The 66730-nt window shown below is 37.0% G+C and overlaps 1 protein-coding gene across 2 annotated transcripts; it reads left to right on the top strand.

The window, feature by feature from the left end:
- The first annotated feature begins 25180 nt into the window (after positions 1–25180).
- Positions 25181–55963, top strand: ASIC5 (acid sensing ion channel subunit family member 5). Of its 2 annotated transcripts, XM_045998071.1 has the most exons (10): positions 25181–25261; positions 27984–28290; positions 37428–37665; positions 39221–39346; positions 41788–41937; positions 43104–43251; positions 45573–45629; positions 47890–48058; positions 53489–53580; positions 55342–55963. In XM_045998071.1, exons 1-10 carry the CDS (start codon positions 25207–25209, stop codon positions 55530–55532), a joined length of 1533 nt encoding a protein of 510 aa, XP_045854027.1. In that variant the 5' UTR covers positions 25181–25206; the 3' UTR covers positions 55533–55963. The 2 variants fall into 2 exon arrangements, with proteins under 2 accessions (XP_045854027.1, XP_045854029.1); XM_045998073.1 differs by lacking the exons at positions 47890–48058; positions 53489–53580.
- Positions 55964–66730: the final 10767 nt, after the last annotated feature.

The following is a 66730-nucleotide window of genomic DNA, read 5'->3' as shown; positions in this document are numbered from 1 at the left end:
TGGGTGAGAGGAGAGTCTTTTGTTCTGACAGGGCTCCTCTGGGTAAGCATCTTGGTGGTTCCTGGACGGAGTGGGTCACCAGAAAGAGCAAGCTATGATTAGAAGCCCAGAATTTTTTACCCCACCTTTCATTCTCTTGAGAAGGTTAAAGGGCTGAAAATGTAGTTAATGATCGATCACACCTATGTGATAAAGTCTCCATAAAAATTCTAGTAGTATGAGGTTAAGAGAGGTTCCAGGTTGGTGAACTGGTGGTGGTGTGGGAGAGTGACACACTCAGAGAAGGCATAGACACTCTGCGCTCTTCGCCAAATATTTTGCCCTATGTACCTTTTATCTGCCTAGTCACGTATATTCTTTATCATGTTCTTTAATAAACTAGTCAACCTTAGTAAATAATACACTGACTTCTTTGAGCCACCCTAGTAAATTAATTGAACTTGAGGAGGGCATCATGGGAACCTCCTATTGGAGCCACATTGGACAGAAGTTGTGGGTAACCTGGAGACCCACTTGTGACTGGGGTGAAGGCAGTTTTATGGGACTGAGCCCTTAACCTATTGGATCTGACACTATCTCCAGGTAGATAGTGTTGAATTGAGTCATACTGTAGGAAATCCAGCTGGCAACTAGCTTTCTTTTTCCTTCCTTTTAAATGTTTTTTGTTCTTGTCTCTCCCATGTGTTTAGTTGGGGTAGACTCTGTACACCGTTACTCTGACAGAGATCCTGCCTGTGAGGGCTACTTCTCTTTCCTGTAGCCATCGTCTGGTGGAAATGTAAGAGGCCACATGCTCCTCTCTACTCAATCTGCAGTTTAATTTGCTGTCCACCTTTTGTCCTGCTCTCACCAAATGTCCAAGTGGCATTTTTTTAAAGATTTTTATTAATTTATTTGTCAGAGAGAGAGAATGAATGAGAGAGAGCACAAGCAGGGGGAAGAGCAGGCAGAAGGAGAAGCAGGCTTCCTGCTGGGCAAGGAACCTGGTACAAGACTGGATCCCAAGACCTTGGGATCATGACCTGAGCCAAAGGAAGTGGCTTAAGCAACTGAACCACCCAGGTGTCCCTCCAAGTGGGATTTTTTTTAAAGAAAGATTTTATTTATTTATTTGCCAAAGATCACAAGTAGACAGAGAGGCAGACAGAGAGCGGAGGTAGGGGGGGAGAAGCAGGGTCCCTGCTGAGCGGAGAACCCAATGTGGGGCTCCATCCCAGGATCCTGGGATCATGACCTGAGCCGAAGGCAGAGGCCTTAACCCACTGAGCCACCCAGGCGCCCCTCCAAGTGGGATTTTAAAATCTCCACTGGTTGTAATAACTAGGGGCAGAGAGAGAGAAAGAGAGAATTGCTGGGAAGGGGAAAAACCTCCACACATTTGGTGACCAAAAGTAAAGTGTTCTGTTTAAAAGGACACGCAACTTCTAGAAAACTGAGTTTTTCTTTTTTGCACACTTTACTAATTCTCCTCTTTATCAGGGATCAAGTCCCGAGTTTTGCATTGCAATAAAATCTAGGAATACCTTTAATTATCTTATGTAATAAGGAAATCATTTTTTATGGTAGTGATTTGTTAATTTGACTTTGATTTAAACTTTTGTTTAATGACATAACAAAATTGCAATATCCAGAATCTGACCTATGTGAAAAGTTTACTAACTTCTCCAGGAAGTAAGGCATCTGTGAAAGAATAGGTCTCACTAGTTCCAAAGTGGCTTCTAGGCCTGGGTTTATTTAAACAACCAAATTGGAAAAAACATACCCAAAATTAATAAAATAAAATATCAGTAGAATACCCAAAGACTCATATCTCTGACGTAGAAACAAGGGCTTAGTATTTTCTACATAGTACTTTTTATTTCATAATGTCGTAGGTATTTAATTTTTTTTAAAAGATTTGTTTATTTAATTTAAAGAGAGAGAGAGAGTGAGCTTGGGGAGGAATAGAGGGAAAGTGAGAGAATCTTCAAGCAGACTCCCTACTTAGCATGGAGCCTGACACAGGACTTGATCCCAGGACCCTGAGATCATGACCGGAGCCAAAACTGAAAGTTGGCCACAGGGTGACTGTTTATATTTGTTTTGATGCAGGTCTTTCTGAGTTCTGCTTGCCTAAAATGACAGGGACATGTGACACTTAATTCTGCCAGCACTTTTGTCTATTCATACAATTGTGAAATATCTGTTCCAACAGAACACAGTGATCACATCTGGGTTTCACTTAGCGTGAAATGTCAGATAAGTCAGATAACTATTAAGCTCACCAGTGTTCTTATTTGCCTTAGGCAGTTATAAACATACTGGGTAATGGGTGATGACTTGAATAAAAAAAAAACAAACAAACAAACAAACCAAAAAAACGCTTAGCTTTTCTTCTCATAGGTGAAATAAAACCAGAGTTTCCCCCTGCCTACACAGAAAGCATCCTCAAGGCTGGGAGGGTGAAGACAGACTTCTCATTAGCCCTGACCTATTGCTCTTGAACATTCTTGCCATGAGCACAAGCAAGAGTGTCAACTAAAATTCTGAAACTAAATAATGCAAAACTATTCTGTTTAATGGGAGTAAATAACTTATTTTCAATATATAAATCCTCAACATTTTAATACACTATTTTCAGAAGAATTTAAAAGATAAAAGAAGAGCAAAGATGCCATTGGTTGGAGTTTTGTTCAAATGACTCATTCTCCCTTCAGATATTTGAGGTAAATTATCATGTGACTGTTTTTAAAAACAATTGATTAAATCAAAGTGTGTTCTTCCCTGCTTCCACCAAAGAAATGAACAACAAATGAAAACAAAAGTTGGTAGTTGGTAAAATAATGTATTTGTTTATAGCCCTCTTATTCCAAAAGAAAAAAAAAAACACTTCAAGGCAATTTATAATATTCATTCAGTGAGAATGGGAAAAAATGCAGCTTAAACTAGACAAATAAAGAGAATAAGTCAAAAGGAAAATGAAGGAAAGAAGATACCATTAAGCCAGAAATGAGACTAATACAAAGCCAAAATCTGGCTCTAAGTTTTTTAGCAGCCAATACAAAGAAGGTAGTTATGTAAGTCCTTGACTTACAGTCCTATTGCAATAAAGATAAATTATTCAGGAAATCCACGAAGAGTCCTAGTAATGAGACAAAGAGAAATTTCTGTTATTCTATTATAAGGAAATTACCTACAATATGAATAAAAGTTTTGGATGGATGTTACTAATCTCAATCAATAGTATTCTATTGAGGATTATGTTGTGACTGAGTTGCCTAGGAAGGTTTACTAGTACACTGTTAGTTTAACTCATCAACTTCTCTCATTGATTTCATGGAAATAATAAAAATAAAGGTTTCCATCATCAAATGCTGGCTGTGCATAAGCAGGTGTATGCACTGCAAGTCTTAAAATCTTTAAAATTGCCAAAGTGCATGGTAAATCACAAATTTAGGTGATTTTAAAAATCTCCAGAAATTTATCAAAGACCTAGTATTCTACAGAACAAAATTTGGAAAATTCTGTACAGAAAATCCTAAATATTTAATCCCTCTTCTCAAAATCTAGACATGTCAGCTAGTGAATTTAAATTGTCTTACGTCAAACATGGTAAAATAAATGAAATACCAGAAGCACGGTGACTTTACAAGTGATTGGTGATTGGGTGTGGTAAGTTTTATCCAGGGGGCAGGAGTAAAAAGTGAGGCTGGATTTTCACTGGTGAAGTAGCAGTCTCTTATGTTAGTCAGAGAGGGAAAGTGAGTTCATTGTGTGTGGTCTCATTAGCTGCAGCATGTAATAAACACAACTTTGTAAGATGTTTTTGGGTGCAAAATAAAATGGATAATCTCCCAAGGCTTACTGTATTTCTTGAAGGTTTGGTTGAAATCCTTCCTTTATCATGATGTCTTCTTACAGCACCATCTACCTATAGTGAAATGGAATTCCTATGATTTTTAGGAAGTCTATTATTTATAAAACTCATCTGACAGGGGCGCCTGGGTGGCTCAGTGGATTAAGCCGCTGCCTTTGGCTCAGGTCATGATCTCAGGGTCCTGGGATCGAGCCCCGTGTTGGGCTCTCTGCTCCACAGGGAGCCTGCTTCCTCCTCTCTCTCTGCCTACCTCTCTGCCTACTTGTGATCTCTCTCTCTGTCAAATAAATAAAAAATAAAGTAAAATCTTAAAAAAAAAAAACTCATCTGACAAATGTTTGCTGTCTCTGCATCTTAAGAGCAGGAGTTATGGGGCACCTAGATGGCTCAATCTGTTGAATGTCCGACTTTGGCTCAGATGGGGATCTCAGGATCCTGGGATGGAGACCTGGCCCATTCCCACCCCTCCGTGTTCATCAGGGAGTCTGCTTGCCCACTCCCCCTGCTCATGCTTTCTCTCTTCCTCTCTCTCTCTCTCTCAGATAAATAAATAAAATAAAATAAAAAAGAGCAGACTTTATATCCTCCAGAGAGCACAATAACTTTTCTTATCTGTGACAAGCACTATGAAGTTTGTGCGTTTGATTTAATAATATTACATGATTGATCTGATTATATACAAGGGCTTTTTTAAATGATATTAAAAGACAAATAAAAAACTATATACTGCAAATGACTTTGAGGACTGAATTAGGTATGATATTTTTCTATGTAAAAATTAGGAATATGCTTATAATTATAATTATTGTCAATCTTTTAACAAACAAACAACAACAACAAAAAACTGTTACCAGTATTTCTAATTGACAATATGGGCTAATCCTTAAAAATAACCACTAACATGTGTTGAGTTTACCATATAGCAGACACATTAGCTCATTTAATTCTTGTGAAAACTTTTTGAGATGTCATTGTACTGATTATACAGACACTGAAAAGATACCTTAGAAAATTTGAGTGACCACGTGTGGTTACACAGTCAGCAAATGGTAGAGTCTGTGTTCAAATCTCAAGCTTGATTTCAAATACTGTCTCAGTCCACTCAGGCCACTGCAGCAAAAACACTATAAACTGGGCAGCTTATAAACAATAAACATTTACTTCTCGTACATCTAGAGGCTAAAAATTCCAAGATCATTGAGTTTACAGTTTCAGTGTCTGATGAGAGCCTGTTTCTTCATTGACCCACACATGGCAGAAGGGAATAGGGAGCTTTGTCGGATCTCGTTAATAGAGCACTCATCCCATTCAGGAGGCTCTGACCTTTGACCTAATCACCTCCTAAAAGCACAAGTCCTAATATCATCGCTTTGGAAGTTAGGATTTCAATATATGAATTTGGGGGAGACAGAATCGATTCCAGACATGATGCCCTTTCTATTCTGTTATGCTGTCAATAACGAAGTACCTTTGTGACCTAAATCAATCTATCTTGGTATTTATCCAAACTGCTTGAAAAGTATAGATATTCCAATGAACTATAATTATAGCAAGTAGGGAGAAGCAAGATGCTGGAGGAGGAGCGGCTGAGATGACATCAGGTTGCAGGAGTTCAGCTAGATAGTTATCAAACCATTCTGAACACCTACAAACTCAACAGGAGATCAAAGAGAAGAGCAGCAATTCTAGGAACAGAAAACCGACCACATTCAGGAAGGTAGGACATGCGAAGAAGTGAATCTGAAGTGATGGGAAGATAGACTGCAGGGTGGGGGGTAGGGGCCAGCTCCCTGCAAGTAGTGGAGCAGTGGAGCACAAAATCAGAACTTACAGAAGTCTGCTCCACAGAGGGACATCACTCCAGAGGCTAAGCGGTGGTGGAGCCCTCACAGGGACAGTGTGGTCTCAGGACCCACAGGGTCACAGAAAGACCAGGGGTGTCTCAGCGTGGCAGAGCTATCAGGTATCAGAGAGGAGAAGCCAGCTACAGGGACCGAGCTGAGGAGTGAGCTGTCAGCTTGGGGTGACCTTAAGCCATGATCCAAGGCACAGTCGGGCCACTGCTCTTCAAGCAGGGCCCCCACAAGTGGCAGATCCAGAGAGACCCCACTCTTCCTCCTCCAGTGGAGCAGCATGGGAGCACATGGCAGGAATCTGCTGGGTTTGGAAACTCCAAATGGTGTCATGCTCTAGACATAAAAACGCTTGGTCACAGGCCAGTTGAACACGGAGTGTGGCTGGAGACCAGGGAGATGAGAGAGACTGACTGTTTTTCTCTGAGGACACACTGAGGAGTGAGGCTCTGAGCTCTCAGCACCTCCAGGCCAGAGACTGAGAGACCGCCATTTCCATTCCCACCCTCCAATGCTCTACGGAAAGCATTCAGGAACAAAAGCCACCGAGAGTGAATCTGAACCTGAGCAGATTATTCAGCCTGGTCCCTGACCACCTGGCAAGGTGCAATTGGGCCTCAGCAAAGACATTTGAGAATCACTGCAACATGTCCCTCCCCCAGAAGATCAGCAAGAATATCCAGCCCAGACTGAGTTCACGATAAATGAGAATTTCAGAACTCCAGAGCTAGGGGAAAGCAACACGTAGCATTCATGGCTTTTTTCCCATGATCTTTTACTCTTGTAAAGCTAAAAATTTTTAATTTTATTTTTTTTCTTTTTTTTTTGACTTTTCCTCTTTCCTCTTTTAATGTTTTTTAAATATTTTATCTTATCAATACCTTTTTAAAAAAATCTTTTTATGTTTTCATTGTTATAGTCATATTTTATCCCTTCATTGTATTTAACCTTATTTTTTGTATACATATAAATTTTATCATTCAAATTTTGGGATATAATTTCTTCTAATAGTTCAAAATATACCCTAGCTCCAACCTGATCACATTCTCTCTTCTTTTTTTATCCTTTTTCCAACGAACTTATCTTATCAATTCCTTTTTTAGAATTTTTTAAAATTTTCATCTTTCCGTCATATCCCATCCCTTCATCATATTTACCCTTATTCTTGTATATATATAAATTTTTCTTTCTTTAAAATTTTGGGAGGTAGTTTCTTCTAAGAGCCCAAAATACACACAAAATCATCTAGTGAATGGCTCTGTTCTACTCACCAGTCTTTTATATATATATATATATATATATATATATATATATATATACACACACACACATATATACACATATATAGTCCAATATATATAAATAAACAAATAAATAAATATATATATATATATATATATATTTAACAATATGAAAGCAAAGTCTAAGGAAGGTTTTTCAAGTTAAAAGCTGTATTTTTTTTAAAGAATTTATTTATTTATTTGGCAGAGAGAGAGAGAGAAAGATCACAAGTAGGCAGGCAGAGAGAGGGGGGAAGCAGGCTCTCCACTGAGCAGAGAGCCCCATGTGGGCTTGATCCCAGGACCCTGAGATCATGACCTGAGCTGAAGGCAGAGGCTTAAACCACTGAGCCACACAAGCACCCCTATAAATTTATTTTTTATTTCTTTTATTTTCCCCCATCTTTCCCCCCAGTTTTTAGATCTCTTCTGATTTGGTTAGCATATATTTTTGGGGGGTCTTTGCCACCCTTTTAGTATTTTACTGTCTCATTCATACAGTCTTAACTGGGTAAAATGACAAGGTGGAAAAACACACCACCAAAAAGAAAAAAAAAGAGCAAAGGGCAGTACCAATGCCTAGGGACCTAATCAATGCAGACATTGATCATATGTCAAAACTAGAGTTCAGAATGACGATTATCAAGGTGCTATCTGGGCTCGAAAAAGACATGGTTGATATAAAAAATCCCTTTCTGGAGAAATTAAATCCTTTTTTGGATAAAAAAATGGAGGCTCCTGCTGCTAGGATAAATGAGGCAGAAAAGAGAATTAGTGATATGGAAGACCAAATGACGGAGAATAAGGAAGCCAAGCAAAAGAGAGACAAACACTACTCGACCATGAGGGGAGAATTTGAGAGATAAGTGATGCTGTAATATGAAACAATATTAGAATAATTAAGATCCCAGAAGAAGAAGAAAGAGAGAGGGAGGCAGAAGGTATATTCGAGCAAATTATAACAGAGAATTTCTCTAATATGGCAAAGGGAACAAGCATCAAAATCAAGGAGGCACAGAGAATCCCCCTCAAAATTAAAAAAAAAAAAATAGGTACACACCCTGACCTCTAAAAGTAAAACTTACAAATTTTAGTGATAAGGAGAAAATCCTGAAAGCAGTTCAGGACAAGATGTCTGTAACATACAATGGTAGAAATATTAGATTGACAGCAGACTTATCCACAGAGACCTAGCAGACCAGAAAAGACTGGCATGATATATTCAGAGCACTAAATGAGAAAAATATGCAGCCAAGAATACCATATCCACCTAAGCTATCATTGAAAATAGAAGGAGATATAAAAAGCTTCCAGGACAAACAAAAATTAAAGAATTTGCAAACACCAAACCAGCCTTACAGGAAATATTGAAAGGGATCCTCTAAGCAAAGAGAGAAATTATTTGTGCAGCATAACAAATAACATGGAGGACATAGGGAGATGGAGAGGAGAAGGGAGTTGAGGGAAACTGGAAGGGGAGATGAACCATGAGAGACTGTAGACTCTGAAAAACAATCTGAGGATTTTGAGGGGGCAGGGGGTGGGAGGTTGGGGGTTCTTTGAAAGAATTAATAAGATTGATAAACCCCTGGCCAGACTTATCAAAAAGAAAAGAGAAAGGACCCAAATAATAAAATCATGAAAGAAAGAGGAGAGATCAGAGCCCACATCAAAGAAATACAAACAATTGTAAGAACATATTATGAGCAACTATATGCCAGCAAATTTGACAGTCTGGGAGAAATGGATGCATTGCTAGAGACATATAAACTACCAGAACTGAACCAGGAAGAAATAGAAAACCTTAACAGGCCTATAACCTGTAAGGGGATTGAAGCAGTCATCAAAAATCTCCTAATAAACAAGAGCCCAGAGCCAGAGGGCTTCCCAGGGGAAGTCTACCAAACATTTAAAGAACTAATACATGTTCTCCTGAAACTGTTCCAAAAAATAGAAATGGAAGGAAAACTTCCAAACTCATTTTATGAGGCCAGCATTACCTTGATCCCAAAACCAGACAAAGACCTTGTCAAAAAAGAGAATTGCAGACCAATATCCTTGATGAACAGGGATGCAAAAATTCTCACCAAAATTCTAGCCAGTAGGATCCAACAGTACATTAAAAGGATTATTCACCAAGATCAAGTGGGATTTATTCCTGGGTTCAAGTTTGGTTCAACATCTGCAAATCAACCAATGTGATACAATACATTAATAAAAGAAAGAACAATAACCATATCATACTCTTGATAGATGCTGAAAAAGCATTTGACAAAGTACAGCATCCTTTCTTGATCAAAACTCTTCAAAGTGTGGGCAAAGAAGTTACATACCTCAATACCATCAAAGCCATCTATGAAAAACCCACAGTGAATATCATTCTCAATGGGGAAAAACTGAAAGCTTTTCCCCTAAGGTCAGGAACATGTCAGGGATGTTCACTATCACCACTGCTACTCAACATAGTAATAGAATTCCTAGCATCGGCAATCAGAAAACAAAAAGAAATAAATAAAAGTCATCGAAATTGGCAAAGAAGAAATCAAACTCTCACTCTTTGCAGATGGCATGATAGTTTATGTGGAAAACCCACAGCCTCCACTCCTAGACTCTATGAAACTGCTAGAACTCATATAGGAATTCAGTAAAGCGTCAGGATATATAATCAATGCTCAGAAATCAGTTGCCTTTCTATACACTAACAATGACAAAGAAGAAAGAGAAATTAAGGAGTTGATCACATTTACAATGGCACCCAAAACAATAAGATACCTAGGAATAAACCTAACCAAAGAGGCAAAGAACTTGTAATCAGAATACTATAAAGTACTCATGAAAGAAATTGAGAAAGACACAAAGAAATGGAAAAAATTCCATGCTCATGGATTGGAAGAACAAATATTGTGAAAATATCTATGCTACCTAAAACAATCTACACATTTAATGCAATCCCTATCAAAATACCATCACTTTTATTCAGAGAAATGGAACAAATAATCCTAAATTTTATATGGAACCAGAAAAGACCCCGGATAGCCAGAAGAATGTTGAAGAAGAAAGCCAAAATTGGTGACATCACAATTCCAGACTTCAAGCTCCATTACAAAGCTGTCATCATCAAGACAGCATGTTTACTGGCACAAAAACAGACACATAGATCAATGGAACAGAGTAGAGAGCCCAGAAATAGACTCTCAATTCTATTGTCAACCAGTCTTCGACAAAGCAGGAAAGAATATCTAATGGAAAAGAGACAGTCTTTTCGACAAATGGTGTCGGGAAAATTGGACAGCCACATGCAGAAAAATGAAGTTGGACCATTTCCTTACACCACGCAGAAAAATAGACTCAAAATGAGTGAAATACCTCAATATGAGACAGGAATCCATCAAAATCCTTGAGGAGAACAAGGCAGCAACCTCTTCAACCTCAGCTGCAGCAACGTATTCCTAGTAACATCATCAAAGGCAAGGGAAGCAAGGGCAAAAATGAGCTATTGGGACTTCATCAAGATCAAAAGCTTTTGCACAGCAATGGAAACAGTCAACAAAACCAAAAGACAACTGGCAGATTGGGAGAAGATATTCACAAATGACATATCAGATGAAGGGCTAGTATCCTAAATCTATAAAGAACTTATCAAACTCAATACCCAAAGAACAAATAATCCGATCAAGAAATGGGCAGAGGACATGAACAAACATTTCTGCGAAGAAGACATCCAGATGGTCAACAGACACATGAAAAATGTTAAGAGGAAGGAATTCTTAAAAAACAAACAAAAATAATGGCAGATCTAAAATTCTTTTTTTGTCAAATTATCATTTTGACTTGAAAGAATTGTGGCTTATTTCAAGCAAAAGTTTCCTGTCCTCTCAGTCTAAAATGGCTATTGTAGAAGAGCCATGGGCTCTGAAAACCACAGTTGTCACCAACCAAGGATAGGTGTAATTTTTTAAAAATAATTATTTATTTATTAGAGAAAGTGAGTGCATGGATGGATTGGGGAGAGAAAGTACCTTAAGCAGACTCCATGCTGAGCACAGAACCTGATGTGGGGCTCAGTACCAGGCTCGATCTCGCCACCCTGAGATCATGACCTGAGGCAAAACAAACGTTAGATGCTTAACTATCTGAGTCATCCAGGAGCCCCTGGGGCAGATGTTATTTTATAGAAGAAGAGGAACCATTGCTCTCTTACTGATTGTTTGGGGGAGGGGCAGCTGCAGGCTATTTCATTGATTGTTAAATCCATTTCACACATCAATAGCAATTTCTCAGCAGCTCTGTAAATACACTTATGCCAATTGATACAAGCTTTCTTTTAGCTGCCTGCCTTGGTGTTTAGTCTGAGAAAGACATTGTCCTGGGGAAGGTTGGTATTTGCTTTGTATACACTGAAAATTTAGGATCGTCATCCTAATTGAGGAAAAAGTTTTCCTCTACTCTCTTAGGGTTTCTGGTTGTGTCTGAAAATTAAAATGACAGGCAGATTAATGAGAGAAAAGGGCACAAATATTATTGAATTTGTACGTGTAAATGGGAGCCTTCATTAAAGAATGAAGACTGAAACTGACCAGTATGGGAGGCTTTTTTACCTTAGAAAGAAAGAGAGAGAGAGTGAGGAAGGAAGGAAGGGAGGGAGGAAGGGAGGAAAGGAAGCAAGAATGAAATCACAAGACAAAGGGGTTTGGGCCAAAGGCTATGTATGGTGAAATAACTAGTAGATAGTTTAACAATTCATTTGCAGATTATTCTGGTGCCTTCTCAAGGCTGGTAAGAGTCTATTTCCAGTAATATGAGAATTTATTTCTTGTCTTTAAGCAGAAAAGAGGGAACCTTTTCTGCATTTACTGCTCTTAATTGCCTTCAGCTTAAAATAACTTTTAAGACAAAAAAGTATATTTTGAGGTGACATTCTGGTTTCCTTCATTAATAAATGCTTGTTCACTTTGGTTGTTCTTTGTATTTTTTTAAAAGATTTTATTTATTCGGGGTGCCTGGGTGGCTCAGTGGGTTAAAGCCTCTGCCTTCAGCTCGGGTCATGATCCCGGAATCCTGGGATTGAGCCCCACATTGGGTTCTCTGCTCTGCGGGGAGCCTGCTTCCTCCTCTCTCTCTGCCTGCCTCTCTGCCTACTTGTGATCTCTGTCTGTCAAATAAATAAATAAAAATCTTTAAAAAAAAAAAGATTTTATTTATTCATTTGACAGACAGAGAGATCACAAGTAGGCAGAGAAACAGGCAGAGGGAGTGGGGAAACAAGCTTCCCGCTGAGCAGAGAACCCAATGTGGGGCTCAATCCCAGGACCCTGAGATCATGACTGGGCTAAAGGCAGCACTTAACCCACTGAACAACCCAGGTGCCCCTGTTCTTTGTATTTTTATCTAACTAGGTATTTAATCCACACACACACACCCCAATCTTATTCACTTAGCAATTCTTTTGAAAACCTCGTTCTCTCTTCAGGAGAGAGGATATAGCAAATTAAAAGACCCCAAGGAGAGAATAGGTCTTTGAATTTTTTTATTCAAACAGAAATATACATATCGTAACAACACATTAATACAAAAATGCACCAAGTCAAAAATGAAAAAGTAACTAGAGGTCTGCTTCCCAGAAATAACCAATCATTAACTTGAATCATATGCTCCCTGAATTTTCCCATCTAGAAAAACAATTGTTTTTATTTTTTTTTGAAGATTTGATTTCTTTATTTGAGAGGGAGATTGAGTGAGACAGAGTGAGCATGAGTGGTGGGGGGGTGGGCGGAGGGGGGGAGGAGCAGAGTGAGAGGGAGAAGCAGACTCCTCACTGAGCAAGGAACCCATGTAAGGCTCGATCCCAGGATCTGAGCAGAAGACAGAGGCTTAATTGACTGAGCCACCCAGGCTGAATCCCAATTGTCCTTAATATTATAATTCTAGGCAAAGCTTTCTTTCTTCTGTTGAAAAATAAAAGTATATTTACAAAAATGTCTATTACACAATTCTTCAACCTCAGCCAAGACACATTCATATCCTAAGCAAACTGGTATTTCTTGCTTAACGGATTATTCTCCCCATACTGAAAACCTTTGAAGATGCTGATTCCCAAAGAAGATCTCTCCAGTGATAGCTGTTTTTTCTCCCTCAAGTCCTTGTACCATGAGGAGGGACAGAAATTCTACTTACTTGTTTTCAGACTCTTCTACTTTTCTCCCTAGAAATCCCATTACTCCTCACTGTCGTTACTACCTGCTGACTCCTCCTTGTTTCTCTCTGATTTTACCTACCTGCTTATTGTCTGTCATTCTTTTCAAAAGTTCTGCTTGTTAGTTCTTGGGATTTCCAATATATGTAAAGATGATCCTACCAACAGCTGGGTCTTTAGGTCCCTGAACTCTCCTCCTCCCTGAGGACTTTGAACTCCAGTGTCTCTCAGCCTGTGCTAATCACTCCTGTGCTGATCACTCAGACCCATGTTGCCAGTGCAGGAGCCATCATCCACCTATGGCTACTGTACCCTTGAAATGCGGTTGGTCCAAACAGAGATGGGAGTGGAAAGCATACATCAGATTGCAAAGACCAAGCACTAAAAGAAGAATGGAAAATGTCTCCTTCATACTTTTTAAGTTGATTATGAGTCAAAATAATACTTAATTTTGTTACATAAGATTTATTATTGAAATCAATTTCACCTGTTACAGCCCAGGAAACTTTGTACCTGCCTGGTGCTAGTACTACATTACTGGATTCATTTTAAATTCTAACCATGAACCACAAGTGGGTTCTTTACATTGCCAGAAGTCGTATGATACTATCCCAGGACGTTCATTCTATTAATTTCCACAGCTTCTCCTCTTCTCCAACTGCTATATCTATTCCCCATTGATGATTCTGATTTCATTTTCACTGAAACATCTGAAACAATCAGAGTAATTTCCATTTTAACTGTGTCATCACCTCCTAGCATGGACCACCAAATACTCTGTGTTCCAGCTCTTTTACCATACATGAACTATCCATACCAAACTCTCTACTTGTGTATTACATCTTGATCCACCCTGACACAAGAGTTTTGCTTCAACAATTATGCCCTCCTTCTACCATATATTTGCACTTTCACTCTTAAGTGCATCGTATCTATTAGCACGCGAACTTGCTATTATATTTGAAACTTGTGAAAATTTTTATTGACCGCATTTTGCACGTCAACACAATTTTATTTTTCCATTTAATAGTAAAACTCCTCCAGAGAGTTGTTTATATGCACTGTCTCAAACTTCTATTCTTGAATTCTCCTTTCAGCCACTGGAGTACCCACCCATCACTTCTCTAACACAGCCACAGTGCCTAGCAACTCATGTCAAATTTCAGGCCTCATCTTGCTTGAACCATCAGCAGCATTTAACACCACTGATTACTCTTTCCCTATGATTCACCTTCTTCATTTGGAGACAAGAATATCCCCCTCTCTTGGTTTTCCTCCTGTCTCATATTCACTGGCCATTCCATATTATCTTCCCTTTTCCCATAGCTTTTAAAACTGGAGATCAGGGGTCAGGCCTTGGTCATCGCCTCTTCTCTAGTTATGCTCCCCAGTGCATAACTAGTGATTAGTTATGGTGACTAACTCATTCTAATGAGTGACTCATTAGAGTGACTCACTCATTCTAATGATTCTAGATTCTAATCTAACTTTAAATACAATCCAATTGCCACTGATTCTCAAACGCTTATCTCCAGTCCAGACCTCCTTTCTGAACTCCAGACTCTTAACTCCAAATGCCTATTGAACATCTCTATTTGGATAGCTAATAGACATTGCAAACTCAAAAGGTCCAGAACTGAGCTAATCTTTCCCCGTCTACAAAATCAACTCTACAAAGAGTCTTCTGTATCTCATTTGATAGTAATTCCATTCTTCTGATTGCTCAGATCAAAACTCCTAGAGTCATCCTTGACTCCTATCTCTTTCTCACAACCCATATGTAAGCCACAACAAAATCCTCTTGGTTCTACCTTTAAAAAGAATCCAACAGTTTCCTGCAACCTCCTCCAGCACCCACTCCCTCGTCCCACCCACCCACCATGCACGCATTATTCCCAATACCTGAAGCAAGAATAAATGTAAATTGGATCATGTCATTCTTCAGACAAACCTACAAAAATTCTCCATTTTATTAAAATAAAATATTAATTTAATTTTAATTTTAATTTTAATTTATCTTACTATAGTCCACCTACTCTGCCTACTTTGTTCCCCATCAAAAGCAAGTAGCTTCCACCCAGGACCTTGGCTCTAGCTAGGCAGAATGCCTAGAATGTTCTTCTCCTCTTAGGTCATTCCTTATTGCTATCAAGACTGTTCAAATTTGACCTTTCCAAGTATGTCTACCCTGCCTACCCCACTTTTTTACAATAATTGACACCCCCTCCTCAAACTGAGAACTCTTGATCTCTCTTGGCATGTTTCATTTCTTTTCTTTTTTTTTTTTTTTTTCCATAGCACATTTCCTATTCCATCTTGTTAGGTAACTTACTAGTAATTAGGTTTATTGTCATCTCTACTAAACTAGAGGCTCCACAAAAACAGGGATATTTGTTTTGCTCATTGGTGAATCCTCCACAGCTGGAAGCAATATCTGGGCCATACTAGTTATTTTATCTTTGTTGAATGAAGATAAATATCCCTGGGAGTTCAATGCTAACCTGAAGTACAATGTAAAAATATTTTTCATTATTCTTGATTTACTGAAAATGTTACAAAGAATTTGGCCTTAGACTGTGACACAGATGTTCATGAATTTTCTTGCCATTGAAATAACATTTATTTTTAAAAAATCTTCTCTATCTATTCTGGCATTCAACTTGGTCATCACATTTTTTTTTTTTTTTTTTTTTTTTTGTCTTTGTCATAGAGCTGCACAAGAGTTTCATCCCACATACCACCTCGGCAGTCACCTTTGAAAGACATAGCTGAACTAGGCTATATCATCAGGCTTAAAATTCTTGTATTTGCCAAGGAACCTCACAGTTTTTTATAAATGCTCACTTAAAATTCATCTGATTTCTCTTCAGCCTATGTGCTATGTGCTACAGCTATTACAAATCACCACAAAAGTGGTCACTTAAAACAACAGAAATTTATTATCTCACAGTTCTCTAGAAGTTTTAAATCAAAGAATTGTGAGGAACATATTCCCATTGAAGTTTCCAGGGGAGAATCCTTCCTTGCCTCCTCCAGCTTCTGGTGGCTCCTGGAGTCCCTTGGCTTGTGGGCGTGTCACTGCAATCTCTGCCTCTGTCTTCACATGGCTTCTTCTGTGTATGTCTCTGTGTCCACCTCTTCCTCTCTCCTCTCTATAAAGAAACCAAATATTCAGGGCACCTGGGTGGCTCAGTGGGTTAAGCCTCTGCCTTCAGCTCAGATCATGGTCTCAGGGTCCTGGGTGGAGACCTGCATTAGGCTCTCTGCTCAGCGGGGAGCCTGCTTCCCCCTCTCTCTCTGCCTGTTGCTCTGCCTACTTGTGCTCTCTCCCTCTCTGTCAAATAAATAAATAAAATCTTTTTTTTTTAAGATATTTTCTAGCCCCCCCTTTTTTAAAGATTTTTATTTATTTATTTGACAGACAGAGATCACAAGTAGGCAGAGGCCGGCAGAGAGAGAAGGGAAGCAGGCTCCCTGCTGAGCAGAAAGCCCGATGCAGGGCTCGATCCCAGGACCCTGGGATCATGACCTGAGCTGAAGGCAGAGGCTTTAACCCACTGAGCCACCCAGGTGCCCCAATAAATAGTCTTTTTAAAAATTTAAAAAAATTGGGGTGCCTGGGTGTCTCGGTGGGTTAAGGCCCCTGCCTTCGGCTCAGGTCATGATCTCAGGGTCTTGGGATTGATCCCCACATCAGGCTCTCTGCTCAACATGGAGCCTGATTCCCTTCCCCTCTCTCTGCCTGCCTCTCTGTCTACTTGTGATCTCTGTCTGTCAAGTAAATGAATAAAATCCTTAAAAAAATTTTAAAAATTAAAAAAATTTTAAAAAGACACCAAATAATGGATTTAGAGTCCCACTTAAATACAGAATGGTTTCATCTTGAGATCTTTAACAAATAACATCTACGAAGACTCTATTTCTAAATTAAGGTCCACTGAGATTCCAAGTGGACAAGAATTTGAAAGGAAATTATCCCACTGTAGTGTATAAATCCACATGGTTAAAATTTTTGTAATCATTTATATTATTCATCATGATTTGTGCCTCTTGAATGTTCAACTTTTAAATTTTGCATCTTTGAGTTGTGTTTTTGTTTTGCTTTGCTTTCTTTTTTATAAGATACACTCTGCACACAACTTATAACTTTCTTTTAGAATAGTTCTCAAAGGTATGGAAATAATGACAAATAAATATTTTTGTTCTAAGTAGTTGGAAGCAAATTCATTTCTCTCAAATATTCTGTTGCACAAAAAGATAAGCTATTACAGTTAAAAAAGAAAGAAAGAAAGAAAAAACCATAAAATTGCTGCTAGAATGTTTGTATAATTGGACCCTGTCCAGAGTACCTTGACCCAAATGTTGTATGGACACAGTATTTTGCAACTTCCTGGCCCTACCAGTTAAGCATTAGTGGAGTCCTTCCCCTTACCTCAACCAGTAACAGGGACATTTTCAATACTGTGAAGAAAACCACAGAGGTGTATAAACAGAAGCTGTTTCACTGACGATCTGCTGCAGCAGAGTGACCAACAGAAACCTCCCACAGACTGAGCCAATAGTAGACCACAGCAGAGAAATTGAGTAAGAAACTCACAAGCAGATTCTCAAAAGCCTCTCATTTTCAGAAAGTTGCCAGCTAGGGATGGGCTTTTTTTTTTTTTTTAATTTTATTTATTTATTTGACAGACAGAGATCACAAGTAGGCAGAGGCCGGCAGAGAGAGAAGGGAAGCAGGCTCCCTGCTGAGCAGAAAGCCCGATGCAGGGCTCGATCCCAGGACCCTGGGATCATGACCTGAGCCGAAGGCAGAGGCTTTAACCCACTAAGCCACCCAGGTGCCCCAGGGATGGGGTTTTTAAATACATGGATAATTAGAATAGATCCACAGTACATTTAATATATGTCTGTTAATGATAATATCATAGATATGTAATATTTTCTTGTATGTATTACTTCTGCATAAATTATAAAGCAGTTCCTTCCTATATTTGAAGATCTAGAGTGAACATTTCATTCAATCAATACATGAAAACATACATCAGAAGAATTCTGTTCGGAGAACAAGTTCAACATCTTATTAGACAGCACCCAGGTAACCAGAAAGATTAAAGAAATACATAATATGCTCTTCACTGTTGTTTTGATCCAAGAAGTTTGGTTTCTAGTACATCTACTAGAAAACTATAAAATAAATAAGGCATAAGCAAATCGTTGAGTTATTTAAAAGGAACATCCATAAGTTAGTATATCTATATGTTGGCTTACTTATACTTTTCGTAACAACCCAAATAACTGAGAGCTGAGATGACCATGAAACCTACCTCTTCTTCTACAACTATTGATTTTATTGCCTTCAATTGATTAATCTGAGCCTAGAACATCATAAGTTTGCCTTCTCAATTTGACAGTGTTTTTCTTCTAAAACATATTTGAGTTACTAGCTTTTAATTGAAGATTATAGAAAATGAGACAGCAGTAAGCACAGTAAAATTTAGTTAGTCCTTCTAGAAAAGGTGCCAATCTAAAGAATCCCTTCAATGAGTAACCACAGGACTACAATTTCATGTATAGAACAATAAAACAATCCATTGGTTAAAAAAGAAGCAGGGAAATCAGAAATTAATACTCTTGTTTCCAGAAGAATGCCAACAAAAATAATGCTAGAAGGAGGATATCATCATTTCGGAAACACCATAGCAATAATTAATTCAGACAAGAGTTGTTGATTTATGTTAAAACTCATTCCACGACAGGATGGGAACAAGACATCCTAACCTCAGAGCATCGCTCCAGGATTACTCATTAATTATAAAAGGGAACAAGTACATTTACAAAGGACAAATCTGACAGACAGCACCTTAACCAAGAGATCAACTGTGCTGCCACCAGTAAAGGAGAAACTGAGATCACGTGCTTCTTGATGTGATACTTTGTGAAGAACACACATCACGGCTGTGGCTCTCCAGTGGCCGTTCATTATTTGACCTGAACCTGATCAAGAAGAAGAAACTATACAAGCAACAAGTGAGAGGAGTTCCACAAAACACCTGACACTGATTCCTCAAAAATAGCAATGTAACAAGAAGACAAAATAAACTGATGACTGTGGAGAGGCACCCGAGTGGCTCAGTGGGTTAAGCCTCTGCCTTCAGCTCAGGTCAATATCTCAGGATCCTGGGATAGAGCCCCACATCAGACTCTCCGCTTAGCAGGGACCCTGCTTCCCCCTCTCTCTGCCTGCTTCTCTGCCTACTTGTTAACTCTCTCTCTGTCAAATAAATAAATAAAATATTCTTAAGAGAAATTTTTAAAAAATTGATGTCTAGGAAACTGTTCTGGATTATAGGTGACTAAATAGACATGACAACTGAATGCAACCCATTTTACTTGATAGGATTCTGGATTGGGAAAGTAAAACGTTATAAATTAAATATCTTCTGTTTGGTGAAGCAGTTGGAAATTCTGAGAATGGAGTGCATAATGAGTCATGGTGCTATATCAGAGTAAAGCTTCCTGAATGAGATTTCTATATCATACTGTTGCAGGAGGATTGTCCTTTTTCCCCCTAAGAGATAAAAAAGATGATGCATTTAGAAGTGAAGATAAAGCAAATGAGGGAAAATGTTAATAATTATTGAATTCTAGTAAAGAGTATTTAGGTATCCATCGCACAATTCTTGCAACTTTAGTGTAAGTTTTCACTTTTATTTTTTATTCTTTTAAAGATTTTTTTTTTTAATTTATTTGAGTGGGGGGCAGAGAGAGAGCGACAAAGAATCCAAGTGGACTCCGCACTGATCGAGAAGCCCAACGGTGGCTTGACGTGGGGCTCCATCTCTTGAGCCTGAGATCACGACCTGGGCAGATACTAAGAGTGGGATGCTTAACCACCAGGCACCTCAGTTTGCACTTTTAAAAATAAAAGGTTGGTGACAGCTTTGTAATAGAGCTTGAAGTCCGGAATTGTGATGCCACCAACTTTGGCTTTGTTCTTCAATATTCCTTTGGCTATTCGAGGTCTTTTCTGGTTCCATATAAATTTGAGGATTATTTGTTCCATTTCTTTGAAAAAAATGGATGGTATTTTGATAGGGATTGCACTAAATGTGTAGATTGCTTTAGGTAGCATAGACATTTTCACAATATTTATTCTTCCAATCCAGGAGCATGGAACATTTTTCCATTTTTTTGTGTCTTCCTCAATTTCTTTCATGAGTACTTTATAATTTTCTGTGTATAGATTCTTAGTCTCTTTGGTTAGGTTTATTCCTAGGTATCTTATAGTTTTGGGTACAATTGTAAATGGGATTGACTCCTTAATTTCTCTTTCTTCAGTCTTGTTGTTGGTGTACAGAAATGCAACTGATTTCTGTGCATTGATTTTATATCCTGACACTTTACTGAATTCCTGTACAAGTTCTAGCAGTTTTGGAGTGGAGTCTTTTGGGTTTTCCTGCAAAGAAGACATCCAGATGGCCAACAGACACATGAAAAAGTGCTCCACGTCACTCGGCATCAGGGAAATACAAATCAAAACCACAATGAGATATCACCTCACACCAGTCAGAATGGCTAAAATTAACAAGTCAGGAAATGACAGATGCTGGCGAGGATGTGGAGAAAGGGGAACCCTCCTCCACTGTTGGTGGGAATGCAAGCTGGTGCAACCACTCTGGAAAACAGCATGGAGGTTCCTCAAAATGTTGAAAATAGAACTACCCTATGACCCAGCAATTGCACTACTGGGTATTTACCCTAAAGATACAAACATAGTGATCCGAAGGGGCACGTGTACCCGAATGTTTATAGCAGCAATGTCTACAATAGCCAGACTATGGAAAGAACCTAGATGTCCATCAACAGATGAATGGATAAAGAAGATGTGGTATATATACACAATGGAATACTATGCAGCCATCAAAAGAAATGAAATCTTGCCATTTGCGACGACGTGGATGGAACTAGAGCGTATCATGCTTAGTGAAATAAGTCAATCGGAGAAAGACAACTATCATATGATCTCCCTGATATGAGGACATGGAGAAGCAACATGGGGGGGTAGGGGGATAGGAGAAGAGTAAATGAAACAAGATGGGATTGGGAGGGAGACAAACCATCAATGACTCTTAATCTCACAAAACAAACTGGGGGTTGCTGGGGGGAGGTGGGATTGGGAGAGGGGGAGCGGGCTATGGACATTGGGGAGGGGAGGCGAACCATAAGAGACTATGGACTCTGAAAAACAACCTGAGGGTTTTGAAGGGTCAGGGGTGGGAGGTTGGGGGAACAGGTGGTGGGTAATGGGGAGGGCACGTTTTGCATGGAGCACTGGGTGTTGTGCAAAAAGAATGAATACTGTTACACTGAAAAAATAAATAAAATGAAAAGACCTCAGGTAGCTAATAAGATTAAATAATAGTTGTGATCAACTATTAATAATAGTATTCTTAAGTATTATGTGTTACTTAATAACATTATGACTTAAAATGATTACTCTTAAACATTGTTACTAGCAATAATAAAAAGTAACCAATATTAGTAAGACTTCAAAAAAAAAAATAAAAGGTTGGAAAAAATTACACTAATTTTCTAATGTTAATGTGCGTCATGAGGAAAGTACAAGGCTGGGAAAACTTTCTATACATTCACAATATTTATTGACTGCCTCCTACTTGCCAGGCATTTTTCCAAAGTTGGATAGATCAGCAAACCAAATAGACAAAGAGCCCTGCTTTTCTGGAACTTCTGTTCTCTTTCGTCACCTCTGAGCTCCCTCCTCTGTTACACGGGTGAGGGTGGAGAATAGGGGCAATAGGGTTAGACTTGGTGATGTCTATCGTGAGGTCCTTTTCTACATTAAACGCTGTCATTTAAGATGCATGAATTTATTTGTGTTGAATAGATGTGATATGGTGGCTAATTTTTTTTCCACTTCGTGTTTTAGAAAAGATTACAGTGCATTGAATGCAAAAACACTAAATCACAACACTTACACACAAGGTGTAACAGGAACATAGCCACATCACTTTTGCTTTTTGTATTATTGCCGACCAAAGCAAGACACCGTCAGAGTATTTACTGAAAATATGCTAAGTTGTGGGTTCACTTTGGTTTTTCTTCCCAAAGTTATTAAGAAAAAAATATCTATTTCTAATAAAAGAAAAAGTATTCTTTACCTTCTCTTCCTTTGCAGATCCTGTACTCTTTTTCAAATCTGTCTAAATATAAAAGGAAAAAAATACATCACTATTAATGGTTATGCACTGTCCTAAACAAAATGTAAAACAGAGTTTTTTTTTTAATTTTTAATTTTTTAAATTTCTTTTCAGTGTACCAGAATTCATTGTTTATTCACCATACCCATGTTCCATGCAATATGTGCCCTCCTTAACACCCACCACCAGGCTCACCCAACCCTTTCAAAGCCCTTTCAAAACCATCAGATTGTTTTTCGGAGTCCATAGTCTCTCCTTGTTCATCTCCCCCTCCAATTTCCCCCAACTCACTTCTCCTCTCCATCTCCCATGTCCTCCATGTTATTCCTTATGTTCCACATGTAAGTGAAACCATATGATAATTGTCTTTCTCTGCTTGACTTATTTCACTCAGCATAATCCCCTCCAATTCCATCTATGTTGATGCGAATGATGGATATTCATCTTTTCTGATGGCTGAGTAATATTCCATTGTACATATGGATCACGTCTTCTTTATCCATCCATCTGTTGAGGGGCATCTCAGCTCTTTCCATAGTTTGGCTTTTGTGGCCATTGCTGCTATGAGCACTGGGGTACAGATGGCCCTTCTTTTCACTACATCTGTATCTTTGTGGTAAATATCCAATTGTGCAATTGCAGGGTCATAGGGAAGCTCTATTTTTAATTTCTTGAGGAATCTCCACACTGTTCTCCAAAGTGGCTGCACCAACTTGCATTCCCACCAACAGTGTAAGATGGTTCCCTTTTCTCCACAGCCTCTCCAATACTTGTTGTTTCCTGTCTTGTTGATTTTGGCCATTCTCACTGGTGTAAGGTGGTATCTCAATGTGGTTTTGATTTGATTTCCCTGATGGCTAATGATGATGAACATTTTTTTTCATGTGTCTGTTAGCCAATTGTATGTCTTCCCTGGAGAAGAGTCAGCTCATGTCTTCTGCCCATTTTTTGACTCAATTATTTGTTTTTTGGGTGTTGAGTTTGAGGAGTTCTTTACAGATCTTGGATACCAGCCCTTTATCGTCACTGTCAGTTGCAAATGACACTGCCAATGTAAATGATACTTTCATGACTTTTAAATGTCCCAGAAGAGAGGGATGAGTTTGAGCAAATACAAAAGAAAAAGATGCTTTCTTTTAAGACTTTTCTTCTTTATTAAGTAAAAGACTGCCCCCTCTAAGAAAAAAAAAAAAAAAGATAAGTCTTGCCTGCTTGTCTTTATTTCTGTTTCACTCTTTTTTTCTCTCTCTCTCTCTAATGCACAAAGGCATCGTGGAGGAAGTTAACTAAAGGTATGGACACCAAGAAAGAGGAAATGAAGTGGAAATGAAAGTGTAAAGAAACGTTAAGAAAATTGCTAATTATTTCCAAGCCTTGGTTAAATCATGAAGCAGATGAAATATAGCTTTGGAAGACTGCCTTTCTCTTGATTTTATTTCCCTCACCCCCACTGCCCCAAACACAGAAATCCCTCTCCCTTCCATCTTTATTATTGTTCTCCACCTGACCTTTTCTTTCTGGATTGGCCCCCCTTCCTACCAGTCTGTTCCCTTCTTGAATCAGCTAATGACTCTGCCCGGTGTGTTGCATAAACAATGAATTTTAGAACACTGAAAAAAAAAAAACTAAATTAAATTAAATTTTTAAAAATCTGAAACAGTGGATAGCTGAAAATTAGGCCTACTTACACTCTAATCTGTTATCTGGTTCATCTGAGAACTCCCCAGCAGCTCTGGAAAGATGGTAAGATGAAGAAACGAGTCAGAAGGGGAAGGGAAGGTGATTAGGTAAGTCAGCTGTTATTCCTCTCAGGAATAACCAAATTTTAAAATACTCTAGCTGAGGTTGTAATGTAATCCCAAAGCAGAGCTCTTTCACAGAGAAATCTATGCATCTTGAAATTGACCCTCTTCCTGAAATCTTTAATTTGTTGGGGAAATCACTCCAGGACTTTCATTTACATCCCTTGAAATTTTTTAGTTTGATTCCATATAACACTAGTTTTAGCTTATAGTACTGAGTTTCCAAGGAAATATGTGTAAAATATATCTAATCATGTTAATGGTCAGTGTTGTAAAACACTATGGCAACTCTGAAAGGCTCCCAGAGACACATGCAGTTCCTCCATTGTGTCAACAGGTGGTGCCATTATACACAATCGTGTATTTTCCAGTTTATTTTTTAAAATAATAAATTCTAGTAATTTCTCAAAAATGTTAATATAAACAAATAATTGACCTTTGTGTTTTATCGAATTTATATGCTTCTGGCAAATCATTACTTCTGGGGGAGAGATTTTCTAATGTCTTATTTCATCATTTTCACTGATTACTATTTCTGTTTAAAACAGCTTCATTTGTATACAAAGAAAGTAAATGCAACCAGAAAAAGGCATCTTTACCCCCCAAATTTCATTTCAACTGCATTTTGATGCAGAGTGGTATAAAGAGAGAGAGAGAAATAAAAGCAAAAGTGATTCTCGTCCAGGTGCATCACTAAGCAGTTCAGGGGTGGTTCTAAAACCACAGATTTCTGTCAGGATTCTCTCTTCCATTCTGAGAAAACGGTTTCCAAATTATATTTTTTGGTTTCACTCTGAGATCGCTTCTCAACAGTCCATAAATACCCATAGCCGGTTCTGCCAGCATTTTTGGTTTGCAGATTATGCGTTTAACGAGACAAAACATAGCAACACAAACATTTAAATTGCCCCCATGTTTTACAACCTCAAGTGCTGTATTTTATATAAAGGCCACAAAATGAATATGGTTATTGGTGAAAATTGGATATACCCCAAGGACTCTGCATGCTGAACTTGAGAATGGAGCAGACTGGGAAACCAAAAGCATCCGCTGAGAAAGGTGGGTAAGGAGTCAACTCCTCAGAGCAGTTAACATGTTCATTCCTACAGTCTGGACATTAGCCAAGGGAAAGGGGGATTATATTTTTTTTCATTTGGGAAGTCTGATTTCCAATATTACTTGGATATGAGTAACACAATTTTTGTTACATAGGAAAGAAGCAATTTGTATGAGGGAGTCAAGCAAAAATAGTTTTAAAATATTGCTATGTGCTAGAATCTTTTTTTGTTTGTTTGTTTTATTTTGTTTAGGTTTTTTTGTGTGTGTGTGCTTTTGGGTTTTTGGGGGGAGGTTCTATTTATCATGTGCCTACAAGTTTTATTTTTAAAATACAGCAAAACATGTTTGATGTTCCTCAAAATGCTTCTCTAAAGATCAGTGTTCAATGCAAGGGCCACTTGGCATAATTACATAGTGTTTACTTCAGTCAGGAAAGTAAGACATTGCTTTGCTATGCCTGCCTGCAAAGCCATTTATTAAACTTCCTCGTGGTAATATTTCACCTTATTTCATTCATGTGCAATAATAATTATTTACAAAACTCTTTTAAAACCTTAGCAAATGATTAAGAATATGCCAGTAAAACCAAAGCAATTGTCAAGGAGTAGATCTATATTAAACAAGCTGATTTTTAATAGATAAGCCTGAAACATATTTTTTAGGATAATTCTTGCAAACAGCAATACTTTGGTTTGCCAGTTACTGGTCACTAGATTACACTTCCCCTTCTAACAGCTTTGAGCTCTATACTAGGAAGGGTACCAGATGCCCAGAGACTGAGTTGTCCTTCTGTAGGTCAATCCTTCGTGTTTGTAACTAATGGCTAAGTAATACACGAAATAACATTGTTAAATTTATTTTGCTAGGGAATAATAATAACAACAGCTTTTCTTATATTTCCGGTTTTGCCCAGGGACAGTGTCAGTTACTTCATACATGCATTACCTACTTCAATATTAAAAACAACAGAATGTGGGAATATTGCAAAATTCTCTTCTAAACTCGAGCTAATCAGATGAACACAAAATTTCCTGCTAAGTGTGTAGTCTGTAAAATAATCATAATATAATTTGTATTTCTGTCCTAACACTCTGCAAATGAAATGGAGTCCCTTAGAAAACATTTATAGGTACCTTTTATATATCATGACGTAAGCTCAGCTAATTGATGGGACCTATGAAGAATTAAATCATTAGAATTAATGATAAGCCACACTTGAAACCTTTTAGAAATAAATTGTGCTGATCAAGTGACAGAAATAATGCTTCTTGAAACAAAAAAAAATATATAAACGTCAATTCCTTAATTATGGCATTTGTGAGGCCATTAAGAACTCAATGTTTAAAAATCCCTTACTATTTTGCCACTTGCCGAATCACTACTAAATTAGCAGAATAACAAAAATAGCTAAGACAAATTGAGTGCTTAGCATGGTTCAGATGATGTGCAAAGCCAGCCCCAAGTATTATCTTATTTAATACTCACAACAAACTCATGAAGCGAAGACTGTTCTCCCATCCGATGGAAGAGGAACCATCTATCAGAAAGATTAAGGAACTTGGCACAGTGTGGACCAGGAACCTGGTATTTCTGTTTCAAAAACCATCATTCTCTGAGCTGTTTGCGGTCTTCCTTCAGTAAAGAAATTCTCCATGTCTTCTACAGAAAATAAAAACAAGTAAAACCAACAGAAAATTCAGAATATGTTATATATTGCCAGGTAAAAATATGGTCTACCTTTATCAGTCCTTATCAATCAATATTAAATAAACATGAGTTAATTGATTATTGATAGTTTGGAAAGAATTCACTTTCTCAAGAGTCTGAAGATAGACTGCTTCACTGATGACACAACTTTAAATATTCCAGACTAAATTAGCCAGCTAAAGTAAAATAGACATGTTTTGAAGCCTATGGAGCTACAGAAGTTCAGCCTCACAATACATTACTGTAGAACCCAGATTAACTGAAGTTCAGGTTCCCTTTTAACCCCACTTAATTACCCTCAGAAGAATTATCTTCGTTGTGCTCATGACATCTAAGGGACCTTGTGATTCTTCAACAAGAAACTATATTTGGTTTATTTATTTTTAACATTTTCTTTGTTTATTTGAGAGAAAGCGCACACTCAAGTGGCAGCTGAGAGGCAGAGAGAGAGAGGGAGAAGCAGACTTCCTGCTGAGCAGGGAACCCAACCGGATCCCAGCACTCTGGGATCTTGACCTGAGCTGATGGCATACCCGAGGTCTGTTTCTCAGGTGCCCCGAGAAATTGTATTTCAAAAATGAGAACTAATTTTTTGAAGATTATGAGTTGCAAGCCACCCATTCGATCAGACCCATGCCATCAATTCTTTTACTTCTTTTTTTAAAATTTTTTATTTTTTTATAAACATACAAGGTATTTTTATCCCCAGGGGTACAGGTCTGTGAATCGCCAGGTTTACACACTTCACAGCACTCACCATAGCACATACCCTCCCCAGTGTCCATAACTCCACCCCCCTCTCCCGCCCGCCCTCCCCCCAGCAACCCTCAGTTAATTCTTCTACTTTTTGATACCTAAAGAAACCATGTAACCCAAGGTGGACTTTTAATATTTATGTATTTCAACCTAAAAAGGATAACCTGTTTGAACTTCTTAGAGTTGTGTTTCTCACAGATAGCATTAAGGATTTCTGACTCATTACTTTTGTTTGGTTCAATGTTTCCGTAAACTTAAGGACTCATGGAAAAGATAAAGCTATGCCTTTCAAAGAAACCGCTGCCATCTCCCACTGATCGAAAGAAGTTTGACCATGACTTTGCCATCTCCACTTCCTTTCACGGGGTGCACAACATTGTTCGCAACCAGAGCAAACTTCGCAAGCTGATCTGGTTGGTGGTAGTCGTGGGCTCAGTCTCACTCGTTGTATGGCAGATCTACAGTCGCCTGGTCAACTACTTCACATGGCCCACCACGACGTCGATAGAGGTTCAGTATGTGGAAAAGATCGACTTCCCAGCTGTGACGTTTTGCAATTTAAACAGGTAAAAATTCTTCTTTAAGTAGTAGTAAGTCTCTATAACATTGTTCACATAACCTTTCTTGTGTCACTGAAAATAGTTTTATCACGTGATAGTTAATGTACTTAAACCCATCAAGTTCTTAAATTATACCTAAAAACCCAAATATAGAAGGGTAAAGAAGCTTATCTGGTTTCTTCTTTCTTTTCTTCCATCTTTCTTTCTGTAATTATTTACTAGACATCACACCAAACCCTGTGGCTAGATCAATGTAAAAGTCTGGATCCTTGCACTTAAAGAGTTTGTTAATTAGCAAAAAAAAAAAAAAAAAAAAAAGAGAGAGAGAGAGAGAGAGAGAGAGAGAAGCCTATACAATCCCAGTGCAACACGGATGGTCGTTGCTCTGAAAGCACAAGTGCCAGGCTGTGGCAGGGATGTCATGGAAGTCCGAGTATCAAGGATGCCCTAGACATGTGCTTAACAGCAGTCTAGATGGAGATGAGGAAGAACCTGAAGAGAGAACAACTGTACAAAAGTAATTTGGAGACAGGGAATGTTCCAATGCATTTGTGACGAGACCCTTAATGTAACAGAGGCAGGCCAGCTTCACAGACCTGGGAGCTGTGCAGTCACACAGGGCCCTGAGCTCAGGACACTTGGCATAATGTTCTGCTATTCTTGAGTCCTTAACTACAACTTCCTCCAGAAAATAGCAATTCAACAACTACACTAAGTCTCCTGTAGTAGCTTAGCTGCTCCCCTTGAGGCCTTCCAGAGAAAACCCTATATTTGCCTATGGATGAGCCTGAAAGGTCACATGTAGGATTTTTTTGCTTTGGGGGGGGGGGGTAATTTCCTAAGAACCACTCCTGATCAATACTCTGAGCTTCAACTTTTATATGTATAAACTATAACTATATAATATTATATAGTTGTTTGCTTTTACATTAGATGAGATAACATATACACCATTTTGTCTCATTCCTGGGATCTTCCTCGGACAGGTGTTCCATATGTATTGGATATTATATCGCATTTGGGTGACTGCTAGATATGTGACAAGGTGTGTATCAAGGTCCCAAAGAGTAAAAGCAAATCAACCCCACTCCCCACCCTGGAGATTTTCAGTACTATTGCCTATGTTAAATGGTCTGTGTTCTAATACAAGCAAAGATTAGTTGAAGAGATCTGTTATTAAAATAAAATGTATATACTATTTTGAGAATGGTAGTATGGATAAAGCAATCATTAAGGGGTAAATCTTCAAAGTATGAAGAACTCCTGTACCTCAAAAGCAAACAAACAAAAATCTCCATAAAACTGAATGACCCAATTTAAAAATGTACTAGGGATTAGAATAGACATTTCTTCAGAGAAGATATACGAATGGTCAGCAGGTTTATGAAAAAAAATTCTCAATGTCACTAAACATCAGAGAAATGCAAACAAACACCACAATTAGATATCACCTGTCAGGATGGCTATTACTAAAATGGATAAACAAATAAAAACAAACAAGCAAAAACACCAAAAATCACAAAACAACAATAAAAACAAAGACAGCAAGTATGGGTGAGGATGTGAAGAAACTGTAATCTTCATACACTGTTGGTGGGAATGCACAAGGGAGTACCCACTATGGAAAACAGTGCAGAGGTTTCTCAAAGAATTAAAAATAGATTTACCATACGGTAAACAATTTCACTTCTGAGTATACATCCAAAAGAATTTAAAACAAGATATCAAAGAGATACTAATATTCCCATACCAATTGCAAAAGTATTCATAATACCTAAAATGTGGAAACAATCTAAATGCCCAGTGATAGATAAGTGGATAAACAAAATGTTTTGTGTGCATACACTGATACATTATTCAGTCTTAAAGAAGAAGGAAGTTCTGCAATGAGAAACGCATGGATACACCTTGAGGACACTACGCTAAATGAAATCAGCCAGTCACAGAAGGGCAAATACTACATGTTTCCACTTTTGTGATGTGTCTGAAATAATCAAATTCATAGAACGAAAGAGTAGAATGGTGGTTGCCAAGGACTGAGGAAAAGGGAACAGAAATGGGGAGTTAGAAATCATTATGCATAAAGTTTATATGACTATACAAGATGAAGAAGCTTTAGAGACCTGCTGGGCAGCATTGTACCTATAATCAGCAATACTGTTTGTTACACTTAGATTTGTTAAGGGAGTAGATTTCATGTTGAGTGTTCCTACCACATGAAAGAAAGAAGAAAGTTTTTTTTTAATTATATAAAAAGCTTCTGCACAGCAAAGGAAACAGTCAACAAAACAAAGAAGCAACCCACAGAATGAGAGAAGATATTCGTAAATGGCACTACAGACAAAGGACTGACATCCAAGATCTATAAAGAACTCCTCAAACTCTACACTCAAAAAACAGATAATCACATCAAAAAATGGGCATAAGACATGAATGGACACTTTTCCAAAGAAGACATACAAATGGCTAATAGACACGTGAAAAATTGTTCATTCATCAAAACACATTGAAATACCACCTTACACCAGTTAGAATGGCCAAAATCAACAAGACAGAAAACAACAAGTGTTGGAGAGGATGTGGAGAAAGGGGAACCCTCTTACACTGTTGGTGGGAATGCATATTGGTGCAGCCACTTTGGAAAACAGTGTTGGGATTCCTTAAGAAATTAAAAACAGAGCTACCCTATGACCCTGAAATTGCACGACTGGGTATTTACCCCAAAGATACAGATGTAGTGAAAAGAAGGGTCATCTGTGCCCCAATGTTCACAGCAGCAATGGCCACAGTTGCCAAACAGTGGAAAGAGCCAAGATGCCCTACTATAGCTTTTCTCAATTCAGAAAGTCCTAGCAAGGGCCCAAACACCTTGTGTCTAACGCCAAGCTTCACCCTAATCAGAATATGTGCATGATAAAGCAAGAAAAATTTAAGGAAACTTGATTAATTCTTAGAGTCTTTTCTGAAGTAAGGTACAATTTAATTGTGTATGGGTCTATGAGAAGCCCTGAGTTCAACGGACACCAGAATGCATTATTTAGGCTAGGATTTGATGGGTGACAGGTAAAATGTCTATCATAAATGGGAAAAGCAAAATTGTGAATGTAGTCTCTTTTTGAAACTTAGGTGAAAGTTGAAGATCTGGAAATTTATTCTCTTAAAATTGTCTGTGCATGCGTATCCTCAGGTCTATACACATCCCAATTTTAACACCATCATTCTAAATTGCATTGCCTCCAATTCACATGAGAGGAAGTAATGTGTACCATTGCAGTTTTCTTAAAGTTACTAGTTAGGGACTGAAAAAGACGTCTACTATTTGCTCTTAATGTGTGTACTCTTGCTAAACTATCTTATTAGCAGGAATCAATACCTGAGTTGAGGAAATTTTGCCAAAGGATCTCAGATTATTAGGAAAGATTTAATTTTTTTAAGATTTTATTTATTCATTTGACAGAGAAAGGGGGAACACAAGCAGGAGGAGTGGGAGAGGGAGAAGCAGGACTCCCACTGAGCAGGGAGCCTGGTGCAGGCCTCAATCACAGGACCCTGGGATCATGACCTGAGCCAAAGGCAGACGTCCAACAACTGAGCCACCCAGGTGCTCAGGAAGGGTTTACTTTCTACCATGGGTACCAGGGGCCAGTGCAATATATATGACAGCCTAGAGTAGATAATTTTCGTAACATTCCCTTCCTTTATATAAAAAAATTATTTTCAGTTACAATTATGAAATTAAACATACAGCAATAATAGCCTATATGTATTTGTTCTAAATTTTTAATTAAGTAAATATAGTACAAAAATAGGAAAGAAATAATGCACTGATAATTTTTAACATTCATGTATTTTTGAAATAAAAGGAAAGATCTTTATTTTGGATCTGTCAGTGTGATGAATAATTATAGCACTGTAGCTTCCATTTTTTAGCCTTTTGCAAATTTGTCAATGGTTTCATCAAAATTGCCTTCTTTATATATTCTTGTTCAATATTCAACACAGCTGGACTTGTTGGTATTGTTTCATTCGCATTTTACTGAAAAATACTTATGAATTTTAAGCTTGAAAATTTCTTTCCCACAAAACAATGACTTGAACTCATCAGGATACATTTGCCAGAGATTTATAGAAATCACACCTCACAGTACATTCCAGGAATTTCAAGACTGCTTTTGGTTTTGTTCCTGTGGGACCTATTCTAGTGACACTCAGATGTTCCTGTGTCAAACATGTTCACTAAACTATCTTCAGCATAAAATTAATCACGGATTTCCATTATACTATATTTGGGGGAAAAAAACACACCTCTGAAATTTGTTTTCTTTTACTAAACACAGAAATAAAATAAATAAAGAGTAAAACCAGAAATAATGATGGGATAGAGTGAATACGGATGTTATTTAAGCTATTGTATTAGAATGAATAACTTGAGTTCTGTTTATCTTCACAGTAGTCACTGTGCTTCTTTGTTTATTCCAAACCTATTGCTTAAATATGAGGTAAGGGATTTTAAAGGTTTTAATTATTTATTTGACAGAGAGATAAAGAGAGCACAAGTAGGCAGAGTGGCAGGCACAGGGAGAAGGAGAAGCAGGCTCCCCGCTGAGCAGGGACTCCAATGCGTGGCTCCATTCCAGGACCCTGGGAACATGAGCAGAGCTGAAGGCAGCTGCTTAACTGACTGAGCCACACTGGGGTCCCAAGGATTTTAAATAAAAGATAAAATCATGACTCTTATACAAATATGAAATGGACATGTGTCAAAGATTTTATTTTCACAGAGTACTGTAAGATACTTAAATTTTCTCGTAGGAGAATCCAAACAGCGGACATTCTTCTCTATTTTTCCTCTCCATAAAGTGATCTGAAATATATACATTTCTTGCTAACACATGCTAGACTTAGATCAGTTTTGGTGGGATCCAATGAAGGTCTGAGTCAAGCATCAATTTGGACATCAGATGAAACGTATGCATTTGGGTCACAAAATCTGGGGATGTGTAGTTAGAGGCGTTAGCACATGCATTCATTAACTGGCTATCACTTATTAACTTATCGAAACAAAGCAGCACATTCTTATTACGATTTTCTTAGCCTCTTACCAGCGTATGTTAAATAAAAGAGTAAAGCAAACTAACTAAGCAAGATTTCTAAAAGAATAGACGTGGGCAGGTTTAGAAATTCGGATTTAAGTCAAAAATACACTCAGAGCAAGACACTTTGGTGTCACACTGAATAATATTTCTCGTAATTCTTTTTACTTCCTTTGTTCCAAATATTGTTAGCTTTATCCATTAACTCTAGTTCATCTGCCTAGATCACCCTCATGGTCTCAACTATTATGGTGTAATAAAGTTTTTTTTAAAGAAAACATTCCATGCTCATGGATCGGAAGAATAAACATTGTTAAAATGTCTATGCTGCCCAAAGCAATGTATACTTTCAACACCATCCCAATCAAAATACCAATGGTGTTTTTCAAAAAGCTGGAACAAACAATCCTGAAATTTATATAGAACTAGATAAGACCCTGAATCTCCAAGGAAATGTTGAAAAAGAAAAATAAAACTAGGGCCATCACATTGCCTGATTTCAAGCTATATTACAAAGCTGTGATCACCAAGACAGCATGGTGCTGGCACAAAAACAGACACATAAACCAACAGAACAGAACAGAGAGCCCAGATATGGACTCTCAATTCTATTGTCAACTAATCTTTGACAAAGCAGGAAAAAATATCCAATGGAAGAAAGACAATCTTTTCAATAAATGGTGCTGGGAAAACTGGACAGCCACATGCAGAAGAATGACACTGGGCCATTCTCTTACACCATACACAAAGATAAACTCAAAATGGAAGAAAGACCTCAATGTGAGACAGGAATCCATTAAAATCCTAGAGGAGAACATAAGCAGTAACCACTTAGACATCGGCCACAGCAAATTCTTTCAAGACACATCTCCACAGGCAAGAGAAACAAAAGTGAAAATGAACTTTTGGGACTTCATCAAGATCAAAATCTTCTTCACAGCAAAGGAAACAGTCAACAAAACAAAGAGGCAACCCACAGAATGGGAGAAGATATTATCAAATGACACTACAGACAAAGGGCTGATATCCAAGATCTATAAAGAACTTCTCAAACTCATCATCCAAAAAACAGATAATCAAGTCGAAAAATGGGCAGAAGACATGAGTAGACACTTCTCCAAAGAAGACATACAAATGGCTAACAGACACAAGAAAAAATGCTCATCATCACTAGCCATCAGGGAGATTCAAATCAAAACCACACTGAGATACAACCTTACACCAATTGGAATAGCAAAAATCAACAAGGCAAGAACCAACAAATGTTGGAGAAGTTGTGGAGAAAGGGGAACTTTCTTACACTGTTGGTGGGAATGCAAATTGGTGCAGTCATTTTGGAAAACAGTGTGGAGGTTCCTCAAAAAATTAAAAATAAAGCTATCCTATGACCCTGCAATTGCACTACCGAATAATCACCCCAAAGATACAGATGTAGTGAAAAGAAGGGACATATGAACCCCAATGTTCATAACAACAATGGCCACAATATCCAATATGTGGAAAGAGCCAAGATGTCTTTCAACAGACAAATGGATAAAGAAGATGTGATTCATATACACAATGGACTATTTCTCAGTCATCAGATAGAGGTGAGAAACTATTTTCACGGTCAGGTCCGAGTAGAATCTCTTACTTAACCAGCTTTGAGCCTTGAAGGCCTATCTTAAATCCACCAGCCCAGGTTCTAGATTCCTATGCATATCCTCCTCTGACTTACCCTTTCCTTACAGACACTATTAACCCATGGTGATATTCTACCTGATAAGAGTATATCCAAAAACCTTGATTTTCTTGGTCAGCTGTGTTCCTAGTGATCTTTGAGGAGTTAACAGTCCACATTTGCAAGCGATTTGGGAAGGCGATCAAAGTGGTAGCCCTAATTGAGGGATGGACCTTGAACTTCCCTCAGCTTTCCATCTCTCTGAATGATGACACTATGCCAGGGATCTGCTCCCAAACCCTGCAACTTTGGGGTTTCTACCCAGGCTGAGAGTCAATACTACTTCCCATGATGTTCACTGGATTCTTTTCAAAACAACTATGCAGAGAAATGAAGTAATTTTCACATGTGTAGGAGGTAAAAATACAACAAATAAAGGGGGCTAAAGGGAGGACATTTTAAAATACTTTTTTAATTGTGTTATGTTAGTCACTATACAGTACATCATTAGTTTTTGATGTAATGTTCCATGATTCATTGTTTTCGTATAACACTGGGTGCTCCCTATAATCCATGCCCTCCTTAATACCCATTACCAGGCCCACCCATTCTCCTACACCTCCCTTCTAAAACCTTTTGTTTGTTTCACAGAGTTCATAGTCTCTCAGGTTCGTCTCCCACTCTGATTTCTTCCCCTTCATTTTGCCCTTCTCTTAATATCCTCCATGCTATTCCTTATGCTCCACAAATAAGTGAAACCATATGATAATTGACTTTCTCTGCTTGATTTATTTCACTTAACATAATCTCCTTCAGTATCATCCTTGTTAATACAAAAGTTGGGTATTCATCCTTTCACCTCTAAAAGGATGTATGATGCTGGTTTGGGTGTGTTTTTTATTTTCCATGTTTTGTTTTAGGTATACTCTACCTTGACTGAGAAAGGGTTTAATGTGGCTTATAGGAGAAAGCAAAATTACATGAAAAATAATAGAAAGTGAAGGTAAAATATAAAATCTGGGACAGAAAGGAAGTCCAGGAGTGAGGTCACATTTACCAGCACCACATGGCTCTGTGTACTTAGCAAGAGAGAATACACTCCTCGTTCTAAGCTTTCTAACAACAAATTTGAACGAAGAGTGTTTGTCCAGTTTCAAGGTTTATAATACCCAAAATATGAAAATACTAATCATATTTTGGAAAGGATATGGTGTATGCAAATAAACAACTGTACACAAGGCAACGTGGAAATTGCTCAGCGAAAGAAGGGAATAACAGGTTACTTATTGTAGTTAGGGCAAATAGATTCCTTCTCCTTTAATTGCCAGGAAAATACTTGGACAAGTGATGGGGGCCATTAATTTAATGAATGTTTACATAACTTTCACTATATTCCAGACACGCTTCTCAATGTTTTAAGAAAAATAACTTGACCATCAAAATAACATTTTGAGGTAGGCTTTTAACATACCCTGATTTTACAAGTGAGAACACTGAGTCACAGTGAGATGAAGTCACTCATTGGCTGTAACAATCAGGGCTTCCTTGGAGAAAAAGAGCCCTATGAGTGACACAGAATAAATTTAGTATAAGGATTAAGTCCACTACACCTTGGGGTTGATTAAGCAGTCTTTGTAAGTCTCTTGCCTCTGTTTCTGGTGCTGGGCTTAAAATCAGCAAGATCAGCAGTCAGGAAGGAAAACAGATCTGAAGCAAAGGAAGAAAGAGGAACTGGGAAGGTGTGTCTCTCTTCTTCACCACCCCTGATCTCGGTAGGGTAGGCCACCTGCAGGATGAACTGGCACCTTCTCCAGCTCACACTCTGATTTGATCCGGGAGTTGAAGAAGCCGAAGGAAGCAGGAAGAGCTCCAGTCCTGGCTGTTGCCCCATATCAACAAGTTGAGTCAGGAGATGTACCGCAAAGTACGTCTGAGCCTGAAGTTCTTACTCTACTGCTGTAACCAGATATATACAAGGAAGATGTTGGAAAATAATTCCAACATAACCGCTTTGGCAGAGTACAAAGCCACAATGACAGAGCTGGGATTCGAACCCGGGAAATCTGGCTCCTGAGTCTATATTCTTAGCAACTTTACATTTCCACTTCTCTCTTCATGTTGGGTCTTGAAGATCCATTAGGATGTATCCAGATCTAGGTCTGTAAAGTCTTCTAGGTAAATGAAATGACAAGTACAAATGCAAGGCAGATTTCAGATGTGGCAAAGACCTCTTAGGAATTCAGTTTTCCCTGAATGTATTATATGAATGAAGGAGAACGTACCTTTAGATAAGCTGGAGAAGCTGATAGGGCCCAGATTTTTGGAGTCTGTCCTCTAGATAATAGACAGTCTTTGCTATTCTAAATATTGCCTTTTTTTCCTACTAATAGGTTCCAAACAGAAGCTGCAGCCAAATTTGGTATTATTTTTTTCTTATGGAATATTGTCTACAAAGTTCTCCATCTTCAGGAAATCAGGTCCAATTACACTGGCTTTAAAGATACTATTGATTTTCTCGCAAGTCATCAAAACTTCAGCATTACAGAATTTGTTAAAAAAAACGGTTTTTATCTCAACAGTAGCACACTGTTGGAATGTGACTTTTTTGGAAAGCCATGCGGCCCACAGGTAACAATTTGATATTTCTTCAAATATCATCAACATAATAAACTACTGCACTGTACTGTTTCACACGGAGATGAAGTTTACTTCCACAGAGAATCAATCTAAATTTGCTGAAAGAGGCTATTTCATTAGTTCAGCCTTATGACATCATGGGGTATGGAATACACATGAAACATCCTTCTTTTTCCAAGTGGTTAAGTAAGAGAAGCTAGAGAACAGAAATCTTTGATTAACTTTGTTGCAGGACAATCTCCCAAAAAAATTAATGCAAGGGAATATTTTAATATTTCCCATTCTTCAATAACATATTCCAAGATAACATTTTTATTATCATTAAGGAGCCAACATTCAATTTTTTTTTTTTTTGCTTGAAGGCTGTAGAAAGCATTTCACAGCATTTGACTGTGAAAATTACATATATTTCTCTAATCACTCATAACATCCTATTTTTATCCTTTATGTAATTAGTCTACATTTCAGAGAAAGTGTTGGATATCCATGGAAACTATTAGCAAAGGGATATGTAGGGACTCTGACACCCTGTTTCTAGTAGGAGCAGTTCTGTAACAGGTGTTGCTAGGTAATTCCAAGTAAATTTCACAAATTCATGATTCTGAGACACAATTCCTTATTCTTCTGGTAGGCTTCCTTAGCGCACAGACCAAAATAATGTCTTGACAGACATCTGACTGAGATGAAGCCCTTTTTGAACTCTTAATGTAGAGAAGAATTTCTTCTATGCTGCTTGTTATTTACTAAACAACATGTTCAAACTTGTCACCAAGAAAGTTTGTATTAGACAGGAATTTTTCAGGTGCAACTTACAGAAACCTACCTCTGGAAACAAAAGAGTAGAAAGAATGCATCGGGTTAATTAACAGGGAACTCTTGAGAGTAGGACTGTTTTCAGAATAGGCTCAACCAAGACACTTTGACAATATTATTAACATTCTCTCTTTCTATCTCCTGACTCACGCTGGTTTTTTTTTCCCTGTGCGAATTCTCCTCACAGAGCCATGATGATTGCTGACAACCCTCACCTCCCATTATCATATGTTAACACTCCAGTATTCTCTTAATAATTCCATGCAAGACTGATTAGCTTTGCGTAGGACACATGTCAGTTCCTAAACCAGTTACTGAAGTGAGGGAATAGGGTATTCAGATTCGCCCAGTTTTCATTATATGGGTGCCTCTGTGGTATTGGCATTTAGAAGATGCCAATGGTGGTGGAGGGGGGAACCCTCAAAGAACCTTCTCCCTAGGTAAGAATACATGCTTCCATGAATCCTTACTAAACACACAACAAATAATTTTTAAAAACATGTTTATTTACATAAAAAATCTCAGATAATCACATATAGATTGACACAAAACATATTTAAAAAAAAACCTGTTAATGAACACAAACCAGAATCACCACATTACCTCTTCTTTCTGATATTTCTGCATTCTCATGTAGACATCTGATTTTTTTTAAAGTTAGAACAACGTCAACTTCAAAAGTCACCAAAATACCTAACTAATCACATTTCATTTGGTTCATTTTCATATTGAGGACTTTGCACATGTCTTCACTGAATATGGAAATTGTTTTACTTTTAATCATGGTGAAAATATTCAAGCAAAGGAAAAAGTGAGTGTCTCTGGAAGAGGCTTAAGCTTGCTCTTCAATGTCAATCAGGTACTGAATTTTCTTAAACCTTGCCAGGGGTCAAGACAAATAAGAATGTGCAGAGGTTTCAAAAGATTTGATCAAAATATTTTGCCCTGTCATATTGCTCCCACAGTTGGTATTATTTCAGTTTTTGTTAACCTAGCCTGCAGTCCCATGGATGCAAATATTGACATAGAGATTAAAAAATTAAAATTTAGAGGCATAATCTGGACATTTTTAACTATACCACTGACCATCATTTTTGTGGCTCCAGAAATGTTCATACCACAAAATAAGGAAGCCAGAAGTTTCTCAGATACAATGTATATAGCTGATTTAAAATGACTTTATGTGTTTTAAGAATATTTTTAGAAAGACTTTTATGTAAAAAAGGTAACATGTTTTAGAAAGAAGTCGTGCACGCACATTTGACAAACCATGGAATCTATAGTCCAAAGGATGACTAAAAGAATACTCATTGTATAAAGAATGCTGTATACATTGACTGCCTAAGCCTAGTTTCTACAAATTTGTAATTGGTCCAAGAAGTCTTTAAGTGTTTAGGCCTGAGAGGCAGATGTCCAGACACCTAAGGAATACAGTGGTTGTCAGCTTTCAAGGGTACTTGGTGTAACTCTCCCCTCCAAGAGTAATTCTTATGTTGTATCTTACACAACTGTTTCTAGTATTATACATTCATAGATATTCTGCTTCACTATTATGGTTTTATGTATGAAGATTCTGAAATACTGATAAATTAGGCATCCAAAATTATATGATTAATGTGAAGTTGAGAAGTAAACCTGGTTTCCCCAAATCCCATTAAACTATCCTACCTCTCAATCCAAATGAATAAGGCCATGGGCTAATTTCAAAGAGTTTTTCTTTAAGGCATGTTTCATAACTTCCTCTTGTATCCCACTCAAGATACTTTTTTCCTAACACAGTACTGCAACAGTAAAGTGCATATATATATATGTGTGTGTGTGTGCACGCACACATGCATATATATATACACATATATATAGTCTTATCTATAAAATATATATATATATATTCACTTGTACTTATATTTTATTTATATTTGCAGGACATTTAAATACTAGCCATATAGTCTGTTCAGATATTATATTATGAATTTTACAAGCTAGAATTTCCCAAATATTTTTAGAATGCAATTAAAATCTGCAAATGCAAAGTAATATTCCATAAGTAAATGGCTCTTAAATACTTGCCCACACTAGCCAGTGGAGTGTTTCTTAGAGAGTCATAACAGACTGAGGAGAAACAGGGTCCTGAGCTACAAATAGAATATTAAGCATGTTTATTAAGTGTAATTACATATGCAGTTAATCCATTCACAGAAAAAAATTATCATATTCCCAAGTCCTTTCTTTCACCTTGTAATCTGAAATTATAACTACAGACAGTCCCTGATTTAACAATGTCTCCACTTAAAATTTCTCAACCTCACAAATGGTGCAAAAGGGATATGCATGCAGTCGAAGTCATACTTCAAATTTTGAATTTGGATCTTTTCTTGGTCTAATGGTATGTGGGACAATCTCTTATGATGTTGGGCTGAGGCAGCTCTCAGCTAGCCACGCTATCACCAGCATAAGTAACTGATACACTTGCAATCATACTACACCCATAGAGCCATTCTGGTTCTTGCTTTTGGTTCCATATGCAATAAATTACACAAGATGTTCAACATTCTACTAAAAAATAGGTTTTGTGTTAGATGATTTTGCCCAGCTCTGGGCTAAAGTGAGTGCTCTAAACATGTTTAAGATAAGATTGGGCTAAAATAGATTAGGCTAACCTATGATATTCTGTTAAATTAGGTGTCTTAAATGCATTTCTGGTTTATGATATTTCTTCTTTACAGTGGGCTTATCAGTATGTAACCTCACTGTAAGTCAAGGAACATCTTTAATACTAAGATACCACAAGTTTAGAGTTCAGTTTTTTCATCTGGCCTAGGATTTATTGACGAGCACTGGTGTTAAAAACATAGCATATGTCTTCACTCTTGGGGGAATTGAATTTCAGTTTTAAATAAGGCCAGAGATTTTAACTGCAAGAAGAAGAAAGGAGCCAAATGATTTTCTAAGACAAACAAAGTGAAGAGAATAGGCAAGAAAGAAGCAACTAAAAGACCACAAGGGGAAGAGAGGGCCCTGGGAAATCAGACAATTAGCAGTCATGATATGTTCTATGGTATTCATCTGAGGCGAAGGTAATCTATGGAAACTGTTGACTCCTTGACATGTGATTCAACCATGAAAAGTACATCTTAGGGAGTTATTTTTCAGTTTTCATATAAAAAGAAATTGGATATTGTTAGGAAATATTTAATTTTAAGTAGGTCAAATGCTATCATGAGTTAATAAAATGAAATCTTGAACTTGTGTAGACTTGATATCAGTTTGTCACTGGGGAAAATTTGGGGTCGTTTCTTTCAGGAGGAATTCACTGATGACCCAGCCCTCGGTTTTGTTGATGCTGGAATCATCTTTGTTATCCATTCACCAAAGAAGGTGCCACAGATTGATGGCTTAGGCTTGTCGTCACCTGTAGGAATGCATGCCCGAGTAACAATCCGCCAAGTCAAGGTAAATAGATGTACAAGGTATAGAATCTGAGGGAGTCAAGTAGGGTAGTAAATGGATATATACCTAAATAATACTTCCACTAGAAACCTCTTTCTGCCATGCCATTAGAAGACCTCTGGAACTTTTACATTTCGTTTCATTTCAGATTCTTTCCCATTACTAGGAGGTACCTATGTAGTAATATCAGTGAATTCACATGTACAATATAAATAAAAGCTGGGAAACCTGGGAAATTCAAGGTAACTTCAAATTTCATTAGAAGTGGAAAGGATCAGTAAATATGAAGAGAACTCCAAGTTGTTGAATTGTGCTTTATCTCAATGGGATGTTCTGGGAAGAAGAAAAATAAGTGGGAAGAGCAAGGAATCTTGGAGTCGGGCATGTCTGGCGGATTCCCATTTGCCAGCCACTTGCTCTACAATTTCCTGAATTACTGTCCTGAAATTCTATCTCCTCTCTCTGAGAAAAAGACCTCTTTTTCATAGTTATTATAGTAACTACAACGTTTAAGTGAAACAACGTCAAGAAAGCACTTACCAGGACACCTAGGTGGCTCAGTAGGCTATGCACCTAGCTCTTGATTTCAGCTCATGATCTCAGGGTCTTGAGATGGAGCCCCAGGCTGGGCTCTGCACTCAGGGGGGAATCTGTTTGAGGTTCTCTCTCCCCACTCCCTCTGCCCCTTCTCCTGTGCTCTCTTTCTCTCAAACGGATAAATAAAATCTTAAATATTTTTTTTAAAAAACCACTTACCATATTGCCTGGCACATAGTAAGTGCTCAATAAAAGATTTTTTGCCTGTCATTTTGCTTGGTGTTTTGTGGGTGGACCTATGAATATGCTAACATGTTATTTCCATAAATGATACTATTTTTTATTACGTGATTTAATATTTAGAGCAGTCAGTCTGTCTGATTTTATTGATTCATTTTAGGTACAGAGCATTTGGGATATGTGTTAAAGGACCACTGTTATATTTACCTTTGGGGATTTTCAGGCTAAAAGAGTAAGCAATGCAGGCAAAAGTAGTCAATTAAAAAAAAAAAAAGAATCAAAGAGCTCCAAGAGAAAAGTAAAAAAATATATATTAGCTTCTCTTGTTGGAATGGAAATGTATGGATTGTCTCAGATATACCTCCTGAGCAACGTGTTTATTTTCTCTTAAGACAGTTCATCAAGAATACCCCTGGGGAGAATGCAATCCTAACATCAAGCTACAGAATTTTAGTAGCTATAGCACTTCTGGTTGCTTGAAGGAATGTAAAGCTCAACACATACAAGAACAATGTGGATGTTTACCTTTTCTGCTTCCTGGTAAATAAAGAATGACAAATTTCCTCTTATGCGAGCTTAACTTGAATCATGGAAAATAACATACCATAAAATTGTTTTCCATTCTTATGAAATCTATGTCAGAAAGTCGTCTACTTGACACGTTTAACCCCCACCAACAGATCTTAAATCACGGAAACAAGCCAGAGATTTCCAGAAAAGAAAAGAAAATCAAGTTAGTCTCCAATTCTTATTTTCAGGATGTAAAATTGGGTGCTCTTAAGTATCTAAAATTGATCGTCCCCATTTTCTCAATTTGAAAGAAAAATTAGATCATCTATAAAAATGTTAATCAATCCTGAATATGTCATTATTGGGAAATTCTTTTCTTTATCATCAGAAAACAAACAAACAAACAAACAAACTCCAGGCTCCCTTTGCGAACAATCTGGGACATTTCCAGAGCCAGGGACATCAGCAGCAAACACTGAAGAAGGCCATAGAGCAGAGTGGGTGGGTCAGAGCTGGACTCTGAACCAAGCTGCTCATCTCAGCTACGCAAGTTCTCCTCTCCGTGACCTTAGACTAAACCTCTCTGTACTTCTTATAAAATGGGGGAGAATCCTAACAGTGTCCTACCTTAGAGGATTGTCATACAGATGAAAGAAGCATGTAAGTGGTTTGAAACGTGCCTGACACAGAATACATTCTATATAAGCCTTGGTTATTTTTATTCAGATTTGCCTCATACCCCCTGGCCAGCAAATACATAAAGAAAGACAGAGTGGGTTAAAGGCAATACCAGTTTAAGTTTTTTTTAAATTGGCTGTTGTGGCCCATCTCACACACACAGGTGCGCACACACACGTACACACACTATCTCTCACAGATAGACTAATACCATGCCTAGATAACAAATTGCTTCTTAGAATTTGGAGAATGATCACTTCCTTTTTTCTAGAATTCTGGTTATTCGAAGTGGTCGTTCTGTAAAACGCTCGTGCTGGATCTGATTTGTCATGGCCCATTATCTTTCCAAAGTTTCTGGGGGGAAACATCTGAATTGGTGGATGGATTATAATGTTTAAAATTTTAAAATGTATTACTCCTTGCAAATAGAACTGGATAACAAATAAAGACCAGAAACTAGACAAGATGAACTATAAAATACAAAGCATGGCATTTTTTGAACTTTAGCATATACCAAGTGTGTTCAGAATGATATCTTATTTAGTTTGTTCCTCACATATCCTTCTGAATCTACTTAGAGATGATGAAATTGAGATCTATAGACTTTAATTGAAGTAACTAAAGTACCTCTACTAACAATTTGCAAAGGCAATCCCCAAGATCCTCTTTTTGGATATGGATTGTTTCCAAAATGTCATTGTTCTTTGTAACGGAACAAATATCATTGGAAGAAGCAAAGCATACTTTGGAAAAGAGAAGTTTTTTAAATAAATTTAATGCTGGAAGTAGATTTTTTTTCTTTTTGCTTCTTTCATTTCCCTTACCAAGAAACGTCCTCATAGTAAGCCAAGTTTATCTACAACTTGTAAATAGACAATCCCTCTTGGTTATTTGCAAGAGCATTGAGTAAACACTGTGACTAACCCTAGGGACCACAAGGGTTATAGCAGTAGACAAGTATCTGTGTTAAGGTGCAATGGCTAAAGCTTTAGAATCAGCCTACGATCAAACTCAGCTCTGCTCCGTATTGATTTTACAATTTCCTCTCAAGGTCCACAGACAGTGATTAATAATATTGGTACTTATCTGACCGCTAGAAAAGCAGCCCACCAGGTGTACGAGTTTGTGTATATATATTTAAATTAATGGATGTTAAGTGTTGAATCACTAAATTGTGCACCTGATGTTAATATTACACTGTATGGAAACTAACTGGAATTTAAATTGAAATAAAACAAGAAAAAGAAAGCAGACGGTATGTTGTGCATCCTTCAACTAATACCGTAAAAAATAAAAATCAATCAATCAATGGATAGAGGGAGAAGGACAGAAGGTGAACCAAACCCTACTCCCCTGCAGCTACTTGAACTGATGAGATGATAAATGTGAAAACAATTATAAATTTCAAAGCTACATTTTTAAAATTAGTATATAGGCAGAGAAAAAAAGAAACATGGAAATAAAAACGTTGTTATTTTTCCTCCCAATGTATATTTTCTTTAGATATTAGCATGTTTGCATAGTTTTTGTTTTGTCTTGTTTTGTTTTGCAAAAGAATGGGCAGATGGATGGATGGATGGATAGATGGATGGTTGGATGGAAGGTATTTTTGTCATTATACCACTTATTTCATAAAATATAAAGTCTCTATGTTTACACTTATTGTTTTTAAGGAAATGGGATAGAATGTGACCTACAAAAGTTTTACAACTGTGTTTCTCCTACACTTGGTAAGTAGCTTACTTTACTTCTTTATTCTCAGGACTTATATGAAAGATGCTCAAAGTTATACAAGACATTATTTTACTTTTTTAAGATTTTATTTATTTATTTGACAGAGAGAGAGCAGGAGAGCACAGGCAGGGGGAGTGGCAGAGGAAGAGGGAGAAACAGGCTCCCCGCTGAGCAATGACCCCCCAATGTGGGGTCTGATCCCAGGATCCTGAGATCATGACCTTAACCAAAGGCAGATGCCTAAAAACTGAGCCACCCAGGTGCCCCTATACAAGCCATTAAATTATATTATAGCTAGTCCAGAAATGAAACAGAATAGAGATTGTAAAGAGGGAGTTTTTCAGTATTCTTAAAATTAAGTAGCTTTTTATAGACACAGTAAAACAAAACAAAGAAAACAAAACCCTCTGATTTCAAGATAAATCTGAATTAAATATTTTCAGTGCCAAAGTAACAGCAAGACAGTTTTGATTTTTATTGCTAACTTTTATGTTTTTTTAATTTGATACTTTTGTATAATCAAAATAGCTTTGTTGTATTTTTCTTATTACATAAAGCATGCATATTGTGACTAGTTCCAACATGCAGAACAGAGAAGAATCTTGTGGAAATCAGTAGAAGTTGCATCACTCTGAGAATTACTGTCATTACTTATGTGACCATTCTTTCATTTATCCGTTTAATTATACATATATCATATATAAATACATATGTTATATATATAGGCATACATAAAATTTTATGCAAATGAAATAAAAATCATACATGCCACCTTTACTGGGGACAGTTTCTTCTTAAGCAACATTTTTTTTTTTTTTTGCTTTCATGTTGTTTATCTTAACCCCTAACCAATATTAACACTCTAATATAGTCTACCTTTATTTTTTTCCACATACGTAGCTCCATATTTATGATATTAAATCACCGTTTTTTTATTAAAATGGAATATTATATACTCTCCTATAAAACTTGGTATTCTATCCCATTGTGGAAATACCTCCAGTAAACCAGGAATAGAAATTCACAGTTTCTAAAAAAATTAAAAATTAAAAAAAAATGTAAAAATAATAAAAGAAAAAAAAAGAAATTCACAGTTTCTTTTCCGTTGTTGTAAAGTATCTCATGGAATGGATATGGGTAGAAGGGATCACATATATTTTTTTAATAGCTTCCAAGCTGACTATGCAGAAGTCAGATTAGTGACCAGTGGAGTTAAGAGGTACATTATGAAATTTCTTATAACTTCCTATTCCCAATGGGGACTGGAGAGAGAGTTTGGGGAAATAAACCATGCATGTTAGAGAGTGTTGTAGGATAAGCGGATACACAGACAAGTGTGTGTTTGTGAGAGTTTGTGAGTGTGAGTGAATGTGTCTGTGTGAGTAGAGGTAAAGAATGGTGGTTTTAACCAGTGTCAACAACTAGAGAGTGTGTGCGAAAGTCATGCCCTAAAGGAGTATCAAGGTTAGATTCTGGGGGAAAAAAAGCCCCAAGTTTATCATTAATCAGGGGGTCTTGGTGAACAAAGGGTTTACGAGAACAAAGAGTTTCAGTAACAAAGCCACAGGGAAAACAAGAACCGGAATATCTACCAAGAGTGGGGAGCAGTGGACTGGACACTGGGATGTGGTCCAGAGGAACGCTGTAGACAAATATTACCTCCTATAGGGGATTTTTTCAGTATACATTTGCATAGATAGTCAGATTGTTCTACAGAAGTCTAGAGAAGAAGAGGACAGAGAACCTCTGGCTGATTTAGAAGTCACTGGGTCCACAGGTACGAGAGAACCTCAACACCCAGCCACATATTTCAGTTAGAATTTGGGATAAACCCAAGGGTAAGTTTACTTTAAACCTGCGTCATTTGCTTTCAGGACTGTGTTTGAAATTTCTTCTCAGAGTGACACAATGTCACTTAAACAACTTTCCAACGTTTTCCTGTCCAAATGGATACTATTTTATGGAAATAAGCCCAGAGACTTTTCGAGAAAGAATTTCTGATTTCTAACAAAGATCAGAATCCAACGGCTCAATGAATTTAAAAGATAACAACACCTAAATGTTTCATTTTCAGTCTCCTTTGCTATATTTACACTGAAATCTAAATAAAATATAAATACCGTTTGCCAAGAAAGTAATGATAGAACTTGTTAGCCACTTTTTTAGCATTGAAAGTAAAATGATAAAATTTGTAACAGCTCTGTCCTCCCAACTGTGGAGTAGTCCTCTTCTCTGAATACCTGATTTTCATTCCAGACCTCATTGAAGATAAGGGATTATGCACAATGGGAACACATAATTCTAGTTGTCCTGTTCCTTGTGAAGAAACAGAATATCCTGCTACTATTTCTTATTCTACTTTCCCAAGTCAAAAAGCTTTGAAATATCTTTCGAAGAAATTAAATCAAAGTCAGGAGTATATCAGGTAATCTTTTTATTTGTAACTAACAGGAACATTTTATTTACTCAAAACTTCCAAAGGCCAAGGAAACAAAATTCTGCACAATCAAAGGACGCAGTGGCTTACATCACGAAATTAACCATGAAAATCTAGATTTTAAAAGTGGATAAGGTCATGTCTTTCAGTCCTTCAATTTAACTGTGTGAAAAGTAAAATGAGGCCTGCTTGAGGAATTTGCTCATGATCTCACCTTTGTGGACTGACTGAGGAAAATCACACGGCTGACGAGTATCAGCTGATGCTTTAAAATAGGAAAATTCCTCACCTGAGTATCACATAGTTTGAATATTTTAATAACTGTAAGGTTGATGGAGCACAAATTATTATTCTCATTTTACAGGCAAGGAAACTGACACGCGCAACATCTCAATAACTGTCCTAGGCAGGTAGTCAGAGACACGAGAAAACTTGGGCTCAAGACCTAGGACTCCAGTCTCCCTATATTTTTCCACAAAGATATATCCTTCCAAATTTGATTAGCCAAAGATTAACTAAGGTCTCTTTCTGCTACACCATGCTGCCTCTTCAAAATCACAAATCAAACTTCATAGAGAACTCTTTGTTCCAAAAGGAGGGAGCAACCTTAACGTTTCTTTGTTTTTTGTTAATATTTTTAAGCAGAGTGCCTGAAACAGCAGTCCATGGGAGTTTGTACTTTAGTAAAATGAATAGATATTAACTCATTAAAAGCCAGGTATCTAACATTGAAAGCACATTTTGATTCCACTTTTAGCCTGGTGTTCCTTTTCACAAAATAAATAAAATACTCTCCCCATGGAAATGCCCAGACAATGAAGTGATCTTTACAAGTCAGCAAGAAAAAGTACTTTCATTGAGACAGGGTTGATATGTATGATTTCAAACACTTAGCAATTACAAAGATGAAGGGCATGAAAATTTGAGATTATCTCTTTGTTAATGTTCTTGTGTCCAGAACAGATGTCTCTTTGTATTCCATTTTAATATGGGAATGTGATTTACTTATGGTATTATTTCTGTTAGACTTAAGTATGACTGAGAGGTGCAGTCTGTGTGCCTTTTGACAGATCGAGGTCTCCTGAGTTACATCATTACTTAATATGCCTCATGATGGATTGAAATTGCTCAGGATTTAAGTCTGAGAATATCTGTTTGTGTCAGGAGAGATACAGTTATAAAATATCTGGATTTTAATAATGGTAAGGAGATCAAGGAAAAATGGAGTGTTTATTGCATTTACAAAACACTATGTAAATACTTCCAGCTACTTGAGTATGAGTGCTATATTAAGGGGAAAGAATGCGTTTTGCATAAAACAAGTAATTTCATATGACTTTTGCTTGAAAATATGTTAAATTAAAATGGAACAATTTAAAAAGTTCATTTGTTTTACTAATGAAACTGGCCAAGAATCAGCCAAAGTTTATCCTCATATTCAGTTCCATACTACTGCCTTAGTCAGGCTAAGCTTCCTATCATCTTTATAATGGGAATCAGCAACAGCCTCACATGGCATAGATTCAATAAGACCCAATTACTGGGCAAGTCACTTGCCTGAGAGAAATTGAGTAAATATCACACTATTTTTGTAAGGTATAAATTTATCCTCTCTCAAAAATACAGATGGTTAATGATTGGAAATGTTTATGAGGTTTGTGCTTGGGAAGTTAAACAGTATTATCAATGTACATGCAAATTAGGAGCACAATGGGGGACAAAAAGATTGCAATATTACTAAAATTATTGCACTTCCAAGACAACTTTATTATTTCCTTCATTTTGACAACTGTTTTATTATTTGTAAATATGACAGTACCCCCGATTGTCTACTTAAACCTAGCACATTCTCTTGTTACCCTGAGTTAAACCAATGGAAATTAAGTAAACATATTAATGATACATTTTGAATTAAGTATACTTGAGAATATTGATTTCTAAAACTCTGAATAATTAGAAGAGTGATTTACAGCCATGTTTCTAAGATATATTGGAGGACACCACATAATTCTAGGAAACATTGTGAATAGGAATCATTCTTCATGACAATTATTTTTGCTCTCTAAAAATCATCAGGTGGTTGGTTTCCACCTCAGCTTATAAAATAGACAGGTTAGTATTTACTCCTTTGTTCATTGGTTTCATCTTTAGTTTGTTCCCTTATTTGTTCATTTTACAAATAGGTAATGAGCACCTATTATGTGTCAGGATTTGGGTGTTCTAGACATTAAGGATTCCTCAGTGAACAAAAGACAAAAACTCTGATTTGTTGCACTTATTTTCACTGGGGTGAAGATGAACTCTCTCTATATATAGTCATGTCAGGGGGTGCTAAGTGCTTTGGAGAGAAAGGAAGCAGAAAAAGGGCCTGAGGAAGCCAAAGTCAAGGAGGGTTGTTCTCAGTGTTGAGGATTGTGACCAGGTAAGATCTACCTGGGAAGCTGACAAATGAAGAAGACCTAAGGCTGTGGTCCTCAAACTTTCTGATCTCAAGGTCTTTGCATTCTTAAAAGTTACTGAAGAGTCCAATGAGCTTTTCTTTGTGTGAGTTGTGTCGATATTTGTCACACTGGAAATTTAAACCATGAAAATGCTATATATTAATTCATTTACAATCACAATAATAAATGTACTAAGTGGCAATATAGATAAAAGCTTTTTACAAACTGTTTTGGGAAACAAAAAAATAATTCAAGAAGAGGAATGGTATTATCTTGGAATATTATAAATTTCTTCAGTGTCTGGCTTAATAGACGACAGCTGGATTCTCACTTTTGCACTTAATCTGTTGATTTATGTTATTTTGCTTGAAGAATGTAAAGAAAATCTAGGGTCAAACAGATATATGACTGGGAAATAGAGACATATTTTAATAGCGTTTGTAGATATGTGACACTTTTCTTTGATAACTCATCAAAATGCAACACAGGTAGTTTCTTAAATGTTAATTGTAAGTTGCACCATATGGTTGCCCCATGGGGAGTGGGATTGTCTCTCCATTCAAAATTTGATTTGGGTGTTGGGACCTATGATGCCACAGATGCATCAAGGGGGTATGAAAAAAATTTCAGTGGTCATGTAATGAGAATTTCTGGAAGTCTCTAGGATCTCCCAAGCAGAGCCTCTCTTAGCTTAGAAGAACCAGGAGAGACAACTGACTTTGCTTTTCACTGTGGTCATGAAATGGACTTGGATGAGATATCTCAAGTGTTTGAGATTTCCCAGGTGTCAAAGGAAAAAGTACATGGACTTTCTTACCAGCTTCTCTCTTATAGGACAAAAAGTGGGAAGGGTGTCATTTGAAGGCTGCCTTTTGAAAGTAGTGAAATAGCAAAACATACCAATGAAGTTTTCATATTTAAAATATATGTTAAGCCCACAAAAAAATAAAATAAAATAAAATATATATTAATATCTATCAAATATTCATATCTACTGATATATTCATATCTACTGATCTTGTACTTTCAATGGATCTTTCATCCATTGATGATTTTGAACACTATTTGTTATTAGAAAAATTCTCTGAGTAGTGCAGATCTTCCAATATTGATCCGTTAATTATATAATGTACATTTTATTTTAATATCATTATTTATCAGAAAAGTCTTTAAAAGTTGGGGAGTTGTCAAGCTCATTGTAACAGACACAAATTTTCCAAAATTATAACAATAGCTTAAAAGCTAAGCTTGAAATTTATTACTAACTGCAAATATTATCAGTTATTTCTCTTGAAGAGACAAGGCATTTCCTTCATTTTTGTGACAATGTCTACCAAATATCATAGTCTGGATAACCGTAGTTTGCCAGTCATCCTTTCAAATACAAATGATGTTCCATGTAAATGTGGCTACTTCCTTGAAATAACAATCACAGTGAAAATGTCAAATAATACGTTTATGTATTATGAAAATAATTTTGACTTTATGAACTCCCCAAAAAGATACTGGGAACCCCTAAATATCTGTGATTACACTTTGAAAACTGCTGATCTCAAGGAGATAAAAGAACTGGCCTCAATAATAAATGGTGGAAGAACATTCCAGAAGGAGGGAAATCAAATGTGGAGGGAGATTCTAAATCAGTAGCATGCCTCATGTATGGTAGAACAGAATGGAGACTAGTGTGGCAGGAAGCAGTGCAAGTAATGGCTAAGGATGGTAGGACATGAGTTGAGAAAGTTCGAAGCAAGAAGGTAGGTGGCAGAGATAGGGTCATGGAGTTTTACTGAGAGTATACTAGGATGTATCTGGGAAGTTTTTTGTTTGTTTGTTTGCTTGTTTGTTTTTAAATATTTTATTTATTTATTTATTTGACAGAGAGAGAGGTCACAAGTAGGCAGAGAGGCAGGCAGAGAGAGAAGGAGAAACAGGCTCCTCACTGAGCAAAGAGCCCGATGCGGGGCTCGATCCCAGGACCCTGAGATCATGACCTGAGCCGAAGGCAGAGGCTTAAACCACTGAGCCACCCAGAGAAGTTTTTACATTAAAACTGAAAGTGGAAAGACCAATCAGAAAGCTATTGGGAAAATCCAGGTGAGATGAGAGCTTAGGCAATGATGGTAGAAATGACTGGGTGAGAGGTGGTTGGATTCTGTATGTATTTTGAAGGTAAGACAAATATTTATGCATGGATTTGGCTCCCAGTGTCATTACATTACAAATAATGAAATAGCAAGAGCTTGGCTTGAAATATGTTCCATTTGAAGTAACTATTGTAGATTCGAATAAAAAATACCATGAGACAGTTGGATTTTTTACTGCAGTTCAAAGTAAGATCTGAGCTGGAGACAGAGCATGTTGAGTGCATACAAGACTATATGAAGAGTTATTTTAAAATAGTTTTTATTCACTCTGGTCTCATAAAAAGATTTCTAGAAGGCACTAAGAAAGCAGAGTCTCTGCCTTAATATATCAATGATATAAAGTAAATGACTGCATTTATTGAATACCCAGGATATACCAGATTCTGTGCCATTCTTTACACACATTATTTAATTTCTCCTCATACAATTCTAAAATCCTGACTCTGAAATTCTTACTACAGATGAAGAAACCAAGACTCAGGGAAACCATGTAGCTTCTCCAGGTTACACCAGGACAGATTTAATTCAAATTAGACACCCGTTTACATGTTTGTAAATACACCAATCTACTCAATAGGTATTTACATATAATGTCTTTTTCCAATTTTCTTAAGAATAAGGCATAGAAGAAGTATTGGATCTGGGGGAAAATTCTTCCTAAATACCAACCGAGGTATAAGAGTACCTTCCAAATGAAGCTGTTGTGATCACAGTGCTCTGTTTCATTCCACATTAAATGACATCTGAATTAAAATGAATATTACTTTCATCAAAGAGGAATTAAAAGTAGTGCTGACTATCCTGAGCTAGATTAACTTTACTTTTATCCCCAGGGAGAATCTTGTGAACATTGAAATAAACTATAGTGACTTAAACTATAAGATAACTCAGCAGCAAAAAGCAGTGAGTGTGTCTGAATTACTTGGTAAGTGTTATTTAGTTGTTTCTCAGTTTTTAAGACATTTTCTATCAGGTTCTTTTTTTTTTTTTTCTTTTGTACTTAAAGTTTTAGCTTATCAATGGAGGAGAAGAGATAGTGGCTGTCTTTCGTCTATCGTTTAAATCTGGCACTTTCCCACTTTCTAGACACTCCACCAGCAAACCTCACACCAGCTTTCACAAAGAAAAGTCTGACATTCCTACTTACACACAGCATCTTACTTTCCCTTCAGACGCCACCCTGCCCTCAGCAAATGACTACTGAAAAAAGAGGTCATTTGTAGGGTGTTTCAGCAATCTTCCCTCTGAGTGGCCTATCAGGTATCTCAGACCTCCACGCAGAATTCCACCCAGACTGGACTGAAAAGAAGAGACCCACCAAGCAAAATTCAACCTTCCATTTACAACCCTTGTCTGTTTACATCCTTAACAAATCGAATTGCTGATTTCCTAGCTCTCATTGAATATTTAGAGGAAGTATGTCAGAGACAGTAAGGAGTATCAGATTTAGGCAAAATGACAGCAGTCACACACTGGCAGCTGAGTCCCCGAATAGGGAGGAAATGTACAGATTCCTCAAAGCTCTAGGAGCAACCTACACTGCATCACCCCTCTTTACAAAAATAGCAGGATCCTAAGAATGGCCCGGTGCACCGAGAAAAAGATGAATAATGTACTCTATTTAAGAAGTTAGTGTTTCAGTAGTCAGATTCATAGAGACAAAAAGGGGGATGGTGGTTGCCAGGGGTAGAAGCATGGGGGATTGGGGGATTTTTTTTAATGGCTATGGGATTTCAGTTGGGGAAGTTATGAAGATGGGTGGTGGTGATGGTTGCACACAGTGTGAATGTACTTAATGCCACAGAACCACAGCTTAAAATCTATGAAAATGGTACACTTTGTGTCACAGTTTACTATAAAAGAATCACAAACAACGAAGACAAGTACAGATTTTAAAACTTTCTAACACACAGGGCAATATCGTGTACTGTGCTTTTATTGCATAAAATATTACAAATGCTTAAAAAGATAGTTTTCCAAATTGCTTAGAAATTTGTTTCTGGAAAACATCGTCACTCAATATAACCATCTAAATATTACATTTCTGTTTTTCATTCAACACAGGAAAATGAATTTGTAATTGTCTATGGTGTTTTATTAATTTCCCTAGATTTAGTATCTTCCTAAATCTTTGAGTTACACTCTTGGAAACAGATTTTATAATTGCTTTCTCTCTCTCTCTCCTTTCTCTCACTCAAGGCATCAGTTTGTTCTTTCTTTATAACTCTCTTCTTTTTGAGATGACACCAAACTTAAAATGATATAATTAACTAATCTTCATATAATATCGGCTATAATTAACTTGTTTGTTTCAAAATAATTTCAAGGGGTGCCTGGGTGGCTCAGTGGGTTAAAGCCTCTGCCTTCAGCTCAGGTCATGATCCCAGGGTCCTGGGATCGAGCCCCACATCAGGCTCTCTGCTCAGCGGGGAGCCTGCTTCCCTTCCTCTCTCTCTGCCTGCCTCTCTGCCTACTTGTGATCTCTGTCTGTCAAGTAAATGAATAAAATCTTTAAAAAATAATAAATAAATAAAATAATTTCAAAATGTTTCAAAATAATTTTGTTTCAAAATATTTTGTTTCAAAATAATTTCAAGAAATGTTTCAAAATAAATTTCAGTAATGTTTAATTTGCTTTTTATGAAAAAACGTGATTTATTCCATTTCGTTATTGGCTTTATTACAGCAGATGTTGGCGGTCAACTGGGCCTATTTTGTGGGGCCAGTATGATTACAATTATAGAAATTATTGAATATATATTCACCAATTTCTACTGGATATGCATTTTGTTCTTGCTGAAGATACCTGACATCATGCCAGGGAGTCTTCCACCTCAGGATCATCTGGGGAAGAGAAATCACATAGAAGAATGCTAATAATGTTCTTGTAGGACAAAAGCTTTTGCTCTTCTCTTCATAATACATTCAAATTTATTCACGGCTAATTTATTGTTATGTAACTTATTTGATCTTACAGTTTAGGGATTCAATAAAAGTCATTGTAGATATCTATCTCTTTATGCATATCTTATCTCTGTCCATATTTATGTATAAATATTAATTTATAAATATAAAAAAAAAACCTGGTGCCATTTAATTTTTTCACCATTGAATGCCCAGCACCTATAACAGTAGAGATTGTGTGGTAGGCATTTCATAAATATTTTTTTTTTAATCAATGAGTGTGTAATGCAAAGACATTCTTTATGACTGGATATGCAAATTGGACCTGGTAAATGAACTGTATATGAGGAGAGAAGATACCTTTTTATTGAGAAAATAATATGTGTAATTTGTGCTTTACAAAATTTCAGAGAATTTTTACTTTCACTAAAATGCAACGTAATTTTATTTTGTCTGGAGAGTTGTACTGTATGTATGACTTTTGGAGGATCAGGAATCTCTATAGCCTATTCAGGCAAATACCTAAAATAAATTTATTTATAAATAAAGTTAAATTTATGGTATACTGGGAGTACATAGTGTTTTGTCAGCTTTTCCAAGTATCTCCATGTACTTATTTAAGTGCCCTGGAAATGAAGCTAGTGCAATCAGACAGGACTCAAGCAAATAAGAAATATGTCTATCCTGTGATCTGGAAATCCCAATCATGATAAATACTTCAGGGAAATTCTCCAACAGAAACGTGACAGGCTAGGAGTTTCCTCAACTACATAGCTGTCAGTGAGGAGACCTATGTTAGTGGTGTGGGGCCATGCTCTCAAAGACAAAGCAGCAGAGACACACACATGGATTAAATGTGATCACCTCCAGATATTGATATATTGATAAATCTTTTAAAAAATGAAGTGTTAGAGAAAAAGCTTAAAGGACTTCTGAGTGGCTCAGACAGTTAAATATCTGCCTTCAGCTCAGGTCATGATCTTGGGGTCCTGATGGAGCCCCTGTTGGGCTCCCTGCTCAGCACTGAGTCTGCCTCTCCCTCTCACACTACGCCTCCCCCAGGCCCGTGCTCTGGCTTCCATGTGCTCTCTCTTTCTCTCAAATGTATAAATAAAAGCTCTTACAAAAAGAAAGAATAAAATCCCTTAAAAAAAGAAAAGAAAAGAAAAGAAAAAGGCTTTATTAAAAACATAAAACCCATGGGGCGCCTGGGTGGCTCAGTGGTTTGGGCCGCTGCCTTCGGCTCAGGTCATGATCTCAGGGTCCTGGGATCGAGTCCCGCATCGGGCTCTCTGCTCGGCAGGGAGCCTGCTTCCCTCTCACTCTCTCTGCTTGCCTCTCTGCCTGCTTGTGATCTCTCTCTGTCAAATAAATAAATAAATAAAATCTTTAAAAAAAAAAAAACATAAAACCCTCCCAAAGGCGATCATGCGAGAGTCTGCATAAATTGAAAACACATGTACACAGAACAAGTATATATGTCTTTAGAGAACATGTATTTTAAAAGTAAACAAAAATATAGCATTAACTATTTACATAAAAAACACATTAGAAAGATTGCCTGTAATGAAAAAGGGAATGAGAAGTGGGAAAACAGAACAAAATGAAATAAACAAGGTGAATAAATAGGAAATATAAGAATGATGACAGTGCAATGTGAAAATCAACTCATTTCTTTGTCCTGCAGACCAAAAAATAGAATAAAATATTTGGCTGAAAAGCCATAGTTTTTTTGTTTGTTTGTTTTTGTTTTGTTCTGTTTCATTTTGACAGTTGTGAAAAATCATTTGTTGTGCTAATAGTATGACTGAGTCTCAAGCTTAGCGCAAGACAGCTTCTCCCTTCTTATATTACAATTCTTTTCCCCTCTTCTTATCCAAATCTATGAAGCTAAACCAAGGAGATACTATTCTTAATCATTTTAACACATTGAAAAAAAAAATTTAAACAATTTGTAATGTAAGTGATTCACAGAAGTACGACTCTGCAAATATTATATGCCTAACATAAAACGAGAAAGTGGAAGAATATAATAGGGATGACTCCTATTTTTTGGACTTGATGAATCCTGAATTATAAGAAATCCTAAATATTTCACATGAATTTCACTAAGTTATCTTCTGATATTCTTAAAATTTCCATAAATAGGGGCACCTGGATAGCTCAGATGGTTAAGCATCAGCCTTCAGCTCAGGTCATGATCCTGGGATCCTGGGATAGAGCACTGCCTGTTGGGGGGGGGGGGGGTCGGTGCTCAGCAGGGAGCCTGCTTCTCCCTGTGCTGCTCCCCTCCCTGCTTGTGCTCTCTCCCACTCTCACTTGCTCACAAATAAACAAACAAACAAATAAATAAAATCTTTTTTAAAAATTACAAATTTTTATTTATTTATTTATTTTAAATAAATATATTATAAAATATATAAATATTATTATATAAAATAAATATTATTACATAAAATCATATAAAATTATATAAAATAAAATATATAGAAATTATATAAAATATATAAAATAAATTGTAAATTTATTTATTTATTTATTTATTTTTAAAATTACAAATTATATATTGTTTAAAACAAATTAAATAAGGATTGCTTTAATGAAAACAGCAACTGATTAAGAATGGAGGTTCTTAGAATGTAAGCTTCACTTCTCTTAATTCAGACCCAAGATCATACACTCCAGACTGGACCCTGGAACAATAATGCCAGTCAAGAGAATTGGACAATGCAGAGCAATATAAGGAGTAGCTTTTGAATCCCTGAATCAATAGATCAGAATTACTTTGGGGAAATAATAGGTATTATGGATTTCATGAGATTCTGATGCCCAATGGTTGTCACCGTAACCTTGGTTTAAAGTTGCAAAAAGTTTAAAATAGATTACCAGAGACCAGTCTTATCCACTTACTTTGCATGATATAGCTTAGACCCCTGCAAAGTTGGCAAAATTAATTGAAATAAAGAAGCTGAATGAAAGTCCAAGTTCACTTACCAAGGAGAACAGCGGAATTCCAGAGGAGGAGAAAGCAAAGCATGGAATTCATGGCTTTCTCCCCATGATTCTTTAGTCTTGCAACTTAATTAATTTTTCTTAATTTTATTTTTTTCTTCTGCTAAATTTTTTTTAACTCTTACCCTTTCCTTTTTGAACATTTTTAACTAGTTTATCTTAACAATACCTTTCATAAAAAAAATAATCTTTTTTGAACCTTCATTATTATAGATATATTTTATCCTCATTGTATTTAACTTTATTTTTTGTATACATATAGGGTTTTTTTCTTCAAAAAATTTGGGGTACAATTTCTTCTAATAGATCAAAATACACCCTAAATCTAGCACCAGGCTTGTTCTAGGTTCCAGCCTGAGCAAATTCTCTCCACTTTCTTTTTCTTTATTCTCCCAACCTACTTATCTTATCAACTCCATTTTTAGAAATTAAAAAAAAAATTGTTTCATCTTTATATCATATCCCATCCCTTCATTGTGGTTACCCTTATATATGTTTTTCATTCTTTAAAATTTTGGAAGGTAGTTTCTTCTAAGAGACCAAAATACTCCCAAAATTTAGTGGGTGACCCAGTTCTAGTCACCAGTCTAATATATATATATATATATATACATATACATATAAATATTTATATGTATATATATATATATTTCTTTTTTATGTTTTTTCTTTATTTGTTAATTTTTTTTTCAGAACTTTTTACCCGCTTTCACCCCCCCCCCCATGATTTAGGGTCTCCTCTGATTTGGTTAAGGTGCATTTTCCTGGGGTCTTTGCCACCCTCTTAGTATTTTATTTGCTCCTTCATATATTCTGACAAAATGACAAGGCAGAAAAACTCACCACAAAAAAAGAAGAGGCAGTACCAAAGGCTAGGGACCTAATCAATACAGACATTGGTAATATATCAGATCTAGAGTTCAGAATGACAATTCTCAAGGTTCTAGCAGGGCTCGAAAAAGGCATGGAAGATATTAGAGAAACATTGTCCAGAGAAATAAAAGCCCTTTCTGGAGAAATAAAAGAACTAAAATCTAACCAAGTTGAAATCAAAAAAGCTGTTAATGAGGTACAATAAAAAATAAAAAATGGAGGCTCTTACTGCTAGGATAAATGAAGCAGCAGAGAGAATTAGTGATATGGAAGACCAAATGACAGAGAATAAAGAAGCTGAGCAAAAGAGAGACAAACAACTACTGGACCACAAGGGGAGAATTTGAGAGACAAGTGACACCATAAGATGAAACAACATTAGAATAATTGGGATTCCAGAAGAAGAAGAAAGAGAGAGGGGAGCAGAAGGTCTATTGGAGAGAATTATTGGAGAGAATTTCCCTAATATGGCAAAGGGAACAAGCATCAAAATCCAGGAGGTTCAGAGAACCCCCCTCAGAACCAATAACAATAGGTCCACACCCTGTCACCTAATAGTAAAATTACAAGTCTTAGCAACAAAGAGAAAATCTTGAAAGCAGCCCGGGAAAAGAAGTCTGTAACATACAATGGTAAAAATATTAGATTGGCAGCAGACTTATCCACAGAGACCAGGCAGGCCAGAAAGAGTTGGCATGATATTTTCAGAGCACTAAATGAGAAAAACATTCAGCCAAGAATACTCTATCCAGCTAGGCTATCATTGAAAATAGAAGGAGAGATAAAAAGCTTCCAGGACAAACAAAAACTGAAAGAATTTGAAAACACCAAGCCAGCTCTACAGAAAATATTGAAAGGGGTCCTCTAAGCAAAGAGAGAGCCTAAAAGTAGTAGATCAGAAAGGAACAGAGACAATATGCAGTAACAGTCACCTTACAGGCAGTACAGTGGCACTAAATTCATATCTCTCAATAGTTACCCTGAATGTAAATGGGCTAAATGCCCCAATCGAAAGACACAGGGTATCAGAATGGATAAAAAAGCAAAATCCATCTATATGTTGCCTACAAGAAACTCATTTTAGACCTGAAGACACCTCCAGATTTAAAGTGAGGGGGTGGAAAACAATTTATCATGCTAATGGGCATCGGAAGAAAGCTGGGGTGGCAATCCTTATATCAGATCAATTAGATTTTAAGCCAAAGATTACAATAAGAGATGAGGAAGGACACCGTATCATACTCAAAGGCTCTGTCCACCAAGAAGATCTAACAATTTTAAATATCTATGCCCCTAGATAGGGAGCAGCCAACTATATAAACCAATTAATAACAAAATCAAAGAAACACATCGACAATAGTACAATAATAGTAGGAGACTTTAACGCTCCCCACACTGAAATGGACTGATCATCCAAGCAAATGATCAACAAGAAAATAAAGGCCTTAAATGACACACTGGACGAGATGGACATCACAGAAATATTCAGAACATGCCATCCCAAAGCAACAGAATACACATTCTTCTCTAGTGCACATAGACCATTCTCCACAATAGATCACATCCTGGGTCATAAATCAGGTCTTAACAAGTATCAAAAGATTGGGATCATCCGCTGCATATTTTCAGACCACAATGCTCTGGAGCTAGAACTCAATCACAAGAGGAAATTTGGAAAGAACCCAAATACATGGAGACTAAACAGCATCATTCTAAACAATGAGTGGGTCAACCATGAAATTAAAGAAGAATTGAAAAAATTCATGGAAACAAATGATAATGAAAATACAATGGTTCAAAAACTGTGGGACACAGCAAAGGAAGTCCTGAGAGGAAAATATATAGCAATACAAACCTTTCCCAAGAAACAAGAAAGGTCTCAAATACACAACCTAACCCTACACCTAAAGGAGTAGGAGAAAGAACAACAAAGAAAGCCTAAACCCAGCAGGAGAAGAGAAAGCATAAAGATCAGAGTAGAAATCAATGAAATAGAAACCAAAAAACCAAAAACAAACAACAACAACAAAAAAAAAAACAAAAAAAAAACATAGAACATATCAACGAAACTCAGAGCTGGTATTTTGAAAGAATTAATAAGATTGACAAACCTCTGGCCAGACTTATCAAAAGGAAAAGAGAAAGGACCCAAATAAATAAAATCATGAAGGAAAGAGGATAGATCACAATCAACACCAAAGAAATACAAAGAATTATAAGAACACATTATGAGCAACTCTATGCCAACAAATTTGACAATCTGGAAGAAATGGATGCATTCCTAGAGACATATAAACTACCACAACTGAACCAGGAAGAAATAGAAAACCTGAACAGGCCCATAACCAGTAAGGAGACTGAAACAGTCATCAAAAATCTCCCAACAAACAAAAGCCCAGGGCCAAACAGCTTCCCAGGAGAATTCTACCAACCATTTAAAGAAGAATTAATACCTATTCTCCTGAAACTGTTCCAAAAAATGGAAATGGAAGGAAAACTTCCAAACTCATTTTATGAAGCCAGCATCACCTTGATTCCAAAACCAGACAAGGATCCCATCAAAAAAGAGAATTATAGACCAATATCCTTGATGAACACAGATGCGAAAATTCTCACCAAAATACTAGCCAATAAGATCCAATGGTACATTAAAGGGATTATTCATCACGACCAAGTGGGATTTATTCCAGGGCTGCAGGGTTGGTTCAACATCCAAAAATCAATCAATGTGATAGAACACATTAATAAAAGAAAGAACAAGAACCATATGATACTCTCAATAGATGCTAAAAAAGCATTTGACAAAGTACAGCATCCCTTCCTGATCAAAACTCTTCAAAGTGTAGGGATAGAGGGCACATACCTCAATATTATCAAAGCCATCTATGAAAAACCCACTGCAAATATTATTCTCAATGGAGAAAAACTGAGAGCTTTTCTGCTAAGTTCAGGAACGCAGCAGTGATGTCCATTATCACCACTGCAATTCAACATAGTACTAGAAGTCCTAGCCTCAGCAACCAGGCAACAAAAAGAAATTAAAGGCATCCAAAATCAGCAAAGAAGAAGTCAAACTATCACTCTTTGTAGATGATATGATACTATATGTGGAAAAAACAAAAGACTCCACTCCAAATCTGCCAGAACTTACACAGGAATTCAGTAAAGTGTCAGGATATAAAATCAATGCACAGAAATCAGTTGCCTTTCTATACACTAACAACAACACAGAAGAAAGAGAAATTAAGGAGTCAATATCATTTACAATTGCACCCAAACTATAACGTACCTAGGAATAGACCTAACCAAAGAGGCCAAGAATCCATACTCAGAAAACTATAAAGTACTCATGAAAGAAATTGAGGAAGACACAAAGAAATGGAAAAATGTTCCATGCTCATGGATTGGAAGAACAAATATTGTGAAAATGTATATGCTACCTAAAGCAATCTACACAATTAATGCAATCCTTATCAAAATACCATCCAGTTTTTAAAGAAATGGAATAAATAATCCTAAAATTTTATGGAACCAGAAAAGACCTTGAATAACCAGAGGAATATTGAAAAAGAAAGCCAAAGTTGGTGGCATCACAATTCCAGACTTCAAGCTCTATTACAAAGCTATCATCATCAAGGCAGTATGGTACCAGCACAAAAACAGACACATAGATCAATGGAACAGAATAGAGATCCCAGAAGTAGACCCTCAATTCTATGGTCAACTAATCTTCGACAAAGCAGGAAAGAAAGTCCAATGGAAAAAGACAGCCTCTTCAACAAATGGTGTTGGGAAAATTGGACAGCCACAAGCAGAAAAATGAAATTGGACCATTTCCTTACATCACACACGAAAATAGACTCAAAATGGATGAAGGACCTCAATGTGAGAAAGGAATCCATCAAAATCCTTGAGAAGAAAACAGACAGCAACCTCTTCAACCTCAGTTGTAGCAACTTCTTCCTAGGAACATCCCCAAAGGCAAGGGAAGCAAGGGCAAAAAGGAACTATTGGGACTTCATCAAGATCAAAAGCTTTTGCACAGCAAAGGAAACAGTTAACAAAACCAAAAGACAACTGACAAAATGGGAGAAGATATTTGCAAATGACATATCAGATAAAGGGCTAGTGTCCAAAATCTATAAAGAACTTAGCAAACTCAACAGCCAAAGGACAAATAGTCCAATCAAGAAATGAGCAGAGGACATGAACAGACATTTCTGCAAAGAAGACATCCAGATGGCCAACAGACACATGAAAAAGTGCTCCACATCACTCGGCATCAGGGAAATACAAATCAAAACCACAATGAGATACCACCTCACATCAGTCAGAATTGCTAAAATTAACAAGTCAGGAAATGACAGATGCTGGCGAAGATGCAGAGAAAGGGGAGCCTTCCTACACTGTTGGTGGGAATGCAAGTTGGTACAACCACTCTGGAAAACAGCATGGAGGTTCCTCAAAAAGTTGAAAATAGAGCTACCCTATGACCCAGCAATTGCACTACTGGGTATTGACCCTAAAGATACAAACGTAGTGGTCCAAAGGGCCCCGTGCACCCGAATGTTTATAGTAACAATGTCCACAATATTCAAACTATGGAAAGAACCTAGATGTCCATCAACAGATGGATAAAGAAGATATATATATGTGTGTGTGTGTGTGTGTGTGTGTGTGTGTGTGTGTGTGTGTATAGAGAGAGAAGATACATATATAGAAGATATATATACTTATTTTTATATATAATATATAATATAAATATATACATATTATTATACTTCTATATATATATAGAAGATATATATATAGTTATCTTTCTCCATTTGACTTATTTCGCTAAGCATAATACCCTCTAGTTCCATCCACGTCATTGCAAATGGCAAGATTTCATTTCTTTTGATGGCTGCATAGTATTCTAGTGTGTGTGTGTGTGTGTGTGTGTGTATGTGTGTAAATCATTAAATAAATATGTAAATAAATAAATAATGGATAGTGTGATAGACATAGGAAAAGCTGATCTGACTCAGGGGTAAATGCACACTTTATCTGAAGATGAGAGACAGTGGAGGAGGAACACCTCTGAAAAAGATTCTTTTTCAAGAATATGGGAATGAGAATAAACATTGGAGAATGATGCAAACACATACTATCTGACTTTCTCACCTCAAGCATATTTTCCTTATTTGACTGGATCTAGTTTTACCAGGTCAAGGAGTATATCTGTATGTTCTGAAGGAAGGAAAAGCCACCATGCAAACAATGAACACCATAATGTCAATTATCCTGAAAGTAAGAATATTCCTTTTTTTAAAATTACATTTATTTATTTATTTAAGAGAGAGAACCAATGGTGGGGAGGGGCAGAGGAAGAAGGAGAAGCAGATCCCCTGGCAAGCAGGGAGCCCTATGTGGGACTTTGATCCCAGGACCCCGTGATCATGACCCAAGCTGAAAGCTGATGCTTAACTGACCGAGCCATCCAGGTGCCCTAGGAAGTATAAATATCTCTACGGCAACAAAAGACTGATTCCACATTATGGGCTCATTTGGGACTAATTGGAATTTCTGACCCACTGCCTGTAGTAGCGACAGTCCCATGATTTTACCTTTCTAATGGTGTATTTTCTGGGAAATAGACAAATGGGAACACTCTAGGAAGGCTATCTCTGCTACTCACCTGTGAGGCAATGGTGTGGCTGAATCTGAAACTCTCACCTAGAGAGGCCAAGTCTGCGTTAAGACAGATTTAAAAAAAAAAAAAAAATGGGTAGGGAGAAACTGTGGAAGATGGAAAAGCAGCACATGAAGGATAAATAACACTGGGAAAGAATACAGTCATTCTGTTCCAGAGGGCACCTCAGAAGGAAAATCCTGATACTCTTAGTTCTCTCAGATATGATGGTAGGTCATGATCCATGCTCATTTGCATTTTCTTAGAGATAGAAAAGTGACCCGAGTGCTCGCTTCGGCAGCACATATACTAAAATTGGAAAAGTGACCCGAGGCCAAACTATAGAGTTGACCCAATAATACTATTTGAGGAATCTGAAGAAAAGATATCAGTGGGCATCCCTTGGTGACTGCCTGGAAAATGAGCACGTTGGAACCGTCTCTTGGGGTTTGTTTTTCAAGTTATGTTTGTCTTATTCCTGCTTTTGTATCACCATAAATCACTCATGATTCACCCACGATATCTTCAGAAAGGACTGTACCTAGATCAGAATATTTTAAAGTCCCATTCTCTAGGGGGCACTGTTCACCGAGGTGCCTAAAATAAGAAGAAAGTGGCCATAACACTTATGGGGCTTAACCAATATGGTCTCACCATCTTAAAAGGGACTAGGAACCTGACAAATGGGATTTGGTGTGTTCAGCCAAATGGTTTAGGCCTTACTAGAAGCTGCCTGGCCTGGAAAGAAAATGTTAGATATGACAGATTCCAGATATTTCTAAACTGATGGAGCATAATCCTTGCTAACGATTCTGAGAAAGGGCTTTATCCTTAATCGGGAAGGATTTGCTAATATTGTGACTATAATGAAATATGGTGTATTAAAAATTCAGCGGTATAAAAAAAAAATGAGCTATCAAGCCATGAAAAGACATGGGAGGAACCTCAAGTACATTTTGTTAGGTAAAAGAAGCCAATCTGAAAAGACAACATACTGTATGAGTCCAACCATATGACTTTCTAGAAAAGGCAAAACTCTGAAAACAGTAAAAAGAAAAATCAGTGGTTGACAGGAGCTCAGGGGAGGGAGGGAAGGGTAAGTAGGCAATGCACAAGACATTTTTAAGACAATGAGAATATTCTGTATGACACTGTAATGAAGGACAAATGTTACTAGATATTTGTCAAAATCCATAGAATGTGCCAAACGAAGAGTGAGCCCTAAGGTAAACTTCAGACTTTAGTTAATAATAATACATTAATATTGGGTCATCAGTTGTAACAAATGTACCAGTCAAATGCAAAATATCAACAATAGGGGAAACAGGGAGCAGTGGGATGAGGTGAGTATGAGAATTCTGTACCTCCCACTCAGTTTTTCTGTAAACCTATAACTGCTAAATATAAATAAATAAAGTGCCTTTTTTTTTTTTTTTTAAAGGGTCAGTGGCCAGGGATGCTAGACTCAGGCTAGTGGAATACCTTTATGGGAACACTCTGTGAAGACTAAGATACAATGCATTTCTGGAAAGTAAGAACACATTATGTGTCATTGCTATTTCAAAGATTTTATTTATGTATTTGTCAGGGAGAGAGAGAGAGAACTAGTGGG

This window comes from Meles meles, chromosome 2 (assembly GCF_922984935.1).
Source record: "Meles meles chromosome 2, mMelMel3.1 paternal haplotype, whole genome shotgun sequence".
NCBI classification, from domain to species: Eukaryota; Metazoa; Chordata; class Mammalia; order Carnivora; family Mustelidae; genus Meles; species Meles meles.
Note: the sequence above shows the minus strand (reverse complement) of the source record. Positions and strands in the feature narration are given on the sequence as shown.

What these genes read in the sequence shown, in the direction of transcription:
- ASIC5 (XM_045998071.1), top strand. Translation starts at nt 25,207, where the DNA reads ATGCTGAACTTGAGAATGGAGCAGACTGGGAAACCAAAAGCATCCGCT. An exon ending in ACGTTTTGCAATTTAAACAG is followed by an intron (nt 28,291 to 37,427) that starts GTAAAAATTCTT and finishes TCCTACTAATAG; the next exon opens with GTTCCAAACAGAAGCTGCAG. An exon ending in TGCTCTTCAATGTCAATCAG is followed by an intron (nt 39,347 to 41,787) that starts GTACTGAATTTT and finishes CGTTTCTTTCAG; the next exon opens with GAGGAATTCACTGATGACCC.